This window comes from Anabrus simplex, chromosome 5, assembly GCF_040414725.1.
Source record: "Anabrus simplex isolate iqAnaSimp1 chromosome 5, ASM4041472v1, whole genome shotgun sequence".
NCBI lineage: Eukaryota > Metazoa > Arthropoda > Insecta > Orthoptera > Tettigoniidae > Anabrus > Anabrus simplex.
In genome coordinates this window covers 196,914,152-196,986,240 of record NC_090269.1, presented here as the reverse complement: position 1 = coordinate 196,986,240, position 72,089 = coordinate 196,914,152, and the positions used below count along the sequence as shown (strand labels likewise).

The 72,089-nt window shown below is 39.3% G+C and overlaps 1 protein-coding gene across 1 annotated transcript; it reads left to right on the top strand.

Moving 5' to 3' along the window:
* Positions 1–19,979: 19,979 nt before the first annotated feature.
* On the top strand, positions 19,980–33,579 carry LOC136874433 (uncharacterized). Its single transcript, XM_067148066.2, has 4 exons — positions 19,980–20,048; positions 26,011–26,163; positions 29,328–29,477; positions 33,391–33,579. The coding sequence occupies exons 1-4, from the start codon at positions 19,980–19,982 to the stop codon at positions 33,577–33,579; spliced, it is 561 nt and encodes a 186-aa protein (XP_067004167.2).
* The last annotated feature ends 38,510 nt before the right edge of the window (positions 33,580–72,089 follow it).

Here is a 72,089-nt window from a genome sequence, read left to right as displayed (position 1 = left end):
TGTAATGATTAATATCCCTGGCCTGGGGACTGTATGTTTGTAACGTCCTTAATCTTCCTTTCCTCACACACAACATTCCACACTACCGTCATTCCAATTGCACGCAGGTTCATACAATATGGTGCCAGTAGGGGCAAAAGATCCACATGGGTAGACGCCCCGAACAAATAGCATTAAAAAAGACTAACATGAGTTTTAAAACGGGGAAGAAAGACTGCCTTTACCTTAGATGCCCTAATTGCCCGAAGAAAACTAAATGTGAAGGCCTACAATATCGAAAGCCCATAAAACTGCACAACAATAACATTGACCATTGTTTGTTGTGATGAAGTTTGCCCCTTCTGCTGCCACTTATCTCCCATAGATGGGATTACTGCTGCGTTCTGCATAGAACAGCCTACCTGAATATTGGCGGGAAGTAGCTGGGGAGTAGGATTATTTTCTTTTTAACATGCCATTCCTCTGGTTCATAAATGTCCTCACAATGACTGGTACGAAACACACTGGCTCATCATAGTAGTCCAGGTATTTTATCCCTGCTCTGAGGCTCTGATGGTAATCAGGAGAATGCGTATGTAACGGAAAAGGTAAGAGCAGTGTTCACCATTGCTTCTGGCCAGCTCATTTGAGCTCTAGCTTGGCACCTTTAGAACGCCAGAACGTGGAAATTGAGAATCTGTACCGATTTTCATTTAAACCAGCATCTCAAATGAAAGCATTGCTTTTAGTTACGACATTTCACTCGGTTAATATTGTATTTTGACAAGAATCATTGTAATGGGTGTAATGACCAATGTCGAGTTCAGTTTAATACGTGTCTGTATCTATTTCATCATCACGAGAAATTATATGGGTTTATTTTAATGAAACTTGGTATTTTGGTTTAAGATAAGTCGAGAATGATCTTAGCTATAAGTTGTCCAGAATATTTCCCAGGAGTGGTTGCTCCAGAAAGAGCCCAGTGCATAAAACTAGATGTATCTCTGTTACGTTTGGGTTTACACGAAAATAGCTAAACTCTATACCTTTTCTCCGATACAGTGAAAGATAACGGATATATCAGGGTAAGTCATGTGAAATTTTAAGTCCAAGACCCGGTAACTACTCTGTCAACTGTAAAGAGAGTTGCTATGGAGATCGTTCTGTCAACGTTTTAAAGGCTTTTTACACGTATCAGAACTTTGAGAATATTACTTTTTTTTTTGCTAGGAGCTTTACGTCGCACCGACACAGATAGGTCTTATGGCGACGATGGGATAGGAAAGGCCTAGGAGTTGGAAGGAAGCGGCCGTGGCCTTAATTAAGGTACAGCCCTAACATTTGCCTGGTGTGAAAATGGGAAACCACGGAAAACCATTTTCAGGGCTGTCGATAGTGGGATTCGAACCTACTATCTCCCGAATGCAAGCTCACAGCCGCGCGCCTCTACGCGCACGGCCAACTCGCCCGGTTTGAGAATATTAACCCGATAACTAGCTTTATTTCGTATCGGAAGGAATAGCTCAAATAAATATCAGCACTAATGTAAAAAGATGTATGGAACTACAAAGAACCACCGAGAGCAAGGAAGAGAGTACTTCACGACAACCATGCTCATTTATTTATTTATTTATTTATTTATTTATTTATTTATTTATTTATTTATTTATTTATTTATTTATTTATTTATTTATTTATTTGTTAGCAAATCACAGTTCACCTAAAGCCACCGGCGAGTGCAGACGTACGGAGTGGAGGGTCCCTGGAGTGGGAGAAGGTAGTGTAAGTGCGGAGTGTTGGAAGTCAGCGAGGTGCTTACAGGCAATGATTGGTGTAGAACAGTAGAGGGCGAGCATAGGTGGTTGGGAGGGAAGAAAGAAGAAAGAAGAAGTGAAGACAAGAGGATGTAAAATAGAACTGGATAAAATAGGAGAATTTATGCTTTCTGCAGCGGTGATTTTGATATTGCTTTGGATCGGGGGAGTAGAACTGAACCCAGGTCCGACTTCCAGGGGAAATATGAGCTGGGAGGACATGGAAACAATCAGAAAAATCGTAAAAGAGGTGGTCGCGGACACATGTCCCTTCGAACAAATAAAAAACATGATCAAGGAACAAACGAGGGAGTTTGAAAAAATGAAGGGGTGGTTTCAAGAAAAGGTAGAAGACACAGCTTCACAGGTGAGAAGAAATGGTGCAGAAGTTTCAGCATTAAGAGAGGAGATAGGGAGATTGGAAGAGGAGATGTCGAAACTGAAATCCGACGTAGTTGCTAACACCCGAAGTCGCAGAAATAAATGCTTATTTATATATGGAGTGCAAGAGGGGACGAAGGAAGATAAGACGAGTATAATTTATAAAGTAGTGGACATAATTCAGGGTAAAATGAAAATAAATTTCAGTGAAGTGGACATTGATGATGTGACAAGAGTGGGAAGATTTAGAGGTAATAGGCCTATCAAAGTGCAATTATTTTCTACATTGATGGCTGATACAGTGGTGCGTAATGCAGGTAACGTGCAAAGGGAAAAAATATGGATAAGGAGGGACATGGGAACTGAAGCGTGGAGGAATGAAATAATCCTTAAAAAACACATGATACGAGCCAGGCAGCAGGGGTTGAATGCAGTCATCAGAGGACAGGAATTAGTGGTGACAGGCAACAACTGGAGGAGAATATGGTCGGTGAATAGACTGATGGATCTAGAATGTAGGATGAAACAAGATGAGGAGGTTAAGAGAAGTGTAGTGAATAATGGGGAAGACAAACGAGTGGAAGATAATAGGCAAGTGAAAGATAACGAGGGTAGAAGTGTAATTATCGGAAGTATTACTGAAAAGCGTCAAGAGAGACAGAGAGAGGTGCTAAGTGGAAGTATGAACAACGGCAAGGAGAGAGCAGTGGACGGACAGTGCAGTGGAGAGGCTGAAGAACAAATGGGTGATGTGGGCAAGGAGAGTGAGCAACCAGAAGCTGAGAGAGCTGAGTGTAGTGGTGTAGTAAGGCAAGATCAGAGTAAAAAAGTAAGGTCGGAGTTAACCCGTGAGAGTTTCGAGCGGAATCAGAGTTTGAGCGGAGGGAGAAATAGAAACTTTACGGACATGTGGAGAGTTACGAAAAGTAATGAGGGTATTGTAACAAGAATCAAAAAACAATAATATAGCGAGTAAGTAAGTAATTAAGAACATGATTGTAGAAGAGGTAAGAGATGGAGGTGGTGTTAGTGGAGTTGAAAGTTATGAGTGTATTTATTTGTGGAGGCTGAAATGTTGTGATGGAGAAGTGGTATATAAGTTATGATATGTTATAGGGTTGAAATGTGATGTTGGAGAAGTGGTGGTATAAGATGGTGGATGGCAGAAGGTGAGTGTAATGGTAGAAGAAGTAGAGGTGGTATATGAGGTGGAGTTGGTGTTGTATTGCTGAAATGTGGTGTTGGAAAATATTGAGGGCTTGGTATTTATGATTATGTGTTATGATTAATTTAGGAGGTGTTATATCGTTGGAATGTGGTGTGGGAGAAGTGGTGATATAAGCAGAGGTGGTATATGATGTGGAGTTGGTGTTGTATTGCTGAAATGTGGTGTTGGAAGTATTGAAGGCTTAGTATTTATGATTATGTGTTATGATTAATTTATGAGGTGTTATATCGTTGGAATGTGGTGTGGGAGAAGTGGTGATATAAGATAGTAGAAGGCAGAAGGTGAGTGCAATTGTCGAAGAAGTAGAAGTGGTATATATAGAAATGAGGTGTTGGAAATGTGAAAGACGGCTTGGTAGGTTGATCTGATCATTTAATTATGAATACTGGAGATTGTATGTAGAAGGTTTATTTGTTGCTGAATTATTTCGGAGCTGGGAGGTGATATTATAGCATGGGTGATTGGTATGAGTAAGTTGATGAAATCTGATCATTGATTACTGAATTACAGAGATGGAGAGGTGGTATATGAGGTGATGTGCGAAGATGGTTTGGTATTGAGATGGTTTATTTACGGCTGAATTCGTGGGAGTTGGGAGGTGGTATTATTGTATTGGTGTCTGGTATGAGTATTGAATTTTTGGAGTTGGAGAGAGGTGATTTTATTATCATTTTGTAAATTTTGGTTTGTTTGTATGGAGAGGACGAAGAAATGTGTTGTTGGAGAGGTGTTGGTATATGCGTGATAGGTATTTGTTATTCATTGCCGAAATTTTAGGAGATGGAGAGGTACTTTTATTATGGAGTGTTATGGCGGAATGAAATGAAAGGAAGCAATGTTAACGCGGATTGGTAAAAGTTGTGGTATGGTGGATTGGAATGCAATGACGGAATATTGTTGTTATTATTTAGCCTTCTACTATAGGAGGTGGAATCTGAAAGATTGAATGCAATGTTAGTGTTATGGCTGGTTTGGTATGCAATCGTGTAATGTTGCTGTTGTAGCTTATTTTGGAGTAGGTCAGGGAACAATAAAGGTGATGAAAATGCTGAAGCAAGAAGGTTGCGTGATGAGTGGGTACGTGTGAGTGATAACAAGCAGAAAGTTGCAACACCAGCAGTAGAATGTAAACGTAGACCCGGCTGAGGAGGTAAGATAGTTTGGGACCAGCAATAAGAAATGGGATAGTTGTTATTCTTAGTCTTATTTTTACTTTTATTTTTATTCGTGAGTTGTTGTAAACTGTTGTTGATGGAGTTGGTTCTGGTCTATAACTGTAGCGTTAGGTATTTTTGTTTTATTGTTCATTTTATTTTGTATATGGTGGAGAGTGGTGGCTTAGGTTGGACTATTTTATTATGAACATGTATTTGGGGCTGAACGCCTGTTATGTTCATGTTCATGAATAAATTTGTTAACAAATATACCCGTGCTTTGCTACGGTATTCTACACTGTATACGGATATCGAAGCAAATTATTGTACATGCAGTGAATAAGGTTATTTTAATATTGCATGTCTCTTAGCGTTAACCGAGAAACAGCATGGGGAGGTCCCCAAACGTTGTTTTCAATGTAAAGTGTGAATTGCGGAGTTGTGATGATAACCGGCCGGCTCACTTGCCTACTGCCATTCACAATAGAGTTGGGAAGTTTACATTGTAACTGCAGGTCCCATTGTCTAATACGGGGTCACAATCGATTTGGGAAGTTTTCTTTACAATCGCAGGCCCCTTTCCTACTTCCATACAGATTAAAATTGAGGAGTTTTTATTATAATAGCTGGCAACTTTTCTACTGCCAGTCAAAATTGAGTTGTGCTGTTATCATTATAATGACAGGCCACATTTGCTAATGCCAGCCAGCTTACTGCCAATCACACCGAGTTGGTGAGTTTCCATTAAAATGGCAGGCCACTATGCCTACTGCCAGTCATATTTTAGACGGTTATATTTGTTTATAATGCTGGGCACTCCTGCACGCCCAAACACAATCGGGTAGGGGAGTTTGAACAAAGTAGCAGGCTCCATTGCCCTCTGAAAGGGAAATTTGGAAGATAACTATTCATTACAATAGTGTTCCCTCCTTACTAATGCCACTTACACAGGAGTTGGAGAAGGACTCCATTCCTACTGCCAGTCAAAGTCGAAACGGGGAGTACTGATAACAATAGCAGACACACCCTTCTTGATCGCTGCAAATTGATATCAATGAATATACTGAATATATAGATCGACATACATGCATGTTTAAAATATTGCAGACCTTCATTTACAAATTAACTGCTGGTAAACGGTACGTCATATCAACAAACGGATTTTACCATAAGACGCCATATTTAGCGGTCTAAATGGCTGATCCTATGATATTATCTCGTATCTCATCTATTCATGGGTCAGATTGAGTTAGGAACGTTGAATAGGGTGAATTTTCGGTAAGCTTATCTCACATTACTTTTCGGATAATTATGTGGCAGCTGAAAACATAGCATTAGGCTCACGTATGGCTACTGTGTGGGCCAATGATCGTGTTGAATTTGATGATCCTATCTTTCCTATAAGTGTTTCAAAGTGTGAATTATGCGTCTAAAAACGCAGCAATTACTTACAATTGAGAAATAGAGATTAATCTAACATATAAGGGATAGAGATACGACAAAATGTCATAGGACCAAAGTTGTAGATCACTGAGATTGTGCCATCCACTTTTTGATAGGACTTAACGATTAGTCACGAATACCTCGAAACGAAGGTCTGCACCTTCATTAAAATTGCCTGCATATTTCGATTATCTTCGAGGATATAAAGTAAAAAATTTTAAGACTTTTGGAACTTTTCCGTCGGTTACAGGCTAAAACGTATAATTTTCTAGCTTGTCTGAAAGATTGTGCCTCAAGCTTGATTTTGGGAAAGGGGGAAAATATTAGGACTTTTAGGAAACTAAAGCTAAAAATATGCAGATGGTCATTATTACCCCAAAACGAATAGCTGTACGAAAAATTCGCCAAAATAGTCAATGTACAGACACACGGTCCTTACGATTTTATTTATATAGATAGATAAGGAATCCGCTCCAGGTACAACACCTTTTGGGCTATGTCCGCTGGACTTCGCCTGAAAAACCGACCGCTCATGATATCTCCATTATTAACCCCCCTATCGAAATTATGCATATGAGAAAAAAGTTTTAGAAATTGATTTCTATTAAGGATGGTAGATTTCCATTAATTTTGGGTGTGCATGTTTTGCGGGAGAGCAAAATCATGGCTTCGGTTTCGGATAAACACACAGAATTTAGGTACTCAGAAATAATATTGACCCTAAAACCTACAAATGACAGGTGGATTGTAAATATCAAGTTTGGTAGAAATATATCCAGTAGTTTTCAAGTATTAAGAACTCCGACAAACACTCAAACTGATAAACCGACCAAAAGACAAACGGACACAAAAGCAAATATATATATATATATATATATATGGAGAAGGTCATTACTGCACCTGAAACGGACAACTGTCGGGAAACTTCGCCAAAATAGTCAATGTACAGGCACACGTTCGTTACGGCTTTATTTATAGAAATTTATTTATATATTATGGCTTTGTAGATTGCGAAATTAGGGCTCTTGGCCCGATCAATCAATCAATCAATCAATCAATCAATCAATCAATCAATCAATCAATCAATCAATCAATCAATCAATCAATCAATCAATCAATCAATGCTGATCTGCATTTAGGGTAGTCGCAGTCGCCCAGGTGGCAGATTCCCTATCTGTTGTATTCCTAGCCTTTTCTTAGATGATTGCAAAGACATAGGAAATTTATTGAACGTCTTCCTTGGTAAGTTATTGCAATCCCTAACTCCCCATCCTATAAACGAATCTTTGCCCCAATTTGTCCTCTTGAATTCCAACTTTATCTTCATATTGTGATCTTGCCTACTTTTAAAGACACCACTCAGACTTATTCTTCTACTGATGACACTCCACACAGTCTCTCCACTGACAGCTCGGAACATACCACTTAGTCGAGCAGCTCGTCTCCTTTCTCCCAAGCCCTCTCAGCCGAAACGTTGCGACTTTTTTTTGCAACGCTACTCTTTTGTCGGAAATCACCCAGAACAAATCGAGCTGCTTTTCTTCGGATCTTTTCCAGTTCGTGAATGAAGTAATCCTGGTGAGGGTCCCATACTCTAGTTGGGGTCTTACCAGAAACTTATATGCCCTCTCCTTTACATCCTTACTACGAACTCTAAATACCCTCATAACCATGTGCAGAGATCTGCACCCATTATTTACAATCATATTTATGTGATAACCCCATGAAGATCTCTCCTTATATTATGATCTACAGTAGGTACTTACAATGACTCCCAAAAGAAACTTTCACCCCATCAACGCAGTAATTAAAACTGAGAGGACTTTTCCTATTTGCGAAACTCACAGCCTGACTATTAACCTCATTTATCATCATACCATTGCTTGCTGTCCATCTCACAACATTATCGAAGTCATTTTGCGGTTGGTTACAATCTTGTAACTTATTCATTCTTCTATACAGAATAACATCATTTGCAAAAAGCCTTATCTCTGATTCTAATTCTTTACACATATCATTGATATATATAAGAAAACATAAAGGTCCAATAATACTGTCTTGAGGATTTCCCCTCTTAATCATTACAGGGACAAATAAAGCTTCGCCTACTCTAATTCTCTGAGTTCTGTTTTCTAGAAACATAGCCACTCTTTCGGTCACTCTTTTGTCTATTCCTACTGCACTAATTTTTTCCAGTAGTCTCCCATGATCTGCCCTATCAAATGCCTTAGATAGGTCAATCGCGATACAGTCCATTTGACCTCCCGAATCCAGGATATCTGCTATATCTTGCTGGAGTCCTACAAGTTGAGTTTCAGTGGAATAACCTTTCCTAAACCCAAACTATCTTCTATCAAACCAGTTATTAATTTCGTAAACATGTCTCATATGATCAGAAAGAATGCCTTCCAAAGCTTACATGCAATGCATGTCAAACTGACTGGCCTGTAGTTTTCACATTTATGTCAATCACCCTTTCCTGTATGCACAGAGGCTAGTGTAGCAACTCTCCATTCCATTAGTATAGATCTTTCATGCAAAAAATTATCAAATAAGTACTTCAGATATGGTACTACGAGTATATCCCAACCCATGGTCTTTAGTATATCACCTGAAACCTTATCAATTCCAGCTGCTTTTCTAGTTTTCAACTTTTGTACCTAACTGTAAATATCATTGTCGTCATAGGTAAAGTTTAATACTCCTTTAGTATTAGTCGCCTCGTCTATCTGGGCATTATCCTTTAACCAACAATCTTTACATACTGTTGGCTTAATACTTCTACCTTCGAAGATTCTCGCATACGCACTACCCTTGTTCATTAATGATTCCTGGAATGTCCTTCTTGGAACCAGTTTCTGCCTTAAAGTACCTATACATACTCTTCCATTTTTCTCTTAAATTTTGTTAGGAAATTTGTTTAGAAGGTTGATAGGGAGGTACATTCAGGGAAACGGGGTGGCCTAGGGAGTGATGATAAGGGAACAGGGACTGGAAGTCAAGTAGGGATGACATAAAAATGTTAGTGCTGAACTGTAGAAGTACTGTAAAGAAAGGAATAGAATTATGTAATTTAATAGATATATACTTACCAGATATTGTAATAGGAGTTGAATCATGGCTGAGAAATGATATAATTGATGAAAAACTTTTCTCATGGAATTGGAGTGTGTATCGTAGAGGTAGAATAGGAATGGTAGGAGGGGGAGTATTCATTCTGGTGAAAGAACAGTTTGTAAGATACGAACAAGTTAAATATGACAAACATGAAATTATATATGTAAGTCTCATCTATAAAGCTAATACGCAACTTGATTTCTTTGAAATATACAGACCGGCAAAGGGTAGCGCCGACGCTGATTCAGAATTATTTGTTAAGATGATCGGCTATGTGGGAAACGATAAGAAAAGGAACGTTATTGTAGCGGGTGATCTCAATTGACCAAATGTCAATAGGGAAGGTAATGAGAATGACAGAAATCAAGACCAACAACCAAGTAGAGGGAAAAATATCCTGGACGTGCTGCTGATAGAACCAGATGAGCTGTATAGAGAAACCGAAGTAAAATATGGTATTAGTGATCATGAAGCTGTTCTTGTCGTAGTTAAAAATAACTGTGGTAGAAAGGTAGGCCTTAAAAGTAGGACTATTAGGCAGTACCATATGGCAAATAAAGCAGGCATGAGAGAGTTTAAAAAAAGTAACTATGATCGGTGTAAAACGGTAAATAAAAATGTAAACAGATTCTGGGATGGGTTTAAAGCAATTGTTGAGGAATTTGAAAATAGGTTTGTACCTTTAGAGGTGGTAAGGAATGGTAAAGGTCCACTATAGTATAACAGAGAAGTAAACAGACTCAGGAGGTACAGGCTGGAAAGAAATAGGGTTAGAAATGGCTGTGGAAGTAAGGAAAATCTTAAGTAAGGAGAAATTTACCACTCCACTGGTGGTACATTATTGGAAGGAGAGCTTAAGAGTACAAATAAATAAATAAACACGTTTACTCTCTCACTAACTCACTCACTCACCCACTCACTAAATAACTGACTGGAACAACCCACGCGACTTTGTGGGGAAACAAAATGAAAACGCAAGACATTCCTACTGGGGATTTGAACCTGCACCCACGTACGGTAACAGCGGGCATGATCCCTTCCCGTTCCAATTGAGCTAAACGTGCATAGGTTCCATAGTCGATGGATATTAGTTTAACCAGCACGATGTACATGAACCTAATTCACACTTAGACGTCTGCAAAACGTTCCGGTTTTATCAACGGTGGATTACCGTGTTCATTCAACAGTATTTTTCCAAAATCCATGGCATGAGCACTTCAGGACACTAGAGTGTATGGGCAACACCATTCACACTGTCACGCAGCAGTGGAGCCCGATATTTTTCATTATATTTACAAAATCCGTAATTAGAAAATATGGAGCAGCAGACTCACACAGTGGTTATAAACACACGATAGTTAGTAGTAGAAGTTAAATTAAATTTCAATATTGTTTTCTTTGCCGTAAATGGGCTTTGCACAATACTTTGATTCGTTGTATATTCACATAATTTAATCACAATCACATCTTTTGAAGTAGTGGAGATAATTTGTTTCATCAAGTTAAATAAGGGGTGATATTATATGAAGAAATTAAGTGAATTGTAAAAATGCAATGTTTTGAGCTATAAAGGCGTGCCTCCCAACTAAAGGAAGAAGATTCAACAACTTAGAAACTGTGTTAGAAATCAGCTTGCTTCATAATTGCTAGATATCTCCCTTCATCGTTGTGAAACTTTGGAAGGAAATGAAATATAAAGGGTTAACGTTCTGGGGTAGTAAATACACTGACTGACAGAGCAAATGCAACACCAAGAAGGAGTGGTTCGAAAGGGATGAAAGTTGGGGAACAAACAGAGACGGCACGGACGAATAATTGATGTTTATTTCAAACCGATATGCAGGTTACACAATGCGCACAGCATCGACTCAGTAGGATGTAGGACCACCGCGAGCGGCGATGCACGCAGAAACACGTCGAGGTACAGAGTCAATAAGAGTGCGGATGGTGTCCTGAGGGATGGTTCTCCATTCTCTGTCAACCATTTGCCACAGTTGGTCGTCCGTACGAGGCTGGGGCAGAGTTTGCAAACGGCGTCCAATGAGATCCCACACGTGTTCGATTGGTGAGAGATCCGGAGAGTACGCTGGCCACGGAAGCATCTGTACACCTCGTAGAGCCTGTTGGGAGATGCGAGCAGTGTGTGGGCGGGCATTATCCTGCTGAAACAGAGCATTGGGCAGCCCCTGAAGGTACGGGAGTGCCACCGGCCGCAGCACATGCTGCACGTAGCGGTGGGCATTTAACGTGCCTTGAATACGCACTAGAGGTGACGTGGAATCATACGCAATAGCGCCCCAAACCATGATGCCGCGTTGTCTAGCGGTAGGGCGCTCCACAGTTACTGCCGGATTTGACCTTTCTCCACGCCGACGCCACACTCGTCTGCGGTGACTATCACTGACAGAACAGAAGCGTGACTCATCGGAGAACACGACGTTCCGCCATTCCCTCATCCAAGTCGCTCTAGCCCGGCACCATGCCAGGCGTACACGTCTATGCTGTGGAGTCAATGGTAGTCTTCTGAGCGGACGCCAGGAGTGCAGGCCTCCTTCAACCAATCGACGGGAAATTGTTCTGGTCGATATTGGAATAGCCAGGGTGTCTTGCACATGCTGAAGAATGGCGGTTGACGTAGCGTGCGGGGCTGCCAACGCTTGGCGGCGGATGCGCCGATCCTCGCGTGCTGACGTCACTCGGGCTGCGCCTGGACCCCTCGCACGTGCCACATGTCCCTGCGCCAACCATCTTCGCCACAGGCGCTGCACCGTGGACACATCCCTATGGGCATCGGCTGCGATTTGACGAAGCGACCAACCTGCCCTTCTCAGCCCGATCACCATACCCCTCGTAAAGTCGTCTGTCTGCTGGAAATGCCTCCGTTGACGGCGGCCTGGCATTCTTAGCTATACACGTGTCCTGTGGCACACGACAACACGTTCTACAATGACTGTCGGCTGAGAAATCACGGTACGAAGTGGGCCATTCGCCAACGCCGTGTCCCATTTATCGCTCGCTACGTGCGCAGCACAGCGGCGCATTTCACATCATGAGCCTACCTCAGTGACGTCAGTCTACCCTGCAATTGGCATAAAGTTCTGACCACTCCTTCTTGGTGTTGCATTTGCTCTGTCAGTCAGTGTACAATTAACGTGCTATGACAGATGTAGAGAATAGATTGAATGAAAAAGCGATCACTTCCATTGAACTGTGTACTACCATTTTTATTTCAATGTATCTAAATGTTACAGATGATAAAACAACGTGCTCTAATAATGGTCCTAGACGTTCACAGAGCACAAGTGTTAGTCAGAGAGAATGCACAAATGGATCAGTTTCAAACTCCCATATCCTCCACACCCTTGTCGACCACCAGTGGGATGACCAGCCGCACTGGACTTGTAATCTGATGTCCGTCAGTCGTGCGGAGTATCAGTGCCCAGATGTGGCCGTCTCGTTATTGTCATAACTCTTGGATGAGAGTTTTCTCCCACATACGACGGCGATGTGAGTCGTTTCGTGGAATAACTACATCTCCCACTCGTAAGGGAACTGTTCTTCCATGTGTCTGCCGGACATAACTGTAGTTTCTCAGTTGCAAGAGATATTCTTTGGTCCATCTTTTCATAAGATCGTCTGTTGCCTGTTGCTGAAGTCTGAATTGTCGTTTCAAGTCTTTGTGAAGAAGTGGTTCAGGTCCAGTAGGGATATATGTCAATCGTCTTCCGAGGTTTAGGAAGTGAGCAGGAGTTAAAGTGGTAGAGCCTTCATCCTGGAGTAAGGGACGTGAATTTATTGCGGCCTCCACACTGGCCATAGTTGTGTTAAGTGTTTCATGATCCACTTGTCTGCGTCATAAGACCTTTCTAATACATCGCTTAACTGTGTCAGTCATAACGCTCCCAACATCCTCCCCACCAAGCAGCACGTGGAGCATTGAATTTCCAGTTAATTCCATTGGTTACAAAGTATTGGGAAGTTTAGTTTTGTTCAAGTATAGTAGTTATTTCTCTGAGTTCCTTATTGGCTGCATGAAAGGTAGTAACGTTATCTAAATATACTGTGTGTGGAATTCCTCTACGAATGGTTAGACATTGAAAGGCGAGTAAGAATCTACAGTAATGTCGGAAGTAAGTTCTAGGTGAATAGCTCGAGTAGTGGCACAAGTAAGAAATAAGGCATACACCTTCTGTAGAGTGTTGCCTTGCTTTGCATACGGCGGGCCAGTGAAATCAAAACCTGTGACTTCAAATGGAGTTGCGTATTGAGCGCGGTTCGCTAGTAATGGAGCTTCAGGTGCTTGACCTTGAGGGTTATTCGCGAGCTTGTATGGTAAACTCATTACAGAAACTTTATTGATGGCCTGTTGAGCTTGAACGATCCAGAATTGTGAACGAAGTTCCCAAAGTACTAGGCCTACTCGCAGTCCCAGGTGATGCAGTTTATTATGAATTTGTAGGATCGATAAGTGAGAGAAATGATGATTGCCGTCAAGAAGGAGTGGATGTCTCTCGTTAAATGATGTTTTAGTGAACTGAAGTCGAAATGGTCTTGCAGAAATGGTTGGAAACGTTTGATTTTAGAGTTCTTTGGCAGTGGTAAATGCTCCCGTAAAACTTTACACCCCTCAGGAAAGTTTTTGTTGGGCTGTAAGAATTAGGTAATATCGACTGGTTTCCAATTCAGAAGCCGTTACTTCGCCGTAACGTATTTCTCTGTTACGGATGTTATTCACGAAACGAAAAATCCATCGTATTATTCGGAGTAGTTTGAAGTAATAACTGTACTTGGTAATATCAAGGGGATTTTGAATGGTAATGGCAAGTTTTTGATGAGTGGTTGCCCTATATTATTGGAATGTATTGTGCACAGATATGAAATCTTGAGGCCAGTGCTGTAGTGAAGCTCGAAGCCATGTAGGACCTTACCACCATGTTTCAGTCGAACGTAGGTCTTGGGCTTGAACTCCTCTTGATAAATGATCTGCCGGATTATTAAGCCCTGGGCAGTTCATCCACTGTAATGGTGAAGTGTACGAAATGATCTAGGTAACGCGATTGCAGACGAATGTTTTCGAACGATGAGGTTCGTTGCGGATCTAACCAAGTGTAACAGTGGAGTAAGTCCACATTGTTGCCTTCGTAATATCATAATTTGTGGCAATGAGCATTGCAGTCGATATCACGTAATCACATGCAAAAACCGGGGATTATCTATTGTGAACTTTTGTAATAGTGAGAAGTGACAGTACATATGACAAACTTTGTTTATACAATGCACAATTTGTGTGCTGTATCTTTATTAATTATGATGATTAATAAAGTGTTTATTATTATTATTATTATTATTATTATTATTATTATTATTATTATTATTATTATTATTATTATTATTATAATTTGTGGCATTACAGAAATACTCTAAAAGTCTCGCGCCCACTAACGCTGCAAGTAGTTCCAGACGAGGTAAAGTGATCTTCTTTACCGGTGCTAATCTAGCTTTACTGCATACTAGTCGCACTGTGGTGTCATTGCTTAATTCTGTACGCAGGTATATAGCAGCTCCATACGCTCGTTCCGATGCGTCACAGAAGACATGTAATGTAGAAGTCTCAAATCGTGTATTTACAGCTCCCATCCATCATGGAAGAGAACTATCTGAAAAATGGTGAATATTGAAGCACCATAACGACCATTTTGCACCAGTGTAGAAGAGAAGTGTTTCTAGCCATCCAATACCTCTATACCAAGTATTCTGGAGTAGTAATTTGCCAGTTATAAACACTGGTGAGAACAATCCGAGTGGGTCGTAGAATTTCGTAATAACCTGAAGTACTAGGCGTTTGGTGCTAGGTTTCTCTAAAACTCCAATCAAAATATCACCAGCGGTCTGAGAGAAGGCATCAGATTCTGTATCCAATCAGTGCCAAGAACTTATGTTGTTATGTGTGGCGCTATATTCACAGCCGTCCGTGAGTCTTGTAGTGATTCAGAGTTACTAGCCCATTTCGACATAGGAAGCTTGTATATGTTCATGAGTACGGTAAGGTCTCTGTGTATTGTGCAGAGAGCAGTTTCGTCTGTCGTAGAAGTAAAAAAGTCACCCATGTAAGTGCACTTGTCCACCACTACAGCAGCTGAAGGAAATAAATCAGTGTGTAACGTTGCTAATTCTCGGAGTGTGGCAGACAAGAGAAAGGGGCTACAACAAAGTCCACAAGGTAGTCTGGTGAAGCAATAAGTGATAACACCATTTGCAGTCTGAGGTTGGCCATTAGCGTCTGATATCACGCGATACCAAAATAATCTGGTCAAATTTAGGTTGTCGGAGTGCAAAGATTGTAGAAATGCTTACTTTACACACCCTTTTAAGGTATATGGGAACAATATGAACCTCAGTAATACAGATAGTGTTTCAGGAAGGAGGTTCGGTCCTATGTCCAATATATCGTTTAAGGATAGGCACATATTTGTATGAGAGGATGCATCAAACACGACTCTCCATTTCATGTAATCTCCATGCTTCTTCTCGGCAGCGTGGTGAGGTATATAGTAGGATAAGTCTGTTGTGATATCTGTGTCAACCATCTCAACTTGACCCTGTAGAATGTAAGTAAGCGTTTCATTGTAGTACATATTTTTGTAGCTGAAGACGTTCTTGTCACTGCTTGGAAGCGTTTTTCTGCATTCGTCCGATTGTCGTTAAGGAGTGAATTGTGAAACTACTCGCCTACCGTCATCTATACAGAGAGGGAATCGTGGAATTCGCTGAGTATCTCTGTGTTTCTTGTACTTAGAGATTTTGATCTTTATTCAGTATCCTTAATGACCATACTTTGAAGGTACCAAAACTGACATATTTGGTTATCATGTGTTGTAAAATATTCGAGTAACTCTACCTTATTAATGCCGACTTCGTTGATGACGATTCCTGATCGGTTACCACTAAGTATACATCCAAAAATTGATGGAAGTAAGACAAATGACGAAGAGATTCTGATCGGAGGAGTGTCTTTTATTAGTTTCCAATATCTCAATGGGCAAGTCTGGTGAATCATCTCTGGGGTCTGCCAACAACAACAGTTTATGATTGTGTGTGAGTGAAGTGATGTCTGGTAGAGGAGTCGGATGAACAGAATACACATTGTTACTTTCGAGAGCAGTGCTAATGTTTGTGTTTTTGTCCTAAGTCCTTGAATGTGAAGACGTACTTGACGACGTTTGTCTGAATTTGATTTATTTGTTTCAAATCCAGTGATGGTGACGGCTCGTCCAGCGTAAATTTCAAGTTTGAGCGAGTTGATAAGCGATGTACAATGAAGCTAGATTGACTGCCTAAGTCCAAGACGCAACGTGTTACTTTACTCAATCCTGTTGGTCCAATTAACCGAACACGTGCCGTCTGCAAGTGCGTATAGTCAGGTAAGTGGGTGGCAATTTGATTGTTGGTTGTGAACCATTAAAGGTTCACGATGTTCGTTATTTGCTTACAGTCTTGGGCCCAGTGTCCTCGTTTATCTCAAAATACACAGAATGGCTTCGGTGTCTCTTCCTTACCTGATATATTTTTTGTTGATTTTGTATTGACGTGGAGCGCAGCGGTAGTAGGAAGAAATGTATCTTCAGTGGGTGAATCGCCTCGAATTTTCTTCGATATGAGAGCGCCTTCAACCTCGTCATTAAAAACTTCCATCAACTTGGAAATATTGCCTTCGGCGGTATTCTCTATCTTCGTGAAAGTTATCCAACGGCGGCAGATGTCTTCAGAGAATGCCCGGAGAATTTTGGGTGGAAGGACTCGTCCGTAGTTTTCTATATTCTCTCTCAGAGGCCTCAGAGCTTATATGCAACGATTACATGTCACTTAAGGAATCAGAAAGGATAGATCGAATGCGTTTGAGATTATTTAGGAAATATAAGTGTGTCTGTAGAATTCTATTTTTATAACCATATTTATACTGCAAAATTCGTTTGGTTTCTTCATAATTTTTGGCAGTGACGGCGATACCATCAACTAGAAGTTTAGTTTCTCCTTCCAGATAACCTCTCAAGAAAACGTGTTTATCAATTGCAGGTACTGCCTGATTACTGTCTACAGATGTTTGGAACTGTTCCCAAAAGCGAGACCATGTTTCGATGTTATCATTCAAAGGCTCAAGTTCGATAGTGGGCAGTTTTACCGAATGTGTGATTGCAGAGGGTACTGTGTTGGGGGCATTAATACTGCGAAAAGATATTGAAATGGCTATACTTTCGTTAATGCCGTGTGTAGCGCGCTGTATGGCCCGTTTGGCAGTGTCAGTATACTGCTCACATTAATCGATATAAGATTCAAACTCTTGATCCGAAAGAAGATCGTGGATTACGTCATCTATGCTAATAAGTTTCCCTAGTGTCTCTTGCAGTCTCTCTCGGTAATGTTGATATTCGTTCAACGGTGTAGTGTCACTGAAGTTGTTAATAGCATTAATAAATCTTGTAGCATTTGCCCTTTCCCCGGTAAGTTTCCGCTTCAAGTTATGTAGTCTGTCTAATGAAGCTTCTGTCACTTTGTTAGTGAATGAAAGCGGAACAATGAACACGTTATCGTTTGAATGAATTACTGTTGAATTAGTTTACCTACTGAGTTCCCGAAGAAATTTATCGGGGGTTATATTTTGGGAGGTGCGGTAGATGGCGGCAATAAATATCTCGTGAAGAATATGTGCTCAACCAAAGAATGCAATATATGGAATAGAGTACTCCTCCTAAACCAAAATATAGTGGAGTAGGTAGCAATGCTAAAACGAGCAAGATGCTTCCTTTAACTGGCCGTCGTCCGCGGCTCTATGTTCTACCAAGTTATCCAAGTACAATATACACTTTCTTTATGTTGAATCAAAGATTAAAAGTGTGTCGGTTCATTCAATCGAGTGTTTCGGCACCAAAAAGTGCAATGAATAGTGTACTGGGAGATACACCCCAACGCCGCGCATTCAAATTCTGCGCCTAAATGAACTCCTCTATTGGTAAAACAGTGAAACTGAAACTACACCAACTTGGAAATTTACTCAGAAGATGTCACCACAGAAATATGATGTGATTTTGTTATTGTGAAGTTTCCTGAACTGACTGAATTTCTACTAGTTTTGTTTGCTATTCTCAAGAAGTTTGGACATTCTTCCATAGATGAGACAACCAAAAAACTATGATCATGCACCCCGGTGCGAGGTGTAAGAAGTTATAATTTAAAGAAGTTTTGTATTTCTAGGTTTTTGTAACTGAATGATGTTCAATTATTTTTGGGTTGGCAATATTTCCTTCTGATTTCCGCCAGTTTTGAATCTAGCTAATCCCTAATTTTTGCAATTAATTTTCCACCTATCACAGGCTTCTTGTTCGATTTTGAATGCTACTTTTGAATTTCACCAATAAAATTAAGAGGGTGTGTCCTGATTCATCTTGAATGATCTCGAACCTTCCCTGAGGGTTTATAAACTGCGGCTTTTCACGTTTCTTGGCCAATTGATCGACATCTATCTGAGTGTGTGTATTAAGCAGGAGGCGGGCGGCCTTTTCGTCGGCAGCTAGAACTGCTACAAGGTATGGCAACATAATTACATCTTTCTTGTTGTAGCTATCTCCGCAGATTATTCCAAGGGGAAGATCCGAATCTTTAACCATGTAACCTACGTTTATAAAATGTAAATTTCTTCCGGCTAATGTAAAAATTTCATAAAATCTTTAACTGTAAATCGGGCATAGAGAGTGATGTACCCTCTCGAGCTCCCCTTCATCTTGGTTTGAGGTGACTACGTCTTGTAACGGTTTTTCCTTCTATAATGTGTTAAAGTAATTTATATACGTGTCACCTCAGTAGTTTGGGAATAGCCCCTGTTTCATCGGCCTAGTGCTCTTTAAGTGTTCATATCTAGGAGTGCAAGTATACGCCTCCATTCATTTTGTGTTCGGGTGATTAATTTAACCTGTTAGTCTTATCCCACGAAGGCCCGGTAGCTTGGGTATTTTATACCCTTGTAATAATAAGTCCCATTTGTAAATGGCGGTTTGAAAGACCAGAGATTGATGTACTGTTACCTTGAACATGCTGAGAAAGTGAGAGCCTGTTAGCTCTTTTTCAAAATGCTGTAACGAATGCCTCTTGAAGGCTAGATGTTGTAATTTTGGGAGCAAGCGCTCTTTGAATTAGGGGATTTCTGCCATTAAATAAATAATTCTTCTTCCATTTGTGAATTTGTAAAACTCGGGGCTTAAAGTTCAAAATGTTATGTTTCTCAATCTTACATTGTTCCAAATCTTGTTTAAGGCTTGTTATTTGTACCTGTAATATTGTTATAAAAATTGTTAAGTTTGTTTTCGGAAAAGAAATATAACCTTGTAAAGTTTTAACTCAATTTTTGAGATTGTAGTTAGACCTATTCAAGCCCGCACCTTATTTAACCTCTTTCTTCTCCACGGGTATCCCCGTGACAAATAGATTAAATGAAAAGGGGATCACTTCCAGTCAACTATGTACTACCATTTTTATTTCAATGAATCTATGTGTTATAGATGATGTACCAACGTATCCTAATAATGGTCCTAGACGTTCAGAAAGCACAAGTCACAGTCAGAGAGAATGCACAAATGGATCAGTTTCATACTCCCACAACAGAGGTTGTGACATACTGAATTGTAGACACGGATGAAATGCTCTAAATTTAACCCCATCCATATCCGGAACATTTGGAAGTGATTTAGGAACATGACTGAGCTGGCAATAATGGACTAGCTACCAACTAGCCGTGCTAATGACCCGGCACCATTAACGACACGGGTACCTATATAATGTCCCATAGACAGTCCACACTCAGAGCAGAACACAATGATCCACCTGGCTGCCTGTCTCGTTCTGACCATCTGTCTCGTGCAGAGAAGTGAGCCGTTGGCTGTGGTAAGTGAACCAACTCTGACTTGTAATTTCCCAGCTCTTGGTATTGTAACCAGAATGCATCTCTGGAGGCACTTACTTATATTGTAATTTAGTTACCTAATTTTCTCATAGACCTGAAGTAGCAAATATACGAGTAGAATTGAATTATCGTATTTTAACTTACTAGATTTTCACATATCTGTTAACAGCATTCCTGATAGAACAGGCGTACCAGATGTTGACACACATATTTATTACCAATATATCCAATGTAACCGACACTGCAGTTATTGACTAGAGTACAAGGTTTTTGATATAACTCAATATACCAGTCAATGAATCACGTTTTCAAATATAACGCTTAAGTTTCTATTGAATCTGACATACTAGTATTAGATTACCTTTTTCCATATTCTATTACCAAAAGTCTCATAAAACGTACATGTCATACATATGGAAAATGTGCTATTTTTACCACCTTCAGTGATGAAACTGATACTTAAAACATTGACAAAAAATTTCACATTTTCTGTTACTGATTAAAATGACTACCAAACACTGATTCAAATATTTATATTTTCCATTACTAGTACATTTATGATGAAACATTCGTTGACTCATATTTTGCGCATTTTCTGTTACTAGCGGTCATCTCTGATGAAACTGCCTTACGAAGCATTGACTCGAACCTTCTCATTTTCTGTCACTAGAAATTACCTCTGATGAAACGGACATCCTCAGAAAGACTGTCTGTGGTTTTCCTAAAGTCTTAAAAGATCCGCCAATGGACAGAAAACCAACATAACAGCAGTAATAACGCAATAAAGCGGTTGTTTTAATGCAAGTACAAATGAAAAGGGAAATTATTAACGATTAATATGAATGTTGTATTATTGGAATATACATGAGATAATCAGCCTACGTATATCTAGATATCGTATAAGAGGGATCACTAAAGAACACAACGTTTGCAAGAAATTTCGTAAAAAATGTTCATGTGTTGTTTGAGTCATCAGTCCATAGACTGGTTTGATGCACCTCTCCATGCCACCCTATCCTGTGCTAACCTTTTCATTTCTACGTAACTATTGCATCCTACATCTGCTCTAATCTGTTTGTCATATTCATACCTTGGTCTACCCCTACCGTTCTTGCCACCTACACTTCCTTCAAAAACTAACTGAACAATTCCTGGGTGTCTTAAGATGTCTCCTATCATTCTATCTCTTCTTCTCGTCAAATTTAGCCAAATCGATCTCCCCTCACCAATTCGATTCAGTATCTCTTCATTCGTGATTCGATCTATCCATCTCACCTTCAGCATTCTTCTGTAACACCACATTTCAAAAGCTTCTATTCTCTTTCTTTCTGAGCTAGTTATCGTCCATGTTTCACTTCCATACAATGCCACGCTCCACACGAAAGTCTTCAAAAACATCTTTCTAATTCCGATATCAATGTTTGAAGTGAGCAAATTTCTTTTCTTAAGAAAGCTCTTCCTTGCTTGTGCTAGTCTGCATTTTATGTCCTCCTTACTTCTGCCATCGTTGGTTATTTTACTACCCAAGTAACAATATTCATCTACTTCCTTTAAGACTTCGTTTCCTAATCTAATATTTCCTACATCACCTGCCTTCGTTCGACTGCACTCCATTACCTTTGTTTTGGACTTATTTATTTTCATCTTGTACTCCTTACCTAAGACTTCATCCATACCATTCAGCAACTTCTCGAGATCTTCTGCAGTCTCAGATAAAATAACAATATCATCGGCAAATCTCAAGGTTTTGATTTCCTCTCCTTGGACTGTGATTCCCTTTCCAAATTTATCTTTGATTTCCTTTACTGCCTGTTCTATGTAAACATTGAAAAGGAGAGGGGACAAACTGCAGCCTTGCCTCACTCCTTTCTGGATTGCTGCTTCTTTTTTAAAGCCCTCGATTCTTATCACTGCAGACTGATTTTTATACAGGTTGTAGATAATTCTTCGTTCTCGGTATCTGATCCCTATCATCTTCAGAATCATAAATAGAGCCTGGTCCAATCAACATTATCTAATGCCTTTTCTAGATCTACGAATGCCATGTACGTGGGCTTGTTCTTCTTGATTCGATCGTCTAAGATCAGACGTAAAGTCAGGATTGCTTCACGTGTTCCTACATTTCTTCTGAAGCCAAATTGATCTTCCCCCAACTCAGCTTCAACTTGTTTTTCCATTCTTCTGTAAATAATACGTGTTAAAATTTTGCAGGCATGAGATACTAAACTAATAGTGCGGTAGTTTTCACACCTGTCAGCACCGGCTTTCTTGGGAATAGGTATAACAACATTCTGCCGAAAATCGGATGGGACTTCTCCTGTCTCATACATCTTGCACACTAAATGAAATAACCTTACCATGCTGGTTTCTCCTAAGGCAGTCAGTAATTCAGAGGGAATATCATCAATTCCAGGTGCCTTGTTCCTATTTAGGTCACTCACAGCTCTGTCAAACTCTGACCTCAAAATTGGGTCTCCCATTTCATCAGCATCAACAGCCTCTTCATGTTCCAGAACGAAATTATCTATATCGTTACCTTGATACAACTGTTGGATATGCTCCTGCCATCTTTCTGCTTTGTCTTCTTTCTCTAGAAGTGGCTTTCCATCCGAGCTCTTAATATTCATGCACCTAGATTTCCATTCTCCAAAGGTTTCCTTGATTTTCCTGTATGCAGCATCTACCTTTCCCAGGACCATACAGCCTTCGACATCCTTGCACTTCTCCTTCAGCCATTCTTCCTTAGCTACCTTGAACTTTATATCCACTTCATTCTTTAATCGCCTGTATTCTTTTCTGCCCTCTTCATTTCTAGCATTCTTGTATTTTCGTCGTTCATCAATCAGGTCTAGTATCTCCTGAGTTATCCACTGATTCTTAGTTGATCTTTTCTTCCTTCCTAACATTTCTTCAGCAGCCCTACTGACTTCATTTTTCATGACTCTCCACTCTTCCTCTACTGTGTTTCCTTCGGCCTTTTCATTTAGTCCTTGTGCAACATGTTCCTCGAAACGATCCATCACACTCTTTTCTTTCAACTTGTCTAGATCCCATCTTTTTCCATTCTTTCCTTTCTTCAATTTCTTCAACTTCAGATGGCATTTCATGACCAACAAGTTGTGGTCAGAGTCCACGTCTGCTCCTGGGAAAGTTTTGCAATCCAACACCTGGTTTCTGAATCTCTGCCTAATCATAATGAAGTCTGTTTGATACCTTCCAGTGTCTCCAGGTCTCGTCCACGTATACATCCGTCGTTTGTGGTGTTTGAACCAAGTATTGGCGAGGACTAAATTATGGTCAGTGCAGAATTCAACCAGCCGACTTCCTCTTTCGTTCCTTTGTCCCAATCCAAATTCTCCTACTGTGCTACCTTCTCTTCCTTGGCCTACCACTGCGTTCCAGTCTCCCATCACAATTAGATTATCGTCACCTTTGACATATTGTATTAAATCTTCTATCCCCTCATATATTCTTTCAATTTCTTCATCATCCGCTGAACTAGTAGGCATATAGACCTGCACTATTGTGGTGGGCATTGGTTTGGTGTCTATCTTGGCGACAATAATTCTTTCACTATGCTGGTCGTAGTAGCTTATCCACTGCCCTATTTTCTTATTCATTATTAAACCAACTCCTGCATTACCCCTGTTTGATTTCGTGTTGATAATTCGGTAGTCGCCTGACCAAAAGTCCTGTTCTCCCTGCCAACGTACTTCACTTATACCTACTACATCTAACTTTAGACTATCCATCTCCCTTTTCAGATTCTCTAACCTACCACAACGATTCAAACTTCTAACATTCCACGCTCCGACTCGCAGAATGTCAGTATCCATCTTCCTGATGATCGCCCCCTCTCGTGTAGTCCCCACCCGGAGATCCGAATGGGGGACTAGTTTACCTCCGGAATATTTTACCCGGGAGGAAGCCATCATCAGTACATCATTCATACAGAGAGAGCTGCATGTCCTCGGGAGGTGGTTACGGCTGTAGTTTCCCATTGCTTTCAGCCATGTAGCAGTATCAACACAGCTAAGCCATGTTGAGTATTATTACAAGGCCGTATCATTCAATCATCTAGACTGCCGCCCTTGCAACTACCGAAAGGCTGCTACCCCCCTTTCGATGAACCATTCGTTAGTCTGGTCTCTCAACAGATACCCATCCGATATGGTTGCACCTGCGGCTCGGCTATCTGCATCATTGGGACACGCAAGCCTCCCCACCGCGGCAAGGTCACATGGTTCGCAGAGGAGGAAATTTTTCATAACAACTTGTAAAATATTAAGAATCAGGAAGGCGGTAACTGAGCGAGAGTTAAAACGGTCTAATATTATATTATATTATATTATATTATATTATATTATATTATATTATATTATATTATATTATATTATATTATATTATATTATATTATATTATATTATATTATATTATATTATATTATATTATATTATATTATATTATATTAGCACTATCTGTCGCTGCTTCACAGCATTCGCTGTAGTTGCTTGACCAACGCCTGCTTAACGCCGGGATAACTAGGCCACTGTAGACTCGCTTCCTTTTCATCATAACAAAAAAATTATAATAATGTAAGAACCGAATTTTCTTTTCTGAATGTAGCAGCAAGCTTACGTTAAATAAACTTGACCTTATACTGTGAAAGTTGGCATAAAACCGTCTTCTACAATGTGATCACCACCAAAATGATTGTGTAATCTGGAAACAGTCGTCGTGTTGTCGAATGCGATCCATGTAGTGCCCACTTTGCCATTTCATGTTGCTCCTAGCACCCTCTTATAATTATCCCGACTAAGCCACCATTAAATAAGTGGTCTTACTCACAGTATGGGTAACAATATCTTAGCAAGAATTTTAATGATATTTGATTTCATTATGAAGTATTTGCTATATCTCTGATTTTGAGATATACATTTTTGTTCAAATTTTTGTACTCTCTGCATTTCGAATTTCAAAAATTGAAGACATTTTATGCATTTATATGAATAATGTTTTAGCGCAAAAACGAAGCTGCATTTTATTTCGTGGCCGAGAAAATGGAAAATAAACAAATAAACAAACAAAAAAGAGGTAAATTTAGAATATACCGTTGTTCAGCCCTTTTAACCCCTTGTAAGTCGAATTTAAAAAATACGCGGGAACTTTATTTTAGGAATTTATATGAAGAATGTTTTAGTGCAAAAACGAAACGCTATTTTATTTCGTGGCCGAGTAAATAAAAAAGTTAAATTTCGAATATACGTCCATTTTAACCTTTTAAAATCATAATTTTGTAAATCCCTGTCGTAGGACTCCCTTATACACTCTTACAAACTTCCCGTAAAAATTGCATGTCTCTAGCTTTAATGGTCTCCGCTGGACGTCTATGAGCTAGTCAGTCAGGATATTGGTTTTTATAGATTATATCAGTGCAGTATCTTGCAGTGATCCTCCATGTCACTATAGTTGACTGAGTTTCGTCTTTTCTTTTATCTATCCAAGTTCCTTCCCAATCAAAGGCATTCAGAATAAGATAGACTCACACGCGGCGCTAGCGTATTATCCTCAATTTGAAGTGGAGTCAATTGTATGTGGTTCGTACTTGGTTACTTCAAAAAGTATACACCTTTCTGTCACCGTATTCATGTTGCGGTACGGTACTTCTGTCTACTTTCCTCGTTCTGGATGTTTTCTAACTCTATCCGTCTATAGGCGGACATCATATTCTCAAGCCTATTTCTATAGCCTAGCCTTAGGGCTACTTAATTCTCTGCAGATCGGATAGTAGTCTGTATCATCTCCGAAATACCCGTTCAATCCTAACAGTTTCCCTGAATTCAAAGTCAATTAAAATATGTACAGCCCGTATGCTCCCATGTGTGATGGTGAATGAGCTTTAAACATTCGGGAAACTACTGTAAGTTGTGTCTTTGTTTCCAGGAACCTTACCGCTTGGAGCTGCAGAGTGTGGGCGAATGTGAAGATCTTGAAGAACCACTTATCGACACTGACCTCTATGTGGTAACCGACGAGGATGGAAAGTCGAGAATGTCTGGCTATTTTACCATCAGTACAGAAATTCATGGCATTAAGGTAATTAATTACAATCTGTCTAGTTAATGAGATAATTAGATATTAATATCTAAGACCAGTGTAGACTTTGTCGCTTCTACTATTCGCGAATTCACTCTTCCTTCTTCATCATTTATTTCTACCTTTGCTACATCATTATACTCTTCCCTTACCTTATTCCATAACCTTTATTGTCCTTTCATTCCCAAGGTAATGAATGCCTCCAGAAACATTTCGAAGAAAATTATTTTGTCGAAGAAGATGTCCGACAATTGATACTGTTATTTGCATTGTTGATAGTAATTTCTGTGTTCCTGTATGTAATTGTTACCCTTATCACGGCCTCAATGAACTTATTATGTGTTGTAGTATTTCTACTACGAAAAGACTGAACACTAACAATTTTGTTCATCCGTGCAGAGAGCTCAGATTCAACGGTCGTACACTAGCATGTTCCAGAATGGTTTCGTAATATATATTTATTCCTGTCATTGTTCAAAGTTTGTTCACAATAGTTGCTTTCTGCTTGCGAATTACTTTTTGGCAATATTATTTATCTAATTAATGTACAGAATCTGATGTCACCCACAATTATAAATACTAGGTAAAGGACTGGTGTAAATGATTTATTTTGTTTCTTCCAATTTTAATTTTTGCTGTTACTTTTCCATTAGTTATACTTTAAACCCAACCATTATTTTGTTTGCATACGTCGATATATGAAATAGAATAACTGAAAATTTTCTACAATTTACTTTCACTGTACGCCAAACTAGCTATATATAATGAAATAATCAAGTGGAATTAGTTTTCATGATATTATTAATATCACAAAGAGTATCAATGATATCCATTATTCTCGGTGAACTAATTTGAGTTACATAAGTTTGGTCCTGTCATTATTCAATGTCGACGAAACTTTATCCTGGAAAATGAAATATCGTCGAATGAAGCCAGATTACGCTAAATTAAATCATATGCAAAGTACACAAGTATTCTACTTACGTTTTAAAAAGTACTGTGGATGCAACGCATTAAAAAACATCACTTTATCAAGTAAGGTATGTTCTTATAAATCCTTGCTGATATAAGGTGACGTTTCATAATGTCCGTAACATAGGTAGTAAGTGAGCTAGATTGATTGGTACCATCTAAGGATACCATTGGCCGTTGAAGTTAACCATGCCCATACGACCTAAGACATACTTCTCATACATCTTTTGTAATAGGAATAACCTGTCATTTGATTTCCGACGTTCTCCTTCCTCAAGAAATTGACGTTCATAAAATTACTGACTAATGCAGCATTTTCATCCTCATTTGAGAGCTTTCTTGTGTTCGATGAATTAAGCTACTAAGCCACTGAGTGACACTTAATAACCCTAGGGTTTGCAAATGTTTTCTATGAATTATATACTATTATCACACAGTACAGTTTTCCAGTTACTTGGTGTAATTTCAGCCGCGGGTGGATAACTCATCCTCAGGAGTCCACAGTCCATCCACCTGAGTTGAATTAAGTCATCGTCATAGGAATTCATTCGCTGATCTTCATGACAGTTTACGTCTGAGTGTATCAATGAAGCTGATAGTAGACTTTAAGTTTGCTAAAGAGACCAGTTCTATAATCAAGAGGTCTCCCACAATGGAGTCATATCAAATCTGCCAAAGTTTCTTGTTGTTGTGAAACCTGATGGCCACTCCTGCTCTGATATTTGCAGTTCCTTCCTGCGACCACATTGATCAGATTCGTGCCTTCAGCTTGTTGCTCAAAATGTCATGGCTCCTCCTGGACAACCTGTCATAACTTCAGCAGATCAGACGTTGCATACCCAAACTTAGAAATGGCCTCGTATTGCTTTTCCTGTCCTCCCTCATTGCGTTGTCCATTTATAATACATAACTTGCTTTGGAAGGCGAGTTTAGGGCATGCTGATGACATGGTGAGCCGATCAATGCCTCAATGCTCGTAGTATTGGCCTCTACAAAGATACTTAACTGTACGTATTCTAAGACTGACGATATATCTTTGAATTACATATATATCAATGAAGCGCCGGAATTTTGAATCTATACAATAGTTAAACAAGGCTGTAATCTTTCGCCTTTATTGTTCATAGAGGTATCAAGTGGCAGGGAGGGATTCAGTTGGGTGAAAATGTAGTACAATCTGGTCTATGGTGACGAGCTAGTCTTAATGGCAGATTATGCCGAAAGCCTGCAGTCTAATATCTTGGAATTTAAAAATAGTTGCAACGAGTATGGTATGAAAATTAGCCTTTCGAAGACTAAATTGATGCCAGTAGGTAAGAAATCCAAGAGAACTGAATGTCAGATTGGGAATAAAAAGCTGGAACAGGCAGATAATTTTAAGTATTTAGGATACATATTCTCTCATTGGTAGTATAGTAAGTGAGATTGATCCAAGGTGCAGTAAAGCTAATGCAGTGAGCTCGCAGTTGCAATCAACAATATTCTGTAAGAAGGAAGTCAGCTCCCGGACTACACTCTCTTTACATCCGTCCTTTTTCAGACCAATTTTGATTTTTGGAAGTGAAAGCTGGGTGGACTTAGGATATCTTATTCATAAGCTAGAAGTAACAGACATGAAAGTAGCGAGAACGATTGCTGGTACAAACAGGTGCGAACAATGGCAGGAGGGTTATCGGAATGAGACGATAAAGGCTAAGTTAGAAATGAACTCAATGGCTGAACCATAAACCGGCTTCGGTAGTGGGGTCATGTGAGGCGAATGGATGCAGTTAGCTTGCCTAGGAGAATAATGGACTCTATGGAGAGTAAGAGAGGTAGAAGGAGACCAAGACGACGATGGTTGGACTCGGTTTCCAATGATTTAAAGATAAGGGGTATAGAACTAAACGATGCCACAGAACTAGTTACACATAGAGAATTGTGGTGGTGATTAGTACATTCACAGAGGCTTGCAGACTGAACGCTGCAAGGCATAACAGTCTATAATGAAGATGTATGTATGTATGCATGCATACATGCATGTACTTATACCTGTTGTTATTGGTGTTATTAGTATTATTGTACATTTAATATTACGAGTGACTGAAGAACACGTTATCCAAGATGCTTTATTTTACTCGTATAGGAATCCAAACATCCGGGATATATTTTAACATAGAATATCGGGTAAGTGATAAATATAACTATTTCAGACAAAGGTGAGTGCTGCTGAATGGGGAAATGGAGGATGGCAACAACAATCCATAATGTACGATGTAGATGACTGGTGTGGCTCCGAGGTGTCCAAAGAGTTTGAGAAGGCCACGAACGTCACTCTTGGTCCAGACTGTCTTCTACCTATGGTAAGTGATGAAGTGGTCACTGGTACGCAGTTGCCTGCTGTGTTTCATGTCAGTACACTGTTCACTAACTGGAGAGTTGTCTATGAATCGTGAAAACAATACCTTATTATATTAGGACTATAGTTACATTTTAATTATTGGTAAGTAACCCTGAAAATCATGGTTAACAAACCAAACAGAATGTATTATTCTGCCAAGCATGCCAAAATATATTAGCAGATATACCCGTGCTACGCTAACATGTATACGGAGTTCTACGTAAGTTACTGTATACGCAGTAAGATAATATTAAATTACATGTCTCTTAACGCTATACGAGAAACAAAACGGGGAGGGCCACATACGTTGTTTCCGATGTAAGGTGCATTTTGGGGACATTTTAATGATAATGGAAGGTCACATTTCCTACCGCCATTCACAATCAAGTTCGGGAGTTTCTACAATAACGGCAGGCTCACTTTCCAACTGCCATTCACAATAGAGATGGATGGTTTTTATTATAATGACAGGCCCTATTTCCTAATGCCAGTTACAATCGAGTTGGAGAGATTTGATTATAATCGAGAAATGCTGCGCTATCTAAATTATAAGGACTCGAGATACGACAATAAAGCATAGGACCAAAGTTGAAGATCTCTCCAAATTGAGCAGCTCTTGTGTAATATGCTTTGTGAAATGAAAGTAGGTACCACCAAACGAAGGAATGCAATTCACTGAAATTGCCTACATATGTCGATATTTTCAGGGGCCTAAAAGTAATACATTTGAACAGCCTGGAACTTTCCCTCAAACAAAAAGGTGTCCAGTGACCAAGCGAAATTATGTGCATAACACAAGTTGTTTTAATATGAAGCGACGTTTCATATATAGTGCACGGATTTCACAGAAAATCAATAGCTTAAGAGAACATTGAAGAAAACTGTTGTGGCTTCCCTATAAACCTCCATTCTAATAAGTAAATTTTAAAGCATTTGCATATCTAAACCTTTCCCTGGATGAGTATACTTTATATATGGCGTTTGGTCGAGATTTTTTCAACCGTTTCGCCATGAGAGAGGAACAGAAGGACAAACAGCTACGTCACCTAAAAACCACAGATCCGGTCTCGAGTTGACCTAAATCGGATAAAATTATGAAAAAAAATGGTAAAATAAGGTACGTTACAGACAGCGGACCCCCTACAACTTTATTTGCATAGATAAGCATGGGCACATTGATGAGTATAGACCATCATTTCTAGATTTACTGCTTTTAAACGATACGTCACATCAACCAACGGATTCAGCCATCAGACGCCTCTTTTAGTGTTCTAGATGGTTGGTCTTATGATATTTCCTCGTATTTTCTTTTATTTCTGGGTGAGATTGAGTTAGGAACATTAAATAGGGAGACATTTTGGTATAGTTTACACACATTACTTTATTTTTCGGATAATTATGTGGCAGGTCGAATAATAAAATTTGGCTAACATAAGACCACTGGTCTTATCAACGTGCATACCGTATTGGATGCTTCTATATTTCCTATAAGTGTATCAAACAATAAGATACACATGTAAAAAGTACAAAAATTAACTTAAAATTGAGATATGCAGCTCTGTCTAACGTATAAGGGATCGAGATACGACTATATGTAATAGGACCAAAATTGTAGATCTCTCCAAATTGAAACGCGATTGTGCTTTCTCTTTTGTTATACGACTTGCCGTTTATCCATCAATTATTCCGAAACGAAGGCCTGCACCGTAGTTATAATTGCATCCATATTCCAATACTTTCCGGGGCCAAAAGTTATACATTTTCATAGCTTGGGATATTCCTCAAAGGAAAGAGTGTGCAGGTTTCTGGATTAGCACTCGCATACATACGGAGTGATTAAGGAAGGATGTACTACGGTTAAGAAAGTTGTATGTAATAGAAAATAGGATTATAACTGAGGACAGACGGATAGGACAAATATGTAAGTACCAAGTGGAATTATTGTAAAATGAAATATCTCTCGTTAAATTGTGATGATATGACTTGGGGATATTAGAAGAGAATGAGAATAATGAGAAATTTAGGCTCAGGGATTCTTAGGTAAACCGATAAGGAAATGCCTTATGGTGTTATTACTTAAGCCTAAAGTGGCAAGACAGAGGCAAGAATTAAAGCGGAAAACAGAAGTAGAAGTGAAATGCAGTAAAACGTATAGCAAATGCCAGAAAACACCTTACGGTGTGAAATCATGGGCTAAATTAGAGCTATTTGAAGAGGATTGTAACCTCCAACGGTATTCCGCAAATATCCCGCAGAATGTCAGCATGACGTCTCTCTCGCCTCCTACGCAAGGAACAACCACGAATTTACATGAATGTTGACGAAAATTACATTACAGTATGTTACTTTCCTGCGGCAAGCAGCCAGAGACGTTGCCATGGTAACCGGTTGGTTACTCAATTCAGAGCATGAACACCGCAGAAAGTAGTAATTTTCTCCGTCATTTGAAGAGTAAGAGAAATTATTCTCGTAACAAAAATTGTTTAAAACGAAGGGTCGTTTCACATGTAGTCCACGGATTTGACAGAAAATCAACAGTATAAAAGAAAATGGATGAAAACTGTTGTGTTTTACCTATAACCCCCATTCTATTCAGGTATTTTAAAATCATATGTATAGCTAAACCTTCCCCTGGATGAGTATACACTGTATGTGAAGTTTGGTTGAGATCTATCCAGCCGTTTCGCCGTGATGGTGGAACAGTCGGACAAACAGACAAACAGACACGAAAGCTGAAAACCACTGATACAGTCTTGAGTTGACCTAAATCAGATAAATATCTGAAAAATTTTCAAAACAATCGAAATTGCAAACAGCGGACCCCCTACAACTGTATTTGTATAGATATATCAACTAATCTTCGAAGCCAGTTTTTCATATCAGTTCATCATACGAGCGAGGCGTATAAGTAACACTAAAATGTGCTCACTTAAAGTTCAGTCCCTTCTTATTATAACAGAAATAAGTACAAAACAGATGTTCCGAGTTAGAAAAAAATATATTTTATTCCATGTCCGAAGACATAGCTCAATGTACACACTATGTCGGACTTCACAAATGTAAGCATTTCTGGAATCTACTATGTAACCCGTATACAGTTAAAATAACTAATATTCGACTTTTCGAAGTCATTCCCAGCATTGTATCCCCAATAATTGTTCGAGATAGGAGGCTTCAGTTTCGTCTGTAATTGTATCCCTTTACTGTTATGTTGTTACTTGCTGTTATCTTTTTTGTATGAGGTCCAACTATCATTTCTTGGTCATTTTCCACCTGTTTGGTATTTTTGAGGCACGAACAGATTTCTTTTTAAAATCTTCTTGTTCTGCCTGGCTTCCTGTTACACAACTACATTCATTCCACAACGTTCTGGGGCTCATCTTCTTGTTTTATCACAGGGCTAATTAACTTGACTGTGTGTTAAACAAACAAACTAATAAATAAATAAATAAATAAATAAATAAATAAATAAATAAATAAATAAATAAATAAATAAATAAATACATAAATAAATAAATAAATAAATAAATAAATAAATAAATAAATAAATAAATAAATAAATAAATAAATAAATAAATAAATAAATAAATAAATAAATAAATAAATAAATAAATAATTAAATAAATAAATAAATACATAAATAAATAAATACATAAACAAACCTATCTATTTCTCTATCGATTTATAGAGTAATTCGTCAGTAGGTAAGGCAATCATTCAATAAATGAATTAATCAATGAGTGACCCTATTAATTGAACGGTCTGTCACTGATTAAGGTTTTTACATTTCTGATAATTAGTTACTGAATTGTGACTGAACGAAAAAAATATATTTGTGTTTCATAATAGTGAAGTTCCTGAATATCTCATTCCAGGGTACGTTCAAACTAGATGATATAGACGCTGACTTGTACCTACACGCTGCCGTTGGAGACTATCTTAAAACTGGCCGGTACCTTGCTACTGTCACCGTTACAGATGAGAAGAATGAAGTAGTGACATGCCTCCTCGTAGACGTCAAGCTATACCCTGACGAATCTCAATCTCCTGCTGAACTTCCCTGATATTATTCTTGAAAATTGTTGTTAGATTATTCTGAAATACAGGAAACTTTGGAAGTGAATGAATTCATTTCTATAGCTCTCCCAATACCTGAAACATCTAGGAGTACTTGATAATGCATATATTGTGATAGGATACACAAGGAAACAGTTTGGGTTAGATAAAACCGACTGCAATGAAACGTGGTGGGATAAACTTAATAATAAGTATAGACATTCTGCCTTAAAATAATATTTACGTACTTAAAAAGAATATTAATTTATACTGAATTTAGACCAGAACATCGCTATACGCCTGTCGTTCTCACATCGGCTATCTATAGCGCGACAATATGAGTGTTTCTGAAAGAAATTCGGCAGTTTCATCGGTCATGTTCGTAAAATATGATATTACCCTTACATGTAGATGTCCAAGAATTCTAAATATGTGACATTTTAGCTTCTTTTATAAACATTAAAGAAATATTTGAACTCTATTTTCATTCATTTGTATACCGTAGGTGTAAGTAAAACAGGTTTGAAGATAGTGAAATTCTATTCTTGCTGTCAAATTCTCGTTTCCGGTGTAAAGTTTCTTATGAAGCCTTAAAATAAAGACGCCGGCATATTTCTACCGTGCATATGCAAGGTAATTTTATGTCATCGCCAACTAACTGCTCCAAACAACCCAGCTACATTTCAGAAATTAATAAGACAATATCGTTGAGTTAACATCAGATTGTTTAATATTAAATTTAGGACATGTTAATTCATCAATATCCTGAGTTTCACTGAAACCTATCTGGTACGATTCAAGCAGTTACCTTATAGGAAAATATTTAAAGTCTTTTAATACAAATAACGGCTATTTAGAGCAATTACCATTCGACCATTAACTTTCTCAAGCATTCCTAGATACTAAGCACCTTCTCCAGTACGACATTGCTGACATGCTGACCTCAGTGGCACAATAAGTTAATCCTCGCCCTTCTTTTCCTCAGACAGCAGTTTAAAATTCAGCTGAAGTCGTGATATTGGAAGATGTTTAAATGGTGCACTTCAAGTCGTGCAAATGGTAGCTGCCGACATCCGGAACGGATTGGGACTAAGAATAATAATAAGATGGAACAAATTGAAACAACTCAGTATCTCCGATACAACTCATCATGGAAGTGAAACTTAGACGTGGGCAAAGATTATGAAGAGTGCGGAACCTTCAACAGTGGTTCGATATCCTCAAGATAATAACCATCATAGGGGACGAGCAAAGTAGGGATAGTTACTATATCACGCTCACTATCTTTTTGTAGGGAGAAAGACGCCGGAAGAAGAGGCTGTGCCTCAAAATTTGCACCAATTGAAGGGAATTTCAACTAATACCATTGTTCTCTATGATGAGAAAAAGACCATCTACGAACAATGATGTATAGAGCAAAAGATACGGAATTCAAACATAAGAAGTGGTTGGTGTGATGATGTTGGCCAGAATGACTGTGCCCGAAAATACTATGAACTTCTTGAAGAAGATTAAAATACCTGAAACCACCACCCAGTATATAACAGAATTTGTCTATCAATTATATCAGATATCACCTGCATTCCATCACATGAATGTATGAGTAAAATTCTACAAATTTCAGTAAAGTATATAACCCTGATCGATATCGGATGTGAACCCGCTTGTTAGAAAATAAATAATAAAACATAAGGTCTATTATCATAAGTATAGTTCTGTGTGAACTAAACCGATAAAGAAGCTGATCAGATTGATTCTCTTATACAGGCGGCTATCTGATGGATATTCTCCTTATTATTATTTTCCGCTAGGCAGCAGGAGAGACCATAGAAACGGCAGGGACAGACACTGAACAAAAGGACACCAAGAACCTTTTTTAAATCTGGAATATATTTGAAACCCTTTTCAGGGCAATAAAGAACGACATAACAATTAACAGGAAATACATATTTGAAAGGTATAACAAAAAATAACAATTAAGCTCAAACGCTCAGTATGCAAATTGGAGAGGAGAAGCTGCTATGTTTCCATACATGACTTAAAGCCTTTACAAGGTTCTCCGCAGAGGAAATATCGCACCTTACTTTGTTCAAATAGTGAAATAAGCAGGAGGTTCAAGAAAAAAGGTACCAAAAGGATAATCTACCTTTCAAATTCAAAAGCTACATGTCAGAAATATTGCACAATACACAATGAGAAGAAAGGCTGATCATGTTTTCCGTAATATATTTTACCAAAGGGTAAACGTAATTCTAGTCACAATAATCACAACCACACTCGGCTATAAAATACTTAGTACTTAATTAATATCTAAACAAATCAAGTACAATAAATAAAGAAGAGGAAAGGTAAATAATTCTCCAGTAGGCTTCTACGAACGAAGATTCCAAAATGGCATCAGCAACAATTAAGCAACAAAAGTGGGTTAAGCGTGCGACTCAGTGTTGCTAACTAACAGAGTAACCGAAGTAAAAAACTCAGCAATGGTACAAAGGCCATGGAATCTGGTGGCAAGCTTACCAAATGCTACAATATTCTTGACAAATACCTTGTTCCCGACCTTTAAGTTAGTGGGTCGACGTTCACGATCGTATATCTCTTTCAGTTTTCTATGAGAGGCTCTGAGGTTATCCTTCTCTCCATAGATCAGGGATATTAACCAGATATATTGTTTCGGGAAAAAAATCGTTAATAGACCACAAATTATAAAGTGGTGAACTATGGACAAACCTAAACATTAGAGACATCAGAGGGAGCTTGTAAGATTCGTGGACAGCTGAGATAAAAGCGAAAGGCAGCCAATGCAACGATGTATCCCAGTGGATATGGTCATCATCATGTAATCAATGAGGGCTGATCGGATGTTGCGATGAACTCGCTATGCTAACGAGGGCTGAGGATAAAACGCAGTAGAGGTCACATGCGAAATTGATAAATCAAAGCAGAACATAGGGACTAGGTATGACGTGAATTATCAGATACAATATATTGACACGTTCCGAAAGAAGAGAAAATATAATTCAGACAACTGTTGGTGGTTTGAGCAGTGGCCAGCCTAGATGGGGATAACCATCTAAAACGGGATAACCCTTTCACGCCACAAGCACGTGTTTATTCCCATTTCCTTTAGAATTTCGGAAAATGCCTTACGTAATCAATATACAAGTGCTCCGTAGGACGAGTGGCTTGAAGAGAAGACAAGAAGCCTAGCTTAGTGTTCACGGGAGGCTTGATTACTATGCATGTTTCACAGGCCTTGACCAGTTCCTTTATCTCTCCATCCATAGATTCCCAGATGAAGAATTCTCTAATCTTATCCCTTGTCTTAAAAACTCCAGGATGATTCCCAAGGGGAGGTTCATGATAATGTTTAAGTATCATCAGTACTAAGACATTTGAGGTAATAATTTTCATCTTCTGATCATGGTGGGAGGGACAACAGAGAACACCATTCTCAGGACATAAGGGTCAACGGTCTTCCCCGAAGAAAGATTGTCAACAATAGGCCCAAGCACATAGTCCTCTCGGTGCTTAGAAATATCGTGAAAAAATCAACGGAACATCAGGTAGGATAGCATTAACAAAAGAATCAATAGAAAGTGAAGGTTGAGATAATTCCTCAGGAATAGGATCACAATTATGGAAGTAATGTTGGAAAACATCGTGCTTAGTGTATCAGCGACCACATTCTCAGCTTCCCGAATGTATCGCACGTCAGAATGGAAGGCAGAAATACGGAGAGCCCATCGAGCCGGACGACCTATTCGATGGGGTTACCCGAACCCAACTCAAAGCCAGATTTCCGTTTACAATTTGAACTTGACATGCTCCCAATACACACGGAATATTTCTAGGGAAAAGTAACTGCAAGACCCTCTAGTCTGTAAACAGAGTATTTTGCTTGCTGTGGAAAAAGCGTTCTAGATGGGTGTGCCACAGGTCGCATACTTAAATCGGTGTCTCTGCTAACAACTGTTGGTGGTTTCAGCAGTGGCCAGCCTAGATGGGAATAACCATCGAAAACGGGATAACCCTTCCACGCCACAAGCACGTTTTTATTCCCATTTCCTTTAGAAGTTCGGAAAATGCCTTACGTAATCAATATACAAGTGCTCCGTAGGACGAGTGGCTTGAAGAGAAGACAAGAAGCCTAGCTTAATGTTCATGGGAGGCTTGACAGCAGCGACGGCAGATGAAGATGCGTCTGTTCGAACAATAAAATGCTTAGAAAAATCCAGCATGACCAAGACTGGCGCGTTACCCAACGCTAACGTCACATCCACCAAAGCAGTTTGCTGGGAAGGCTTCACTCAAATTTTGACACCTTTGCGACGGAGTAAGGTAAGAGAAGCAGCACGGTTAGCAAAATTAGGTATCCATTAGGGAAGAAGTTGATCATTCCGATGAAAAGCGCTACACACTTGACATCTTCCGGGACTTGAACTCACGGATCGTCTGAGTCCTAGAGTGGACAACAGAAATTCCTCTAGGATGTGCCCCAAGAAGGACATACTTGGTTTGTAGAATGGTACCTTGTGTGATTTACCCGTCAGGTCAGCTTTCGAGGTGTCGTAACACTTCATTCAGATAAACAAGGTGTTCTTAGGACGTCGTCTAAAGAGTGACAGTTGAATTTGACGTCAGATTGCAAAATTACCTTCTTATTCAAGGCCCTATAATCCACAACAGGGAGAAAATCACTTTGTGGCACGAGAAAAATAGAGGAAGAATAAGCAGACGTCGATGGGCGGATGATCGTACCAATGAGCACCTTGTTGACTTCCCTAAGAAACTTCGTACTCCGAGGTGCTAACCGATACGGAGCAAGACTCACAGGATACAATCCGAAACATCAGTTTTGTACTAGATGATGTCAGTGACCCCTAACTTCTCTGAGAAAGACTGACATAGATTCTGAGTATACTTAGCCTGATCCTCAGGTAAATGAATACGGTGTGCGTCATTTCACGCTGAAGGGGCGAGGCAACACAAAATGAAGCGGAATTTCGAAGTAACGCATTCGTGTGGAATTTGAACCAGCAAGAACGATTTTGAAGGTCTAACATAAGACCAGAATGGTACATGAAATTGGCCCCTAATATAGCAGGGCACGACAAAGTCTTAGCAAAATAAAGCATAAATTTCCAAGTGAAATTCTCAATCCTAACTTTAAAGATAATGCTGTAAAACCTAAAATTTCCTAGGTAGAAGAATTAGTCAAAATACAATTTAACAAGGAAGGAAAACACTCGGAAAATTGACCAGCGGATTTCTACTTTAAGTACCATCCTTCACTAGTCAGTGACACAACCTCCCAGAATCTACAGTAATAGGGTGGGCACAGGTTCGTTGTTAACCTGGGTCTTAATGAACGGAAAAAGTTCAGATGTGTTAGAGGATACATCTAAGCACGAAATAGGACCACCGAACTCGATAGCTGCATTCGCTTAAGTGCGGCCAATATCCAGTATTCGGGAGATAGTAGATTCGAACCCCACTGTCGGTAGATATGAAGATGGTTTTCCGTGGTTTCCCATTTTCACACCAGGCAAATGCTGGAGCTGTGCCTTAATCAAGGCCGCTTCCTTACCACTCCTAGCCCTTTCCTGTCCCATCGTCGCCATAAGACATATCTGTGTCGGTGCGACGTAAAGCACCTAGCAAAAAAAAAATAGGACCATAGAACTCACTAGAAGTAGACTGCATATTCTCACCCTAACACTTAGACAATTTAATACAGTTATACTTGTCTGGGTTGAAATAAAGAGAAGGGGACGTCCTAGCCTGGCGGCCTGGTCACAAGTTACTATTACGAGGATTACGATTGCATGAACCTGACTTAGAAACATCACAACTCTTTGCTGGGTGCTAGCTAGAATTAAGAGGCACCTGTTTCACAGATAGTTAGTTGAACTACAAAAATAGCATATTCTGGGAGTGACAGTCATACTGAAGGGAGGACGGGATACAGAACTAGATGGTGGAGGATCGAGCGCAATTTGGAAATTATATGAGTATTTAACTCCTTCCAAGGCAAATGACATACCCTGAAGTTTACACTAAACGACTGGGGTCGAGATGCAGAAAATTTTTTTTTTTTGCTACGGGCTTTACGTCGCACCGACACAGATAGGTCTTATGGCGACGATGGGATAGGAAAGGCCTAGGAGTTGGAAGGAAGCGGCCGTGGCCTTAATTAAGGTACAGCCCCAGCATTTGCCTGGTGTGAAAATGGGAAACCACGGAAAACCATCTTCAAGGCTGCCGATAGTGGGATTCGAACCTACTATCTCCCGGATGCAAGCTCACAGCCGCGCGCCTCTACGCGCACGGCCAACTCGCCCGGTAGATGCAGAACAAACATAAGGCCGATAATTGGGTGCAATGCCTACAAAGGTAGTCTGAAACGTCTGACATTCAGAATAATGTAACGCGGAGACTCGGGCATAAAAATTGATGTCCTGAAGAAAGTCTATTAAATTTTCGTCCAGGCATTGTATTCATAATGAAGTAATTCAGTGATAACTTTATATAGCAAACGCTTCTGTCAAATACGAGTACACTTCAATATATTGAACCCTTTAATCAGGTTATGTTACATCATACATTACCTCAACTTGGTCGTGGGCTTCCTTATTAGACTCTTCTTTTCGGGGTCGCTTAAGGGCTCTTCATCACTTGCTGTCATAACTGATGGATGTTCAGGAAAGACTTAACTACTTGAAATTGAAGGCTGATACGGGCTAAATAACGAAGTAATGTCAAGAGACACATAACGAGATTGTATAATACCGAGCGAGTTGGGCGTACGGTTAGGGGCGCGCAACTGTGAGCTTGCATTCGGAAGATAATGGGTTCGAACCTCACTGTCCTGCCCTGAATATGGTTTTCTGTGGTTTCCCATTTTCACACCAGGCAAATGATGCGGCTGTACCTTAATTAAGGCCACGGCAGATTCCTTCCAACTCCTAGCCCTTTCCTGTCCCATCATTGCCATAAGACCTATCTGTGTCGGTGCGACGTAAAGCCAAATGTAAAAAAAAAAAAAAAACCTTGATGGCTTTATGAAGTTAAATAAAGTTCAAGAAGCAAATTGAAAGATAATGAGATCGAGCGATTTCACAATATGACTTTATTCAATGTCTGAGGGGCCATTTAATTTGAAAACCATTAATTAAATTATGATGATCAAACAATAATCTGCACGTCCCTCTTCACCAGCTTCCATGTAAGATCACATGTTAATCCATCTTGACTCGTAACTGTCGAGTTCTCGGGAACGGAGTTAGGGATTCTAGCTATAATTAAGGCCGTCCACCAGCGTGATACCAAAGCAGTGTACCTGATATCTTACATGGACCCTTAATTACTTACGATTGTGTCATGGATCAATAACTATGTTAAATATTTAATTTACTAAGGCTGATGGCCTGCATGACACCTAAACTTGGAGCATGATATCCACAACTATGCTTGCCTTACGTTTTTGAACCAACTTGGAAGATTACCGCTTTCTCCGTAACCTCGTCCCTCCCTTCTATTTTCCTCAACATCTGCCGTAACTTGATTCCATGATAACACTGTACTTTGTTTCCCTTTCCTCCACTCATTTTTCCCACATGCCTAACAATTGAGTCACCCATGACCAGAGCCTCAGCCCCAACCTCCTCAATTTATCCCATCTTCTCCTGATCCCCCTTAACTTCCCTGTTGCCTGCAGAACTCACTCCCTCTTCCCTTTTCTCCCTCTCACTACCCAGTTCCACTTCCCTCTTCCTAACCTCCAATCCACATTTCCCTTTCCTAGTGGTCCTTTTCCTCTTTCCCCCCCACCTCCCTGTAACGCTTCTCTGAACTCTATCTTCCCTCTGCTGATCTACCTGCAGCGACCCATGCCGATTCCTCACCTCTCCTGGGCCCAATGCCTGAGGTAAACCCATAGTCATCGTTTTCCTTGACCTTAAATTAGCCCACAGGTCTTCCACAATTTCTCTCATTATGGTTGCCTAGTTGTACTTCCTCTTAAAACAATAATCAACACCACCAACACCACCACCACCACCACCACCACCACCACCACCACCACCACCATAACCACTTTCCTCTCCCTCTTGCCTACCTACCGTACCCTATACCTTGATTGACAGACACCTACCTTCATTCCCGTCCCCCAATACAAGTCTAATTATCTTCCGCAAACTCGCTCTCTCTTCCCTTATCTTCCTCAGTTCCCACTCACACCTACAGTCCTTACACCTGTCTCTCTCACCCATTCTTTTATCTCATTTCATCAATGAAACATGAAATAATATGGGAATGTCAACAGAAATAGTAGCGTAATCTAGAATAGTTGTATATATGTCTGCGGGAAGAAGTAATCTATACTACACTTCAGAAGGATTTCACGACAGTAGTATAATCAGGAATCCAATTGATAGAATAACTACAATAAAATTATCCTATTTAAAAGTAACCTGAGTTAAAAATACTTGTAATAAGGGACCAACCATAGAAATGTATAGCTACACTAAATACGTACAGTTATAGACATATTATGATTACAACTACTTGGAGACAGAAAAAGCAAGCAAGATATTGTCTAATAAGAATAGTTATGCTACAGTTCTAAATTGAAGTTCAGGCTATCCTAATGACAACAATATAGTTAGAGTAAGATACTACAGAGCTATATCTCTTACCGCACTACACAAATATTTCGCAGTAATAAAATATGCACGCTGTTTCTTATAAAAATAACTTCACTACTATAATTATAAACTGCGTCAGACGTATCCTAATAACAAAAGGGTTATCACTACGTCCAAACAGAAATGAAACAGAAATGAAAATTGCCGTTAAAATTTGAAATTAGGAAGAATAATACTATTTTATTCTAATACGCTCTAATAGAAAATAAAAGCCTCATTAATTACAATACTGAGTATCGAAAGAAATATACAAGAACATTATACAACAGTAAAGAATGCAAGGAAGATACTACCGTAAATAGGCCTAATAACTATGTGAAGCCATACGGAACTAAGCTCTAGTTTCTAAAATAATACGTTAAAGGTACAATACTACTTCAGTAGCAGTGGTGTACAAAATTCCCAACTAAGAGAGCGCTAGACACAAGTTTTATGGGAAAATTTGACATGTGCCTACAATAAGTTGGCTAGGAAGCTGGTGAAGCAGAGCGAACTAACGTATGGCAAAAATTTGGTGGGAAGTGAAATGTTCGTCGTTTGTTTTTGTTACGACGGTCCACAGTGAGTGGGGAAAGAGACGGCAGGACCGTGGGGCTGAATCAAGAAAGATGACCACATAAAAGGTAATATTCTAATATACATAGTACCTCTCTTGGTTTTCTTTCTTCCTCTGTTTGCTTCTCTTGACATTCTTTGAAAAAATAACAACAGTAGTGGGTGATCGCTCACTCAGAATGACAATAGGTCTTATTATATAACATTTGTAAGATTTGTATTTTCAACAGTTCGACTGCTCTCAGGGCCTTATCTACAACCAGGGATAATTAAGTTCCCATTTTCCAAGACCTATACGTCTTCAGTTACAAGCGTGAACATAAGTCAAACACTCACCCTTTTTCTCAAAAAGGGAGGCAACAACACCACTCGCTGCCATTTTATTGGTAAGGGAAGGCAACGACAACACAATATATGAAAGGGGGAGAACCCCGAAGCTAAGCTGGAGCTAAGCTCATACTACACATAGGACAAAAGTAATTACATTCGGTAGAGGAGATCAGAAATTAAATTTAGAAAATCGGCCGGCACAGAAGTTGAAGCCTACCAAGCGTTCCAATGGCATTGCAGTACAATAAAACAGAATAGGGCGCGAGGCTCAGTGAAACAGGGGATAACTCCGTGCTACTTTACGACTAGGTAAAATGGAAAACTCGAGCCTAGAAATAAAATAAAAGGGTACATTTAGAAAGTCCTAGCCACGAGAGGAAAGTTAGGGGGAGGGAAACGAGTGTCAACACTCGTGCTTCGTTTCAAAATGTGACACACATTAGGGCTGCTCGTACTCGAAGGAACTAGGAAAAACCTACAGTTGCTCCGGCTCGCCAGTCGCCTTAAGCGAGGTGCAACTGCGAGCCCCTTCTGTTATAGCTGGCTGGCCGCCGAAAACAGTTAGTGGCAACATTAAGCAGTGAAAATAAAGTAGGTACCAACTCCTAACATTTACAATATTTTATTACAAATCTACACCTCAGACCCCTAGCTTGGAACCCAACGAGGAAAGCGATACCTCTAGGTATCCTACGGAACTGCTATGCAGACACAGTCCAAAGTTTTGCGACTAGATGGTTCTAATTCCAGATGACTGAAGTGATGACTAAATCTAGTAAGAGACCCTCTTCACTTCACAGATTTAATCACAAGGAAACTTCATATAGTAGCAGCCCGTCAGTTTTCTTTTTAATTTTTTTCATTTTCAGGGACAGGTGAGTACTTGATATTAACTTGTGAGTGGAAGTACGGATATTCCTCAGTTTTATTTTTATTTTTTCATTTTCAGGGACAGGTGAGTACTTTATGTTAACTTGTAAGTGTAAGTACGGATATTCATCAAAGAGAGGTATAGATCTACATTGATTATACTGAGTACCTATATTCTGACATCGAATCTGAGAGTAATTTATTCGCTTAACATGTAGCTGAATGTGTACTGACTGTATACAGTTATACATATGTACTAATATATGCTAAACCCAGTTTAATTAAAAACAATTATATTCTATGATTATGAACTTTGAACTCGTCCCACAAAATCACTTACCATTATCACAATGGGTTTCAGCCATAATGATCAAGCTCATGCAACGTATTAGTACAGTAATTTCGTAATTGTCTTCTTATTGTTTATATACATTGTTTATAAAATCTGCATGATTAAATACTGGAAAACGTACAGTTATAAAATGTAATTTTCTTTACAAAATCTTCGGTGGTAAATTTCTGCTTATCTTTCTAAAAAATACCATCCCCTTGATCCCTAGAAATTAGATGATTAGATTTTTCTACTTGTAATTCAAGCTATTGCTTTTCTTCCTGATGACGATACTGAGAAAGAACTGCATGTTGGCTTCGCTCGAATAAAATCTACCACTTGTTTAATGCAGTATATATGGAGATGTAATGCTGTATAAAATAAAACACTCCAATTAATTATACTTGTGAGGGACAGTCAAATCGCCCCTGTTTATCTGCTAAACGGGGTGGGGAGACAAGCGCTAGAACAGGAAAATTATTACGTTACTTCCGTAGCAAATTTTGTTCAGCTATCACGGTCACTGCAGTTATTCACATGCAATCGATATACAAATTGAAAGGTAAATTCGTTCTGTGTTGCATGAACACGAAAAGAAAAAAATATGTATTTTTTAATTTAGAATACACACGCAAGTTTAACTGTACTACTGCAACATTTGATGCGGGCTTCCCGTACTTAATTCCTGTCAGTAATCAGGTAAACTGAATTTTTTTCGTATATAGAGTTTGTAATGATTACGTTGAATTGCCAAGATTAGTCAGGATTGAAGTGCTGATTCATTTTGTGATACCCATTGTGAAATCAAACGCCAAGCAGAACAATGCCTGTGTTTTTGCTGCTCCAAATCACGGCGCAGCAGTATTTTATACCTCGACTTTTGTATAATTTGTAGCATTCCCAATGGGCGATGATTTAATTTCTCTCCAATGTTTTATTGCGAGTTTTGAAATATAGTAACAGAGGTGGGTATATTGATTTTGTAATGGATTAATGTTGAAACGTAAACAAATACCACCATAAAAATCTGTATAAGGGAAGCAAGATTGTAGTTATACATACATAACTCTTGATATCGTGCTCTACAATGTGCCCCTCTGACACAACTATCAAACACTTTTCTTAAAGATCTGGACAAAATTATAAGAAGTTCTGTAAAAGAAATGATGATGCTGCCTGATGATACTCCAAATTCGATGCTGTATAGTGCCAGAAAGGTCAGAGGGATGGGAATAATTTGCGCTGAATGGGAAGCAAATATACAGCATTACAATATTTGTAATCGCTTACTCCATGTTCAGGACGTTCACCTACCATACGTAAGAAAGTTACCTGAAGAACAACATATGGCACTCCACAGAATTGACATAAAACAAGAAAGTCTCCCCCCAAAGATTGACGGAAAAAACTACGTGAAATTATGAGAAATCGATCCTTCAGTCGTGGTGTCAGCTACCACATAAAGGAAAAGGAGTAGAGTTATATCCAGACTGCCCGAAAGCAAACTCCTGGATGACTCATAAATCACCTCTGTCCTCCTCTGAATATATGAACGCAGTGAATATGACATGCAACCTCACCGCAGTCAGGTCGGTTCCCGGTAGGTTATTCAACACAACCCGTTGCCGCCAAAATGGCTGCAACGAGACAGAAACCCTTGGACATGTGCTGGGATTCTGCCGGAGCACTGAACTAGTGCGCAACCACCGCCACCACCGTGTAAGATCGTCGATTGCTCAAGGCTTGAGACAGCGTGGATGGGAGGTGCACGAGGAGGTTCACTGCGTCTCTACCGATGACTCTAATCGGAGGGCGGACATCGTAGCCATCAACAGAGAGGACATGAAAGCGATGGTCTTAGATCCCACCATTCGCTTTGAAAGGGACCTGGATCAGGCTCGGGATGTGGACCTAGAAAACCAAGCTATTTATATTCCATACTTGCCTTACCTTTCATCTAAGTATAAAATACCTAACGATCGGTGGATTGGAGGCCTGCTATTCGGAGCAAGAGGCGCCCTCCCTAGTCAGACATCGAACTTCCTACAAAACTTGAAAGTTCCATTCTGAGAGTTAGAAAAAATAGTAATACAGATACTGAGGGACTCTCTGCAAATCATTCACTTCCATCTGTACCTAAGAACGTGATTGACATTTCTCCCCCACCAACCCCGGGAAAAAAAAGATAACAGCTTCAACGATTAAATATTCATTTCTTGATATTTTTAAACTCCATTGAAATTGAAACTGTATTCCGGATCCAAATGGTCACCCTCATTGGAGGACGGACGATTTATTTCTTTAATAAATCTCTCTCTCGGGGATTCAAGTGTACTTCGAATCTCATCCACACTTGGTGTTTAGCCGCAAAAATGAAATAAAACCTAGCAAAACAGGCACCCGATTCTCATTCATCTGCCAGATTAAAACGGAAAATCAGTAGTCATTAGCAAAATGCTCCTCACATGTAATAATTATTATAGGAATCACAAAGAACGTCGTGATTATCTTCGAAGATCAACACGTCGCTTTCTTCAACGAAAAATGCGCTGAGGGAGAGGGTGTAGACTTCACCCTACACCCAACACCAACAACAAACATCTAAGGTGTTGAGGCATGAAGATCTGGGTAGCAGGGAATACTACTGCCACGACCAATCCAGCGATTAAGAAGTACGTGATTGACCCAATATGAACACTACTTTCGAGTTTTGTGTCAATTTGATTTGATGTGGGAGGCAAAAACGTGAAGTGTACGCACAGAATGATGCTTTCATTTATGTAGATAACCACGGAATTATACGAAATCACATTTCACATAATCATGGCATCTCGAAAAAGTTTTGCTATAGACGAATTTAAGTTACCCTACCACTGAAGTCAATTTTCTTGTTCAAATTGCAGAGAGAATTCTGGTAATAAGATAGGTACGTGGTATTTCATACATGTATTGACAAGTGATATTTCTATAACTGGGGGCTAACAAGCATCTGTTCAGTAATCTTGTTTGGGACATTAGTTTCGGATTTTGAAGAGTACTATTGATCTTCCGAAAGGGATTTTCTGTTGACTCATGAGTCATGGCATCGGACACATTTTGAAATACGAACATGGTTAGATGGGCATTGTCAGAGTTGGAATTTGAAAGAAAAAAGTGGCAGCATTTCTCAGAATTCACAGTAATCAATGAAACTTTCGATAGTGGAGAACACGACCAAATTAAATCTATAACGTACTGTATAATTAGTCCAATGGAAATAATTCTAGAGGAATCTAAGCGAATGGTAGTGGTGGTTATCATATTAAGAGGAATTAAAAGTATGTGGCCATCTTTTATTAATACTAATCAGAAGGGAAAATGGAAGAGGCCCAATTCTTCGAAAAATGAAGGTATCGGCAATATAAAGAAAAGAAAAACGAACGGCGTGAAAATGGAAAATTATCTAAGCCTTGCAAACATAATACTGTCGGGGTCGGAAGAGAGCGAGTATTGACCAAGGAAGGTTGAATAGGGAAGACGAAAGTAAAGAGCCTGTTACAATTAAGTGGAAACAATGCCAGACTCAGCCAGGGGACCGTGGTTACCAACACACGCTCTCTAACTGTGAGTCCCTGGTTCCCCTCCTAGTGGCTTCTGGTGACAGGCAGAGGCCACCGGGGATCTATTCTACAGCTCCAATCCGCGGGCGCTATCTATGCTAGTGATATTTAGTCTAAACCGACTGATATTTTTAAACCAAGCTTGAAATCAAGACACTCTTTCCATTGAATTTAACCATTAATTTTATCTTACACGAACTGTCAGCGGACAGTCGTTCGTTATATACAGTAAATTAAGTGATCCTGTAACTGTTCTCTGCTCTTTAGGAAGTAAAAATGGGAAAAGATTCAACATATCAACCAAAAAAGAATTCCAACTTTGGTTAGTGTGTAACAGGAATAGTTAGTGAAGAATATATACCACTCACAGTGATATGAAAGTAACTCATTTAAGTGGTATATTTAATCAGAATCCACCACTCGGTGCCTCAAATATATTAAAATGGGTGGAAAACAATTTGGTGCCAATCACTTCGTCACCTCTGCCACAGTGTCTTAAAAATTGATAGTCGTAAACTGTTTTGTCCATTTTCAAAATAAACTCGTTGATAAACAGCCCTAGATAATATTAATGCAGATAAACGCCTATTACTCTATATCTAGCAACATGACAGGACAAGCTCAACATCATACTTTACGTCAATAAAGTGTATGCTTATTCAGAGCGTCTTAAAAAAATTCCTATTGGGGCTAATATCTGTAAGTATGAAATCGTCCCATAATCTATACGTTATGAATTTTACATTTATGCCTTTGCTAGCAAGACCTAATATTTACAGAGGAGAGTGTCTTCTTGCAAGGGCTAGAAGAAACTTTTTACTTTAATTTTAATTTAATTTTGGATGATAACATTTTCTTCTGGAACTGGAATGTTTATCGCAAAGACAGGATAGAATCGGAAGGAAAGGGAGTATTCATGTTGTTAGAGAAGAATATGTAAGCTACATGTGAGAAACATGAAATACTAGGTGTAAGGCAGTAACAGGCACTTTTACGTTTCTGGGGTGTACAGACCTGAACAAGGGTGAAACTCATGCTATCAGGGAATTTTTAATAAAGTAATCAGTTATGTGGAGAACGACACAGGAAGGAATGTGAATGTAGCGTTATAAGTAAATTTACCTCATGTTCGCTGTAAAGGTAATGTGAATGACAGAACGGATGACCATGAAATGGTTAATAAATTAACCTGGGAAGGACAACTGAATCAGAAAGTGATAGAACCAATTAGAGGGATAAATATTGTAAACGCTAATAAAAGAAGTAGCACGTGGTTAATAATAGAGGTGTAAAAACTGGTTTATGATCGGTAACATTTAGGATAAAAAATATAAACAGCCTATGGATGGGTTTAAAGCAAATGTTGACGAGTTTCAAAACAGATATGTACCTTTAAATTTGGTAAGGAATGGTTAACACCCACTATAATATAACAAAGACATCAAGAGTGTAAGGAGACACACATTAGGAAAAATAGTGGAAGTAATGAGATATTGAAGGAACTTAATAGGAAATTGAATGAATGAAACATTTATTGTACCCAATGGTCATTGTATACGGAGAATAAATAAATGATACACTACATACCGTGCAGTATAGCACTCGTCACAACCGAATTTCGTTAAAAGACTGGTCTCAGAATTGACAGTACATTACATGGGAACGGTCACAGTGACTTCCACAGCGATCACATACACAGTCTGGACCTGGTTGATGGAACCGTTTTGTTACACTGTTTATAGTGGAAACAATGAACGGCGAATCGAGTGACTATATGTCTTAGATCATAAACCTTACGCATTCAATCACTATAAACCATTGCGTTGATGGCATAAAATCTCTCCATATGTCGCTCTTCTTTAATTCCTGTAAAAGTTGTTATTATCGTGGTGTGGACGGAAGAAGTAATAAGAGCCGAAGTTCCTCTATTAGTTCCCTTTTCAATTCGTGGGCCAGTCGTATAATTGAGTACTTTTAACACACGGAAACTTCTTCAGGGGAATTGCTTTAACTTTTTCTAACATTGCCAAGTGCTTCTTCTTTTGTTATACCTAATGATTTCCAGGGAATATACTACTATGTGTGTTATCTTGAGTTGAAACAGTGTCATTGCTGTTGTACGGGACAGTCTATTTGCAGGCCTGATGTCTGCCATTGCCTTCATTGCCGCATATAAACGTTCTCTAACATGTAGTGTAAATACAGTGCCGGAGGTCTGAAATGGGACACCCTGGTTCTTGAAGCTGCTTACACTTTTAAGGGCCCGTTTCTTGAGCGGAATGTTGCTGGCCGTCTTTAATTTCAGAACGTCATAAATACTGTTTTTCTTCGTTTAAGCTAAGTTCATTTTCCCCACCCATTTTATCAACAGGTCGAATGCCGTTTGCAGCTCTTGCTCTGATATCGAGTCCAACAGTATGTCGTCGTCATACATGTGCAATATTACTTATCATGAAGTTATTTCTGCAATATCTGTTCTAGCACCGATGAAAAAAAGCTGGCCCAGCGGGTCAACTCTGTAAGACGCCAGTGGTATATACCGTAGGGTCAGATGTCATTATTACGCCATTTATAACTATGTAATTGGAGACCATAATGTTTGTAATGAGTCTGGGTTTGTTGCTGTGATTTTCTCTCATTTTTATTAATTTTTCTAACAACTTCTTCCTATTGAATTATCGAGTGCTTCGAATAATTCTATGGAAATAGAATGCATTTTTTCCTTTGGGACTGATAGTGCTGCTTCGACACCGTTGCGTAGATCATGGATAGCTTGTGTAGTAGACCTTCCCCTACGAAAACCAAATTGTGATTCTGGGAGTCTGGCGTCGACTTGTCTAATCAGGCGTTTACACAGGAGTTTTGCTAACGTCTTGAGCATGGCACACTGGAGTGCGATACCGCTATAGGCGTTTGGGTCTTCTGCATTTCCATTTCTCTTATAGAGCAATCTAACAATTGACACCCTTCAGTAGACAAGAACCGTCACCTGTCGAAGATATTCATTTGAAATTAATGGCTTATTTTAGGACCAACAGTGCACTTTTGAGTTATTCATTCTAAATATGATCAGGATTACAGGATTTATTGTATGTGTAATTGATACTTTCTGACCACCTCATCAGCTGTGAATAGTTCTGTAAATTGTAAAATCCCGAAATAGCTCGCTCGGTCATCTAGTGGGCGAGTGTCTTTCTCTTAATTCGAAGATGGCTCTCCCATACTTCCATTGGAATGTTTTCGGAGTATTAGTAGGTTTCTTTGGGTTTAACACACTGTGTGTGGTCTGCTCTGCCTCTTCAATCATACGTTATTCTTCCTGCTCTTAATTCACTTCCTTTGCTTCTTTGACGATACCTTTGCATTACTTCCTCGGCTTGGCATAAGATTGCAAATGCTCCTCAGTTTGGAGGTTTAGCACCATGTGTAGAGTATTCAATGTAGTCCTACATTCTTTGTGACAAATTTCGTTTAACCACAGCTTTGATTGTTCTTTTTGCATGAATCACGGGTAATTTTGTATTAGGAGCTCCAGCCTCGACGCTGCCTCATTTAGGTTGAAATCTTGGATCCTCTTGATGATTTTTTGTCCGCCTCACTTATTGCTTCTTGCTGTAGTTTCCTCGATATACTGACATCATTGTAGTCTTTCTTCTCTCAAGTATATCCAATATGAAATGTGGATTCCACTAGCAGGTGATTTCTGTGGACGGTTGGTATGATTTTCTGATTCTTGGGTATATTTTTTACAGATATGTCAATAGTAAATCTATGGAATTGGTACCGTTGCGACCTTTCTACGTCATACAATCAACTTTGTTTACCAGGGTCTGACCTTCCTCTTCCCAGTTTTCAAGAAATTCACTCGGCTTCCTCGCTGGGACGTCAGTCCGATAGTTCAAGTCTTGTGCGATAATAATACTGCAATTCTTGTTGTTACATTTAGAGCAGTACAAATTTCATCTATAATTTCATCACATGTAAACTCAGGCTGAGAGTAAGCACATGCGAACAAGCACAGATTATCAGCTATCACCAACACACTGTTATATTTGTGCAGGAGTTTCAAAGAAGCAAAAGTAGCCTTTAACAGACATGTTACGCCACCTTTTGGTGTCCCAAATGGTTCAACTTGAGAACTGAGCAGTGATCTCTCAAATTCCATTATGCAGTCAAGAAGGTTTATAGCATAATTACAACGTCATGTTTGTCGAAGAGAATTTTGGAGTTGATAGCGTAATTTTGTTTTAGGAGGTCCAGCCTCGACGCTTCCTCCTTTAGGTTGCCATCTTGAATTGTCTTGATGATTTCATGACTGTCCGCCTCACTTCTTGCCGTAATTTCCTCGACATATAGACATCATTGGAGTCTTTCTTCTTCAGTATGTCCAATATGAAGTCTAGATTCCACTAGCTGGTGATTTCTGTGGATTGTTGGTATGATTTTCTGATTCGTGGGCATATGTTTTCCAGCTTCGTACATAGCAAATGTATGGAACTGGTACCGTTGCGATCTTTCTACGTCATATGATCTGCCTTATTTACAAGGATCAAACCCTTCCTCTTCCTTTGCTCCTTACGCGCACGTACCAGATTCAGTCTCTAGACCCGGCATATCCAGTGACATGTTTCTGCATGCAACACATCATTACCTCATTAGTGGTTCTAATATTCATTGTAGTTGTATTACGTTGTGAAATAACGCTCAACACTTCATATTTTTAATTATCGTGTTTCAAATTGACATGATAATACAATCTTGAAGTGGAATGTTTACACTGTTTAAAGGGAAAAGGAAAGGGCTGTGTCTCACAATTAACATCTTTTTAAAGGGGTGCCAGATTGAAACTTTATATTCTCTTCATTTCTTTTTGCGTTTATCTTACCATACTGTATGTATGCGAGGCCTTGAAATAGAAACTAATGAAATACCTTGTAAATTGTTTCTGTTTACAGTTCAAGGTCACGGCACATAGAATGGGGGAGAAGTATTCATTAACGACTTGATTCTTTCCTTCATGTGTTACAAGTATTTATTTCCCATATTATTCCAGTGCAAGAAAAATACTTTCATATGCATAATCTGGCAGCCGTGTGTGTAATTTTGCCATTGGAAGACTACATATAGTCTTTCTATGTTTTTAATTGTATGCAAAACAAAAACTTGCTATTTATATTGAATGTGTTTAATAGGAAATCGAATTTAACAAAATAATCAGGTAAGGATAACATGATGCCAAGCATATTGGCAGTCTGATGAATTTTAGTGAATAGGGACCGATGACCTTCGATGTTAGGCCCCTTAAAACAACAAGCATCATCATCATCATCATCATCATCATCATCATCATCATCATCATCAATTTTAGTGAAAATGGAAGGGTATGCATAAAAAATTTACGGCAGAAACAGGAAAGAAATTCAAGGAATTATACAGTGTGTATCTAAATTATACCGACAAAAACTCAGGGGTGCACTTCGTGTACGGCGCAATCGGATTGGCGGAGAAAGTTTTTCTTTCCGAAAAAATGAGATTACTTTGTTACTTCCGGGAGCGCGATGCAAATGGACTAACTCACCGTATTTGCTGTGCCAGAGCGCAGATCTCTGCCTACTGCTGTGCTTCATGGAAGGGAGGGGAAGTGACGTTATAATGCTCCGCGCGAATGCACAAAATTGTTCGTTCGACTCGCGCACAATATTGTCCTTGTCTCTCCCCACAGTTTATTTATTAAATATCTGTAATTACACATACAGTAAGACACAGTAGTCAGTGGGGGAATGCACTTTATAATTTCCCCTATCGTCTGTTGGTCTCGGTAACGTTCTTTATTATTAATATGCGCGAAGATACATCGCTGCCGCCACACGATCTTGCATTTACAATATTGTAAAATGAATTAAATCCTAAACGAAAGAAATAGGACGCCCAATGGTTTGATTACAGTGAATCTTCAATATTCTTCCTTCAACTTTGATCTTCAAGTAACAGGAAAGGTCGATGAAGGTAAATTGGTGGAGCGCGCAGGCCATTTAACAGGCCCACCACGCCCTAACCATCTTCCTGGATAATTATAATTTAAGTGCTGCGTGACACGGTGAGTGGAATGCGGTGGAGTGCCGTTATGACACAGCCACATTTGCGGCCGAATATCCACAGGAATATCTTCCAATAATCCAGGCAGTGATTCAACGGAGAAACGGTAGCATTCCTCATCGTACCCCGGACATACCACACAAGTAAATAGTCACCAAAAATTCTGGCCCAAATATTGGCAAGAAACCGATGCTTAAATGTGCTCACTACTGTCACATAAGGGTTTTTTCCGCCCTCCTCCACGCAGTCACCTAGCGATGGATACGGAGGTTGAATGATGAGGTTGGCGGCGATTAGGGTGCTGGATGCCGTAAACAAGTGCGGCTTCTCTCCCGTTGCCATTTGCTGTGCTATAGGCTAGGTGCCTATCAACCATTTCTCCATTGGTGTAAAGAAACGGAGCCATTCTCATAAATTTATACCGCAAACTTATTAGCTGATAAGGACACAAATACTGTATATTGCGCATTGGGACTGGAAAGTGACTGCGCTGAACGAACGAGAAACTTGTGCATTATCTCTGTCACCGTCTATTATACATCCCATTTCTCTTTCCTCCTCTGAAGCACAACAGCAGGCAGCGATTTGTGCTCTGGCACAGCAAATACGGCGAGTTCGACAATTTGAATCATGCGTCCAGAAGAAAGAAAGTTATCTCCTTTTCTCAGCCAATCCGATAGCACTATCGTTCATAAACCAACACTAAGAGCACCCCTAATATTTTGTGAGTATAATTAAGATACACTTTGTAAATGACCAAGGAAAGTGTATATCTGAGGATTACAGAAGTATTTATTTCAGCACTATGTTAAGATAGTTCGACATAACGATACTCTGATACCAGCAAAGTACTCTGATCTCTCTCCTGTTCCAATTGTAATTGATGGCATATTTGTTTTTATCTCCTTCGCCCAGCCCAAGATCTTGCCGTTTCTTATATCCCACCCCGCGTGTGCCACTCTGGCTTAAGGAACTTCTAAAGCACCTCAAAAACGCAAAAATAAGTTCAACAGCCATTGTACAAAAGACATCTTTAGGCTCAAAGTAAACAACTGGGAAGCTACATCAGAGCAACCACAAGAAAAACACCAACAAACCAAAGTGGTCGGAAGGAATGTAAAAAAGCCTTCTCGGAAAGAATGAAAGCCTATTGTAACAACACGAAGAACCCACAGAAGAATTGATTGAGTTATTTCCTTAACATCTTCAAATATTGGGAGTATTAGCTAATAATAATAATAATAATAATAATAATAATAATAATAATAATAATAATAATAATAATAATAATAATAATAATAATAATAATTGTTTCACCGGGCGAGTTGGCCGTGCGCGTTGAGGCACGCGGCTGTGAGCTTGCATCCGGGAGATAGTAGGTTCGAATCCCACTATCGGCAGCCCTGAAGATGGTTTTCCGTGGTTTCCCATTTCACACCAGGCAAATGCTGGGGCTGTACCTTAATTAAGGCCACGGCCGCTTCCTTCCCAGTCCTAGCCCTTCCCTGTCCCATCGTCGCCATAAGACCTATCTGTGTCGGAGCGACGTAAAGCCCCTAGCAAAAAAAAAAATAATTGTTTCAGGGTTTGTGTGGAACGCAGAGATGGTGAAAGAAGGTCGGGCTTGAATGGGTCTATATACAATATCAAAATTAATTTAAAACTTGAACTGAAGGTTATATTTTTTGAAAAACACAACAACTCAACAAATAACAACATGTCAGGTACAATAGCAATCTTGACACAAGACTAGGAAAGTCCAAGATTATATATTTTTACAGATTCTGGGCTTCAAGCCCCTAGATTTACAATTTTACAAAAGGAAGTGGTATTATTTAGTTAAGGGCAGAAATCCCCTAATTAAAGAGCACTTGCTCCCTAAATCACAATATCTGGTCTTCCAGAGGCACTCTTTACAATAATCAAAACTTGGAAAAAGAGCTAACAGGCTCTCCAACATTCATCCAGTTTTAATCGCCCGCTTAAGGCACCATTACACACAACTCTTACACTCTGTGGCCTCTCTAGGCACAATTTACAATTGACATTACTTTTACAGGGGTATTCATAACCCAACCTACTGGGATTTCATGGAAAAAGAACAGGTTAGATAACTGGCCCAAACACAAAATGAATGGAGGCGTACACTTGCACTCCTAGATAATAAAGAATAAAATTCTAACGGGGCTCTTGGCCCAGAGATATAGGGGCTAATCCCAAGCTACTGAGGTGACACGAATAAAGGTTAAATTAATGCATTACGGAAAGGAAGAAAAAAGTTACAAAAACGTAGTCACCTCAAACCAAGATGAAGGGGAGCTCGAGAGGGTAACTCACTCTCTATCTCCAATTTACAATTAAAGATTTTATGAAGTTTTTACATTAGCCAAAAGAAAAGTTACATTTTAGAAAAGTAGGTTACATAGTTAAAGATTCGGACCTTTTCCCTCGGATTAAGCTGCGGAGCTAGCTACAACTAAAAAGATATAATTTATGTGGCCATTACCTTATAGATGTTCTGCTGACCGAAGAAAGAGGTGGCCCCGCCTCCTGCCTCAACATGCACTCTGATACCGACGGTGATCAATTGACAAGGAAACGTGAGAAGCCGCAGTTTATAAACCCTCAGGGAAGGTTCGAGATCATTCAAAACTAATCAGGACACGCCCTCTTAAATTTTATTGGTTAACACAAAGTGAACAAGAAATGCGGGATTGGTTGAAAATTAATTAACAAAATTTATGATTGGTCCGATTCAAAACTGGCGGAAAGAAAGGATAGTGTTGCCAATCCAAAAATAAATGAACAGAGATCAGTTATGGACAACCTAGGAATAAAAAACTACTTTAAATTATAAGTTCTTTCACCTTGCACCAGAGTTCATGATCATAGTTTTTAGTAGTGTCATGTGTAGGAAAATGTCCAAACTTCTTTATGTATAGCAAAACAAAACACGGAGAAATTCAGTCAGTTTAGGAAACATCACAATAACAAAATTACTTAATATTTCGGTGGAGACATGTTCTGATTAAAGTTCCAACTTGTTGTGTTATTAGTTTCACCGTTTGATCGATAGAAGAGTTCATTAAGGCGCTTATTTTGAATGCGCGGCGTTGAAGTGTACCTTCCGGTACAATAATGATAATCATAATTGCACCGGGAGGTACACCTCTACGCCACGCGTTCAAAATGAGCGCCTAAAAGAACTCCTCTATCTACCAAAGGTGAAACCAATAATATAACAAGTTAGAACTTTACTCTGAAGATGTCGCCCTAAAATCTGATATAATTTTGTTATTGTGAAGTTTCCTGTACTGTGTGAATTTCTACTTGTTTTGTTTGCCATTCATCAAGAAATTTGGACTTTCTTCAACAGATGTCACTACAAAAAACTTATGATCATGCACCCTGGTGCGAAGTGGAAGAACTTTTGATTTGAAGAAGCTTTGTATTCATAAGTTTTTTACTAATTGATGTTCATTTATTTTTGGGTTGGCAATATTTATCTTTTCTTTCCGCCAGTTTTGAATCTAACCAATTCCAAATTTCGGTAATTAATTTTCAACCTATCACAGCCTTCTTCTTCGATTTGGAGTGTAACCTTTCAAACTGACCAATACATTGAGAGGGTGTGGCTGATTTATTCGTGAAAGGTCTCGGACCTTCCCCGAGGGTTTATAAACTGCGGTTTTTCTTGTCTCTTGGCCAATTGGTCGTAATCTAACCTAGTGTGTATGTCAAGCAGGGGGCGGAAGGTGCCTCTTTCATCAGGCAGCAGATCTTCAGCAAGTTAATGGCCACATAACATCTTTATTTCTTGCTAGCTCCGCAGTTTAACCTGAGTGAAAGGTCCAAATCATTAACTATGTAACCCAGTTTTCCTACAAATGTAACTTTCCGCCGGCTAATGTAAAATCTTTAACTGTAAATCGGGGATAGAGTGTGATGTTCCCTCTCGAGCTCCCCTTCATATTGGTTTGAGATTACTACGCTTTGTAACTGGTTTTCTTCCTTTCTGTAATGTCTTAATTTATTCTTATACGAGTCACCTCCATAGTTTGGGAATAGCCCCTGTTTCATCGGCCTAGTGCCCTTTAGGTTCTAAGAATTCATTTCTAGGAGTGCAAGTACACGCCTCCATTCAATTTGTGTTTCGGGCCATTTACTTAACCTGATTCTTACCGCAACGGCCCAACGGGTTGGGTACTATATACCTCTATTTCAAATTTGTAAGTTGTGCCTTGATGGCGAGTGATTGTAATTTTCTGATATCGCCTTGAATAGGGTTGGAAAACTGAGAGCACGTCAGCTCTTTTCTACTGTTGTAAAAGTGCCTCTGGGAGGCTTGATGTTGTGAATTGGGAGCAAGTGCTCCATGTATTGAGGGATTTCTGCCCTTGAGTAAATTTGTGCTTTTGTAAATTTGAGCTAGGAGCTCAAGAACTGTAAAGCGAGTGGCTTGAAGCCCATTTTTTTAAACAGTCACTAAATTTTGGATTTCTTGTCTTGTCTAGAATTTGTCGGTGTACCTGACATTTCATTGTTATGAAAATGTTGTTATTTAAGAAAATATAACCTTCAGTTAACGTTTTAAATTCAATTCCTGCCATTGTAGTTAGACCCATTCACCCCGGCACCTTCTTTCACCTCTTCTGCTCCACGGGCAACTCCGTAACAATAATAATAATAATAATAATAATAATAATAATAATAATAATAATAATAATAATATTAATAATAATAATAATAATAATAATAATAATAATAATAATAATAATAATAATAATAATAATAATAATAATAATAATAATAATAATAAAGCCTTAGCTACCGTTTTCAGGCCTTTAGATTAGACGCCATTTAGGCTGTTTTTGCGTCAATTCCTACGTTCCATTTATTACCAGCTATCAGAGTGACTTTTAAATATTTTTGTCCAATAAACTTCAAATACATCACCAGAGATCTATTACATGCCGATATCGTAAGACATGGAATGTCGAATTGACCTTTTCCGACCTTCAAACGTCTGATTACCTCTGCTGGGTTTGAACAGACGATCTCGTGATTTGAAGCCGACTCCGTAGCTCTGATCACAGAGGGAGATAAAGAGTTCAGTTACCACAATGTCGACAATTTAATTTTTTTGCTATTTGATTTACGTCGCACCGACACAGATAGCTCTTATGGAGACGATGGGATAGGGAAGGCCTAGGAATGGGAAGGAAGCGGCCTTAGCCTTAATTAAGGTACATCCCCAGCATTCGCCTGGTGTGAAAATGCAAAACCACAAAAACCATCTTCAGGGCTGCCGACAGTGGGATTCGAACCCACTATCTCCCGGATGCAAGCTCACAGCTGCGCTCCCTTAACCGCACGGCCAACTCGCCCGGTACAATGTCGACAAACAACTGTGTGAGCGAATGGAGGAAGCACTAACATCTTCCCTTTCGTCATACTTGGGAGAGATGGTAAAAAGGTATTCTTCAAGATAAGTTGAACACTTCTTGGAACAGTTCATGAGAATGCTGATAAATGGAGATATCCCAGTATGAACTGATTTTAAGCTCTCCTAGTAGCACTACATCGTAACTAACACGACTAATCATTACTCCGGGATTCTCAACCTTTTCACGCATAAATGTTGACGATCTCATATTTCCCTCTAATGGATTGCCACCCCAATTTTAATAGGCAATTTAATGTGGTAAATCTCTTCCTATTTCGTGTAATTACCGGTCCGCGTTCAAGTGGAATTGGTAATTATAGAACTGAGATGTATTTCGTACCCTTTAATGACAACGTCAAACAAGCATTCCCTGAAGCATGGTGACATTTTAAAGAGGGGAGAGAAGTTCGTTAATTAGAAACACGCACTCAGTGAATTTGCTCCAGTGTTTGTCAAGTAATGAGATATTGGTATGAATTTCCACGTGAGTGGCAGGAAATAAACATTCTGGAGCTGGTGAACCTTTAACACTGACACATAGGAATCTGTGTACATACATATACCATATATAGGTACACACTATGCACCTCCATAATCCGTTATTATGTTGCAAATACAATATGATTATGAACTCGTTTCTTTCTAAGCCTCATTATTTTCCTAGGTAGCTTATACTTCTCTATATGTCCCACATAAATCCACAACCAGAGTCCGTTTATGCGTTCAGCTTTTCATCGAGTTCACATGTAATTTAGCATTTATACCCCTCCTTCAGAGCACCTTCTACCACCATTTCCTCCTGCATTTTCCAGCATCATTTATGTCTACTGTGAACAACTCATGTAGAGTATATCCCGAGTCAGTCCAGTTGTCACTCACCTACAGCAAATCCAATCTGAAAAAAGAGCAATACACAGAGTATCATTGGTTGGAACTGTGAGCTCTCGGCACTAACATTGCTGCACCTTTATTCGATTTCACTTGTTACACTTCCATTCTAAGGTAAGGGTTACGCTGCCCGAAGGCAGGTCCGAACCTCCGCAGAGGTGTTCCTGAGCCGGAGTTTACGTGCGGTAGGGTGGCCAGTTCCTTTCCGTTCCTCCATTCCCTTACTCCCAACCAACAGCGCGTGGCAACCCATCCAACTCCTGACCACGCCCAATGTTGCTTAACTTCGGAGATCTCACGGGATCCGGTGTTTCAACACGGCTACGGCCGTTGGCCACTTCCATTCTAGGAGGATACATATTACCGGCCGAGTTATAAATACATATTAAATTTTGCTTCACATCATTTTTATGCTTCTAATTTCCCACTCCAAATATCTGTATTGGTAGTATGTTTAGACTTATCATTTTAATTTCTGCAGCATGTTCAGTTGGAGTCAATACAGCCATTGGAGGTAATAAAAAGAAGTTGATGCCAAAGGATCTTCTGTTGTACTGTTAGAATTATTATTTTAGTCTGCCTGCTGAGCTCCTACCAAAGCCGCGAGGGATAGATGCATGTTTACGGGTGGTTGCTGTGACAACCAAGAAGGGTTTATGCCTGGCTAAAGTGAGTTTCAGGTCGAAGTGCATCTCTAATTTCGGATGTTTCTGGGAGATTCAGAAACAAATAGTAGCCCCCTTTGGCAGTTTGATTAATTAATACGGCTCATCGGGAAGTAGCAGTTAAACCTTTCCCCGTTGTACAGAAGCATCTCTTTCAATCCTCAGTACCGGCACTTCCTGACACATCATTAGTTAATTAAAACTACTTGGGAGCAGCCATTCATTTACCTGTGTGTACTGAATAAGATAAGGACTGGCCAGGGAAGATGCGGAGCAATACTGAACAAGTGGAGGTGGAAATGCTCTCCGCATTGCGAGTGCGGTGAAGAACAGCAAACCATGGACCATATAGTGCTCGAATGTCCCCTCAGAGCGTTTAGAGGCTCAATGAAGGATCTCTACAAGAAGCCAATGAGTGGAATAACAATTTGGACATAGTATTGTGAATAATTTTATGAACTTGAGAGTGTGTGTGTATTTGTGTGTATTTTTGTACATATTTTGTAAATAGCTGTTATTTCTCCTTTCATCATACGATCAATAATAATTGTCTTTCGTGCAGAACGATTATTTTTGTATTTACGAATAAAGTGTAAGTTAAAATTACCCCTTTGGGCAGTGAAGTTCAAAGAAGTAACAGCTTTATATTGATAAGTATATTGTTATGACAATGTGGCCGTGGAATGAATCTGCAAAATGATATTATATTCAGTTTGTGTGTCAGACTCATTGCAACGTTGCAGTTGACTTCCTTGCTGTATAAAGAGTAATTTCACCGAGGTCTATAGCTGCAGTCGCTTAAGTGCGGGCAGTATCCAGTAATCGGGAGATAGTGGGTTCGAGCCCCACTGTCGGCAGCCCTGAAGATGGTTTTTCGTGTTTTCCCATTTTCACACCAAGCAAATGCCGGTGCTGTACCTTAATTATGGCCACGGCCGATCCCTTCCAATTCCTAGGCCTTTCCTATCCCGCCGTCGCCGTAAGACATATCTGTGTCGGTGCGACGTAAAGCAAATAGCAAGAAAAAAAAGAGTAATTTCTGGTCAAAATGAAACTATATTAGGTTGATATTCATTTACTTAAAATTAATTGGCCGAGCTGGGGAGGGGGTGGTGGTGGTGGTGGTGGTGGTGGTGGTGGTGGTGATGATAATGTTGCAGAATCCATGTTTTCAAATGAGCTTCACTTGTGGTTCAACCCACGATCCGCTACTGACATATACATATTTTTAACTCTTCCTCCGCTTGTTCATATTAACATTTTTCGAGTTGCCTTTAAGCGCATATGTCTTGACACTTAAATACTTTACACGAGAATAAATAAAAGCCTAATAACGGACGAGAATATATAGGATGTTCGTGACAAAAAATTTCAGCCCATCAGTAATTTTTTTTTTTTTTTGGTAGTTGCTTTACGTCGCACCGACACAGATAGGTCATATGGCGACGATGGGATAGGAAAGGCCTAGGAGTTGGAAGGAAGCGGCCGTGATCTTAATTAAGGTACAGCCCCAGCATTTTCCTGGTGTGAAAAGGGGAAACCACGGAAAGACATCTTCAGGGCTGCCGACAGTGGGATTCGAACCCTCTATCTCCCGGATGCAAGCTCACAGCCGTGCTCTCCTAACCGCACGGCCAACTCGCCTGGTCATCAGTAATTTATTGTACATCATAGCAAATCCTGCGAATCTACAATAGCATGTTAAACCCAAATATTATGAATTCAGTAATGATAAAGAAGTAAATGAAATAAATATTTCAAACTTGGTTGACTAAATGGTAAGTTCAAATGATTATACTATGCAATACATTATACATGGTGTAACCGTGATTGTACAAACTTCCACGGATGGTGGAGGACGGCAAATGGATCAATTTGAGATAAGGAACCGTAGTCCGGAAACGTTCAGGTCAAAATATATTAATAATCCAAGTTGTTTAAGTAAGTAATAATAAGTAATACGTTTTATTTATCCTGGCGAAGTTAGGGATGTACTCCCTTTCTTACACTTACCCAGTCTTAACCTAGAACACTTATCAATAACTACTGATGATAATAATATGATAATATGAACAATAATAACAGTAGTAGCATTAACAAAAGTAACCACACTTAAAAAGATCATATCATCTATATAATATAAATCGTACGTAGAGTACATTAACCCTGGAGTGGTCGCGATGGGTCTATGAGACCCGGGCGGACATACTTATTGGTGTTCCCGTTGTTGGAATGCACCGAGCGCTTCCACATCCCTGGTAGCTTCTTGGCTCCCGACCTTCAACCGAACACAGTAGCCCGCTCTCAGTTACCTTGGAAACTTTGGGCGTACATGCTGTTCAGGGTCTCGCAGACCCGGTGCGACTGTTAACGTTGGTCTTTGTTGTCAAACTTCGCATTGTTAGTTTAGTACACTGTTTCTTCTGTGTAACAATGGATGAAACTAATTCTGCCTGGATTCGTTCCATATTGCATGCAATATGACACATAATTCACACATACCTAAAAAAAATCCACATTTTTGTACCAATAGTTCAAGTGTGAAATTCTCAAAAATATGTTTTATTTATACTGTGTAGAAAATAGATGAAAGTATTGCTTTATGCACGTAGATGCAGGAAAAAGTGAAAAAATGATGTAAAATACATTTTACCATTACCATGTTTTACCTTTCACAAGTTAACAAAAACAATCAGTTTTTCAGTGTAATTATAAAAATACATTTTTGGTTAAGAAACGGGATAGTTAAATATTGTAGTCATGTAAACTGCATTAAAACAAACGAAATAATGTCCTATAATACTGTAATTGGAAATAAAATATAAAAATCTAATAGTAAAACACTGAGAAAACATGGGTCTGAGAGACCCAGTGCGACCAGTAATATTGACAAAACCTATGCGACCACTCCAGGGTTAAGAATATAATTATGAATAATGAGTTCTATAAAACTACTTAAGAAAAAGTTTAGAAAACATATACATTTGTACAGTACACCGAAATATCGCCTTCAGTTGAGAGGTGAAAAGAATGATTAGTAAGAAGGAAAAGAAGAAGAAGAAGATCTGTGAAGGGAAGAGGGAAATGGTGATGAAGATGCGGCAGGAGTAGGTGTTTTCAGGCCATAATTTGATGATTCATGCATGTTTACCTACTATTTCGACACAGACATGTTTAAAAGCTAAGGTGCTGGACATGCTTCTGACGTCCACTGGTAAGAGATTCCATTGTCGGGCTGAGGTAACTGTGAATGATTTCGTGTAGATTGCTGTTCTGTGTACAGGAAGGGATAAACACATGGTGCTGCAGGATCGGGTATTTTTGTTATGGTCTGTGGAGAGGAGCTTCATTCGATCACGTAGATAGGCTGGGTTGAGAACTTTTAAGAATAGTATGCAAGAAGCAAAGAGTATGAAGTGTGCGTCGTTCTTACAGGCGAAGCCACCCGAACCGCGTGTAAGACGGTATGACATGGTCAGCGTAACGAAGTCCACAGATAAATCTTACACAAGCATTCTGAGCACACTGTAATTTCCTTCCCCAGTCTACTCCTAGGTTGTTGTAAACTATATCGCAATAATCAAAATGAGGTAATGCGAGTGATTCAACAAGAATTTTCTTTAGTTTAAAAGGGAAAGTGAATTTCAACTTACTGAGACAGCGTAGCGTTCCGTATATTTTTCTACACACAGATATAGTTTGGGCAGACCAGGACAGATGTTCGTCAAATATTATACCAAGATTTCTTACATTTTGGCTATACTGTATCGGAGTACCACTTATGGACAACTGTGGTAACGCTGTTCGGTTGAGTTTGCAAAGTAATTTAGGGTAACCAATAATTATTGCCTGGGATTTTGATGGGTTTAATTTTAATCCGTGATTTCTGGCCCATATATCTATGGTCATCAAGTTTTCATTCAGGTGACGTGTTTCTGAGTGTGGGTTTTCGGGTTTGCTGTGTATATATATCTGTAGGTCATCAGCGTATAAGTGGTATTTACAGTGTTTTAATCCGGAAGATATGACATTTATATACAAAGAGAAAAATAGGGGGCCCAGTACAGATCATTGTTGTATTCCTACGTCGACCGTACGCCAATTTGAATATTCATTGTTGTTATTAAGCACACACTGCCGGCGACCGGTGAGATAGGATCTGATCCACTGGAGTGCACTCACGGAGAAATTTTAACGTCCGTCCGTTCTTAATAGCATCAGTGTACACAGTGATGCTCAGAGATGTACTACCCACGTTACTGGAACACATCCCACTTGCCCTTTGTCCAACATAATGGAGCCCCGCCTCACTTTGGACAGAGGGTTCGTGAACACCTGGATCAGACATTCCCTGCAAAGTGGATAGGAAGAGTGGTCTTGTTTCGTGGCCCGCTCGTTCACCTGATCTCACCCCACTTGATTTCTTCTTGTGGGCCCATGTGAAAAGACAGCTGTTGAGACTAAAGTAGATCTCTCAGCAGGAATTATCGCTGCCTGCGATGCTGTTCAAATGACACCGGGGATATTCGAACGGGCACGACAGAAATTTGTACGACGATGCCTGCTACCATAGACACAGGGGGGCGCCATTTCGAACATTTGTTGTAAATGGAGCAGCCTGTTAAACTTGTACAGGAAAATGGATTTAAATGAGCAGAATTTTGCTTAACTTTTGGCTCAATCGTTTCCGTTTGATGCTAAGAATATTTCTATGCAGAAAATATTGCGAAGTGAAACAATTTAAATATATTAAATTAAAACCTAACGATTAAGCAAGTTGACCATACGTATAGTGCAGCGTAGAATTCGGGAGGTGGTGTGTTCGAATCTCACCGTCGGCAGCCCTGAAAATGATTTTCCGTGGTTTCCCATCTTCTCACCAGGCATCTGCCTGGGCTGTACTTTAATTAAGGCCACAGCCACTACCTTGCGAATTATGGGTCGCCGGAAACCTTTATTGTGTTACTGCGACGTTAAACCACCAGACGAAAATCCCTTCTACAAAACAATGGGAAACCTAAGGGTGAGTAATAATCGTCGCAACGACACAGATAGGTCTTATGGCGACGATGGGATAGGAAAGGTGTAGGAATGGGAAGGAAGCAGGCGTGGAGTTAATCTAGGTACAGCCCCAACATTTGCCTGGTGTGAAAATGGGAAACCACGGAAAATCATGTTTAGGGCTGCCGACAGTGGGTTTCGAACCCACTATCTCCCGAATGCAAGCTCATAGCTGCGCGCTCCTAACCCCATGGACAACTCGTCCGATTCAATTGGTTTGAAGCAAAGGAAGAGTTAATTATAAACCCCTCTAAGTTGTAAGATAAATGTACTAAGATGACTAAGATGCTTAATTTAAGTATAAGTATCCAATATATCATCCCGTAACTCATTTCTGCTCTGTAGAATTCTAATTTGAGCTACTAATTGCTTCCACTAACTCATTAATTCTCTTATAATTCACATCGTTATTAGTATCAGAAGACATGAAACAAAACAGCGTACGGTATCGTGTTGGAGGAATCTCTCAAGTAATTAGTAGATATCAAAACCATGATAAACTTCATCCCACACTATCGACCAGGTAGCGGTATGGTACTGATTGCTGCGCTCTCCACACTTCAGAATGGGATTTAGCAGATGCCAATATTCGTTGATATCCTGCGTGCAGTACAATAATGTGATATTCCATATCCGTTACTTGCTAACTACCCTACGCACGAGAACGTATATTTTGATTTCTTTATTATATGCTGATATTTGGAAGTTTAGTGTGTTAAACGGAATAGCACATGGAATGTTAATCATGGGAAATCTATTGCCATAGCTCATCATCATTATGTAAAGGCTTTGCCTTGTCGCTGCAACCATTGATCTCTTCTCTCTGCGATCCTTTTCATTTCTCCATAACCTTGGCATCCTATCATCTCAACTACCTCTTCAGTGATCTTCTTCCGTGGTTTCCCTCTGCCTTTCTTTCCCATCACCTTGCCTTCGAACAAGTTCTTTATAAAGTCATTATGCCGGAGAATGTGACCGAAAACTGACGCTTTTCTCCTTGTTATCGTTGTTATTAAATGTCTCTGGGTGTTTATTTCTCTAAGCATTGCTTTTTTAGTTTTCTTCTCAATCCAGCTAGTTCCTGTCATCTTCCTCCATAGCCACATTTCCACTGCCTCTTGTCGTTTCACGTCCTCCTTCAAGAGAGTCCATCCTTCACAGCCATATAGCAGCACACTCCAAATGAATGTGTTGATAAACAATTTCTTTTGTTCATTATCTAAGGATTTATTAATTAAGAGCTGTTTCTTCTCCTCAAAGGCTTTCTTACACAGGGAAATTCTTCTTTTTATTTCCACAGTGCATCTGTTGTCATCGGTAATAACTGATCCTAAGTAACAGAACTTGTGAATCTGTTTTATTAAAATATTTCCAATTCTGAGATGTGCCTCTGGCTTCATTTTAGATTTGCTTACAACCATAACATTTGTTTTACTTACATTAATGTTAAGTTGGAAATCTTTTAACATGGATGTTAATTTGTTGAGCATGATCTGCATGTTTTTCTCATTGTCAGCCAAAAGTGCAATATCGTCGACAAATCTAATACAGTGTACAGTTGTTCCATTTATTTTAATGCCAGGTGTCTTTGATTTAAACATTTTTATGGCCTCTTCAATGTACAAATTAAATAGAAATGGTGATAAAGAACACCCCTGTCTTACTCCTTTCCTGATCCTCACCTTGCATACTTTTTCATTACTTTCGATGTTTATTCTTTGATTGATGTAGAGGTTTAGTATCGCTTTTCTGTCTTTCCAGTCCAAATGAATATTCTTCATAATTTTGAACAGTCTTTTCCACTGGACATTGTCAAAAGCTTCTTCCAGGTCTACAAAAGCTGTTAAGCTCTAGTCTTCTCTCCGAGATAGTTTTAAGTGCTATAATAGCTTCTCTTGTTCCTACTCCTTTCCTGAACCCAAACTGATCATCATCTACATTCTGCTCAATTTCCATTTTGATTCTGTTTTTTAATATGCATGTGAATATTTTTGCTGCATGTGAAACAAGGCTTAGTATTCTGTTGAATCTCCTTTTTTGTGCAGAATTACTGCTTTGCTTTCTACATGGATGAAATTATTACGTTTGCCATAGCTAGGTAGTGCTAAAAATAATTTAAGAGCAGCAGGATATGGTAGGGCAGAGTATTGTTGCCCAGTTATACTTCGCCTTCAAACAGTAACAACCACGACCATGGCGGGGAATACATCCTGAATTCTGATTAAATTAATTATTTGTTGGAAGAGAGTTGTTACAGACTCTTTTGATGCATTTATAGAAATACTTAATACTTCTTGTAATATGTTATTTGAAAGAATGTGCAACAATTAATCAGATACAGAGAATTGTCACTCCCTGCATAAGCTATGGAACATTTTTATTGTTCCCTTCTTAAAGGAGGGAAAAAAATATTTCTCTGTCATAGATAGTTTGTTACGGGAGTCCAGATATAGTATCACACTCCCTCCTATTTCCAGTAGGCTCTCATCAGCTGAATCAGTACCTACATTTTCCATTGATACGTAAATACTAGTTCTGTGGTTATCTCAACTAAATACAGGATACGCACAAGCTGAATGGATTATATTATAAGGTTTTTTGACAAAATAGTATATCATCTTCAAAATCATTATAGTGTCAAGTGAAAGAAGTGTGACAACAATTAGTAAGTCACTTTTCAGTACTTTATCAAACAGCTTCGATTTTCTTTTCAAAGAGAGAATCAAAGAAGCTACTGTAACTAAATTCAGCTATTAGTAAAAATGTTGCTCCATTTATTCATTGTATACATGTTTTTGTAAGTTAATACTAAGGGCATGGCAGGTGTGATCAGGCTCAGTCCAGTAGTATTTGAGAGTGCTGAGATACGTTCTCCTCGTGCCAGTAGATTTACCAGCACGTAAAATAATTCCTCACCTAAAATTTTGTCATCTCGGCATCTTCAGAACCACATTATCAATCTCCTTGGCTGACTGGTCAACGTAGTGGCCTTCGGTTGAAAGGACCCCGGGTGTGACTAGCGGGCGGGTCGTGGATTTTAACTTTCTCTGGTGAAGTCTTCTAGCTTGGGTGAATGAGTACATGTGTTCGCTTAAATGCACATCGTCATTTAGATACAATGCAATACACTACAAACCACAACAGAAACACGCAACAGTCAATTCATTCGTTCAGAGGTTTTTGACGTTAGGAGAGTCAACCAGCCGTAAAAAGTGGGTTAATTCCATACAAGTGCCGACCCCATATAATAGAGAAGATGCCAGGAAGAATAAGAGGAAGTGTGCTTGTGATATAATATTTTGTTTCTTAGAAAGTAAAGCATATTGTTATGCATATTTATTGGATGCGAGATAGGTTAACACTATCCTAGGTAACACGTTTTACAGGTACGATTGACATACGTCCACCATCTCTGCTGGATTCCCGAATCCTCGGGAATGAAATGAAGACGTTTATGTTAAATTATAAAATGGATATCGTTCATTTTGTTGGATGTAACGCCTTAACATAATTTTTTCCTTCTCCCGGCAACATTGGTTGTCATTGTATCGTGTATATCCGATATACCCTATATTATCCTTGCTACCGTTACAGGTTACAGCTTATAAAAAGGGAGAAATTTGACTCTTCCTCTTTTAGCTCCCTAAATATATGTAATCTATAATGTACCGGGCGGTACACCTCTACGACGCAAGTTCAAATCTTGCGCCGATTGAAACTTCTCTACTGGAGAAACCCGGAACTTTAACAACTGAACTAACACGGCTGTTTATCAGAAGATGTCACTGTGTGTTTCTGATTTGCTTTTGTTTCTCAGTGATCAAAAAGTGTGGACATTCTCTAACAGATGTTTCTGCCAAAAACTATGGTAATACACTCTGGTGCAATGGAATGAACACTCCTGAAGAAATTTTGTATTCATAAGTTTTGTCTTTACTAAATTTTGTTCGGTCATTGGTGGGTTGGCAATATTAAGTTTTCTTTCCGCCTGTTTTGAATTTAACCAATCCTAAATTTCAGTAATTAATTTCCCACCAATAAGGTGTTACTTCATTGCCTCGTGTACAAGTTTTGCTGTCAACCAATAAAAATTGAGTGGGTGTGTCTACTCATTCCTGGAAGGTCTCGAATTTTCCACGAGGGTACAAAAACTGCTGATTTTCTTGTCTTCGGGCCACTTCAGTAACATCTAGCTTAGTGTGTGGATATGTAGCAGGGGGCGGGAAGCGCCCCGTTCTTCAGGCAGCAGCTTTTCATCAAGGTAATGGCCTCTTAACATCTTTATTTCTTGCTAGCTCAGCAGTTTAACTCCCGGGAAAGGTTCGAAACCTTTAATATGTAACCTATATCTTTAAATATGTAAGCCTTTACACTCTTTGTAAATACTCCACTTCACTGAAACTGTAATTCTGGGATGGCGAGTGCTTTACCCTCTCGAGCTCCCCTTCATTTGAAATTGAGGTGACTAAGTAACCGTTTCTTCTCTTCCTTAATGTATTAAAGTTTTCTCATACGAGTCACTTCCCTAGCTTGGGATTAGAGCCTGTGTATTGGCCTAGAGCCACTTACGTTTTAAAATGTAGATTTAGGAGTGCAAATTCACGCCTCCATCCTTTTGTTTTGGGCCATTTAAATTAACCTAGTTTTTGCACACTAAGGCCCAGTAGATTGGGTACGAGATACTCCCGTTTCTTTATAATGCCTTGATGGCAGTTTGTGTAAAAGTCTGTTATTGCCTTTATAGGCTTGAAAGATCGAGAGTGGGTCAGCTCGTTATGGTGTTGTGGTAAAAGTGCCTTAGAGAGGCTTGAGATATAAAGTTGGGAGCATGTGCTTCATGTAGTGAGGAGTTTTCGGCCCTTTGGTAATTTGTGGTTGTGAGCTGAGGGCTCAGGAATTATAACTTGGGGCACGAAGCCCAGAACTTGTAAGAACCCGAAACTGGGGCTTTCCTTGTAAAACTACTCTGGTACCTGATTTTGTTATTTTCCCTGGTGAAACTGGTTAAATTTTTTATCTAGTCTTGGACTTCTTGATTGTGTACCTGATTTAACTTGTTGTTATTTGTTGTATGCTCAAAATTCTATGTCACCATTGTTTAGTTTCGAAAATATAACCTTTATTGAAATTTTAATTCATTTTTCGGACTGTTTCACAGATACCTCGAAACAAGTGGTAGCAGAGCGTGGTTGAATGGGTCTCAATCTAGCCCCTTTTGACGGCTAAACATTGCTTTTGATTCGAACTCTAACAATTTTCTCCGTCGCTGGAATTTTTCGATTTTTCTAAATTTGTAAAGTGTCTGTCATCATGCCCGGCCCTCGCGATGTCCTCCATCCCGGCTATTTGCGCAAGGAGGAATTAATCTATGAATTAACAATTAGAAATATTCAATCTGGAGGCACGGTTGCGGCCGATACCACTAAGCTTAAAGATTCCCTTGAATTGCCTATTACCATCCCAACTTTGGGAGAGAAAGATATTGACGATGCTCTCTCCACGATAACTGATAATGCTACTTGAGCTAGCACCAGTAGTTAGTTTTTTTGAAGGGGATGATCCATCACCTAATCAGCTCAAACGTGTTCAAGCTAGATTGTACCATTTTTCCAATAGAGTTAGTGATCTATTTTCTCTTAAGTTGAATGACATTCAAGGTAAAGAGGCTAGTGCTCTTTTCGAAAACCTTTCTAAATTGTGCAGTAAGGTTAGCCGATTGTTAACTGGGACAGTCCCTCCCAAAACCGACCAACGCACTACGGTAAACGTAGTTAGCGAGGAAGAGTCTTCTAAAGGAGAAGAAAATATGACATCTGTAGGAGCACAACAAACCTCTGCCCCATTAGACAATGAATCCGAACGTCGCACCTCGTTGAATAATGCACCTTCTGAATCTGCTTCTCCGCCACTTAGGCCTCTACCTACTATGTCACCTGGCTTCAGCAGTTTGCCCCATCCTTTAGCAATGT

Bases quoted from the DNA above. Each gene is read 5' to 3' on its own strand.
- LOC136874433 (XM_067148066.2), top strand. From the start codon at position 19,980: ATGATCCACCTGGCTGCCTGTCTCGTTCTGACCATCTGTCTCGTGCAG. The intron at 20,049-26,010 runs GTAAGTGAACCA...CTTTGTTTCCAG, and splicing joins GAAGTGAGCCGTTGGCTGTG to GAACCTTACCGCTTGGAGCT. The intron at 29,478-33,390 runs GTAAGTGATGAA...ATCTCATTCCAG, and splicing joins CAGACTGTCTTCTACCTATG to GGTACGTTCAAACTAGATGA.